Here is a 72,089-nt window from a genome sequence, read left to right as displayed (position 1 = left end):
AGACAGAGACCGAAACAGAGACCGAAACAGAGACAGAGACCGAGACAGAGACCGATATAGAGACCGAGACAGAGACCGATATAGAGACCGAGACAGAGATAGAGACAGAGAAGGAGACAGAGACCGAGACAGAGATAGAGACCGAGATAGAGACCGAGACAGAGAAGGAGACAGAGACCGAGACAGAGATAGAGACCGAGACAGAGACCGAGACAGAGATAGAGACCGAGACAGAGACCGAGATAGAGATAGAGACCGAGATAGAGACCGAGATAGAGACAGAGACCGAGACAGAGACCGATATAGAGACCGAGACAGAGACCGATATAGAGACCGAGACAGAGATAGAGACAGAGAAGGAGACAGAGACCGAGACAGAGATAGAGACCGAGATAGAGACCGAGACAGAGAAGGAGACAGAGACCGAGACAGAGATAGAGACTGAGACAGAGACCGAGACAGAGATAGAGACCGAGACAGAGACCGAGATAGAGATAGAGACCGAGATAGAGACCGAGATAGAGACCGAGATAGAGACCGAGATAGAGACCGAGACCGAGACAGAGACAGAGACAGAGACAGAGACCGAGACCGAGACCGAGACAGAGACAGAGACAGAGACCGAGACCGAGACAGAGACAGAGACCGAGACCGAGACCGAGACCGAGACCGAGACCGAGACCGAGACCGAGACAGAGACAGAGACAGAGACAGAGACCGAGACAGAGACAGAGACAGAGACAGAGATAGAGACCGAGACCGAGACAGAGACAGAGACCGAGACAGAGATAGAGACCGAGACAGAGACAGAGACAAAGACCGAGACAGAGACTGACACCGAGACAGAGACCGAGATAGAGATAGAGACCGAGATAGAGACCGAGATAGAGACCGAGATAGAGACCGAGACCGAGACCGAGACAGAGACAGAGACAGAGACAGAGACCGAGACCGAGACAGAGACAGAGACAGAGACCGAGACCGAGACAGAGACAGAGACCGAGACCGAGACAGAGACAGAGACAGAGACCGAGACCGAGACCGAGACCGAGACCGAGACAGAGACAGAGACAGAGACAGAGACCGAGACAGAGACCGAGACCGAGACAGAGACAGAGACAGAGACCGAGACAGAGATAGAGACCGAGACAGAGACAGAGACAGAGACCGAGACAGAGATAGAGACCGAGACAGAGACAGAGACAAAGACCGAGACAGAGACTGACACCGAGACAGAGATCGAGATAGAGATAGAGACCGAGATAGAGACCGAGATAGAGACCGAGATAGAGACCGAGACCGAGACCGAGACAGAGACAGAGACAGAGACAGAGACCGAGACCGAGACAGAGACAGAGACAGAGACAGAGACCGAGACAGAGACAGAGACAGAGACCGAGACAGAGACAGAGACAGAGACCGAGACCGAGACCGAGACCGAGACAGAGACAGAGACAGAGACAGAGACAGAGACCGAGACAGAGACCGAGACCGAGACAGAGACAGAGACAGAGACCGAGACAGAGATAGAGACCGAGACAGAGACAGAGATAGAGATAGAGACCGAGATAGAGACCGAGATAGAGACCGAGATAGAGACCGAGATAGAGACCGAGACCGAGACCGAGACAGAGACAGAGACCGAGACCGAGACAGAGACAGAGACCGAGACCGAGACAGAGACAGAGACAGAGACCGAGACAGAGACAGAGACAGAGACCGAGACCGAGACCGAGACCGAGACCGAGACAGAGACAGAGACCGAGACAGAGACAGAGACCGAGACCGAGACCGAGACAGAGACAGAGACAGAGACCGAGACCGAGACAGAGATAGAGACCGAGACAGAGACAAAGACCGAGACAGAGACTGACACCGAGACAGAGACCCAGACAAAGACTGAGACAGAGACCGACACCGAGACAGAGACCAAGACCGAGACCTAGACAAAGACCGAGACCGAGACCTAGACAGAGACCGAGACCGAGACCGAGACAGAGATAGAGACAGAAAAGGAGACAGAGACCGAGACAGAGATAGAGACCGAGATAGAGACCGAGACAGAGATAGAGACAGAGAAGGAGACAGAGACCGAGACAGAGATAGAGACCGAGATAGAGACCGAGATAGAGACCGAGACAGAGACCGAGACCGAGACAGAGACAGAGACAGAGACCGAGACCGAGACCGAGACAGAGACAGAGACCGAGACAGAGACAGAGACAGAGACCGAGACAGAGACAGAGACCGAGACAGAGATAGAGACCGAGACAGAGACAAAGACCGAGACAGAGACTGACACCGAGACAGAGACCCAGACAAAGACTGAGACAGAGACCGACACCGAGACAGAGACCAAGACCGAGACCTAGACAAAGACCGAGACCGAGACCTAGACAGAGACCGAGACCGAGACAGAGACCGATATAGAGACAGAGAAGGAGACAGAGACCGAGACCGAGACAGAGACCGATATAGAGACCGAGACAGAGACCGATATAGAGACTGAGACAGAGATAGAGACAGAGAAGGAGACAGAGACCGAGACAGAGATAGAGACCGAGATAGAGACCGAGACAGAGAAGGAGACAGAGACCGAGACAGAGATAGAGACCGAGACAGAGACCGAGATAGAGATAGAGACCGAGATAGAGACCGAGATAGAGACCGAGATAGAGACCGAGATAGAGACCGAGACAGAGACAGAGACAGAGACAGAGACAGAGACCGAGACAGAGACAGAGACCGAGACCGAGACAGAGACCGAGACCGAGACAGAGACCGAGACCGAGACCGAGACCGAGACCGAGACCGAGACAGAGACAGAGACAGAGACCGAGACCGAGACCGAGACAGAGACAGAGACAGAGACAGAGACAGAGACCGAGACCGAGACCGAGACCGAGACAGAGACAGAGACAGAGACAGAGACAGAGACAGAGACCGAGACAGAGACAGAGACAGAGACAGAGACAGAGACAGAGACAGAGACCGAGACCGAGACAGAGACAGAGACAGAGACAGAGACAGAGACAGAGACAGAGATAGAGACCGAGACAGAGACAAAGACCGAGACAGAGACTGACACCGAGACAGAGACCCAGACAAAGACTGAGACAGAGACCGACACCGAGACAGAGACCAAGACCGAGACCTAGACAAAGACCGAGACCGAGACCTAGACAGAGACCGAGACCGAGACCGAGACAGAGATAGAGACAGAAAAGGAGACAGAGACCGAGACAGAGATAGAGACCGAGATAGAGACCGAGACAGAGATAGAGACAGAGAAGGAGACAGAGACCGAGACAGAGATAGAGACCGAGATAGAGACCGAGATAGAGACCGAGACAGAGACCGAGACCGAGACAGAGACAGAGACAGAGACCGAGACCGAGACAGAGACAGAGACCGAGACAGAGACAGAGACCGAGACAGAGACCGAGACAGAGATAGAGACCGAGACAGAGACAAAGACCGAGACAGAGACTGACACCGAGACAGAGACCCAGACAAAGACTGAGACAGAGACCGACACCGAGACAGAGACCAAGACCGAGACCTAGACAAAGACCGAGACCGAGACCTAGACAGAGACCGAGACCGAGACAGAGACCGATATAGAGACAGAGAAGGAGACAGAGACCGAGACAGAGATAGAGACCGAGACAGAGATAGAGACCGAGATAGAGACCGAGATAGAGACCGAGATAGAGACCGAGACAGAGAAGGAGACAGAGACCGAGACCGAGACAGAGACCGAGACAGAGACAGAGACCGAGACAGAGACAGAGACAGAGACCGAGACAGAGACCGAGACAGAGACCGAGACCGAGACCGAGATAGAGACCGAGACAGAGACCGAGACCGAGACAGAGACTGACACCGAGACAGAGACCCAGACAAAGACCGAGACAAAGACCGAGACCGAGACCTAGACAGAGACCGAGACAGAGACAGAGACCGAGACAGAGACCGAGACAGAGACCGATATAGAGACCGAGACAGAGATAGAGACAGAGAAGGAGACAGAGACCGAGACAGAGATAGAGACCGAGATAGAGACCGAGACAGAGATAGAGACAGAGAAGGAGACAGAGACCGAGACAGAGATAGAGACCGAGATAGAGACCGAGATAGAGACCGAGACAGAGACCGATATAGAGACCGAGACAGAGATAGAGACAGAGAAGGAGACAGAGACCGAGACAGAGATAGAGACCGAGATAGAGACCGAGACAGAGATAGAGACAGAGAAGGAGACAGAGACCGAGACAGAGATAGAGACCGAGATAGAGACCGAGATAGAGACCGAGACAGAGACCGAGACCGAGACCGAGACAGAGACCGAGACAGAGACCGAAACAGAGACCGAGACAGAGACCGAGACAGAGACCGAGACAGAGACCGAGACAGAGACCGAGACAGAGACCGAGACAGAGATAGAGACCGAGACAGAGACAAAGACCGAGACAGAGACTGACACCGAGACAGAGACCCAGACAAAGACTGAGACAGAGACCGACACCGAGACAGAGACCAAGACCGAGACCTAGACAAAGACCGAGACCGAGACCTAGACAGAGACCGAGACCGAGACAGAGACCGATATAGAGACAGAGAAGGAGACAGAGACCGAGACAGAGATAGAGACCAAGACAGAGATAGAGACCGAGATAGAGACCGAGATAGAGACCGAGATAGAGACCGAGACAGAGAAGGAGACAGAGACAGAGACCGAGATAGAGACCGAGATAGAGACCGAGACAGAGACCGAGACAGAGACCGAGACAGAGACCGAGACAGAGACCGAGACAGAGACCGAGACAGAGACCGAGACCGAGACCGAGACAGAGACCGAGATAGAGACAGAGACCGAGAAAAATACCAAGACAGAGACCAAGACAGAGACAGAGACCAAGACAGAGATAGAGACTCGAGATAGAGACCAAGACAGAGACCGAGACCGAGACCGAGACAAAGACCGAGACAGAGACAGAGACAGAAATCGAGACCGAGACAGAGACAGAGACAGAGACAGAGACAGAGACCGAGACAAAGACCGAGACAGAGACCGACACCGAGACAGAGACCGAGACAAAGACTGAGACAGAGACCGACACCGAGACAGAGACCAAGACCGAGACCTAGACAAGGACCGAGACCTAGACAAATCAAATCAAATCAAATCAAATCAAATCAAATTTTATTTGTCACATACACATGGTTAGCAGATGTTAATGCGAGTGTAGCGAAATGCTTGTGCTTCTAGTTCCGACAATGCAGTAATAACAAGTAATCTAACTAACAATTCCAAAACTACTGTCTTGTACACAGTGTAAGGGGATAAAGAATATGTACATAAGGATATATGAATGAGTGATGGTACAGAGCAGCATAGGCAAGATACAGTAGATGGTATCGGGTACAGTATGTACAAATGAGATGAGTATGTAAACAAAGTGGCATAGTATAGTATAAAGTGGCTAGTGATACATGTATTACATAAGGATACCGTCGATGATATAGAGTACAGTATATACGTATGCATATGAGATGAATAATGTAGGGTAAGTAACATTTATATAAGGTAGCATTGTTTAAAGTGGCTAGTGATATATTTACATCATTTCCCATCAATTCCCATTATTAAAGTGGCTGGAGTTGAGTCAGTGTCAGTGTGTTGGCAGCAGCCACTCAGTGTTAGTGGTGGCTGTTTAACAGTCTGATGGCCTTGAGATAGAAGCTGTTTTTCAGTCTCTCGGTCCCAGCTTTGATGCACCTGTACTGACCTCGCCTTCTGGATGATAGCGGGGTGAACAGGCAGTGGCTCGGGTGGTTGATGTCCTTGATGATCTTTATGGCCTTCCTGTGACATCGGGTGGTGTAGGTGTCCTGGAGGGCAGGTAGTTTGCCCCCGGTGATGCGTTGTGCAGACCTCACTACCCTCTGGAGAGCCTTACGGTTGAGGGCGGTGCAGTTGCCATACCAGGCGGTGATACAGCCCGCCAGGATGCTCTCGATTGTGCATCTGTAGAAGTTTGTGAGTGCTTTTGGTGACAAGCCGAATTTCTTCAGCCTCCTGAGGTTGAAGAGGCGCTGCTGCGCCTTCTTCACGATGCTGTCTGTGTGAGTGGACCAATTCAGTTTGTCTGTGATGTGTATGCCGAGGAACTTAAAACTTGCTACCCTCTCCACTACTGTTCCATCGATGTGGATAGGGGGGTGTTCCCTCTGCTGTTTCCTGAAGTCCACAATCATCTCCTTAGTTTTGTTGACGTTGAGTGTGAGGTTGTTTTCCTGACACCACACTCCGAGGGCCCTCACCTCCTCCCTGTAGGCCGTCTCATCGTTGTTGGTAATCAAGCCTACCACTGTTGTGTCGTCCGCAAACTTGATGATTGAGTTGGAGGCGTGCGTGGCCACGCAGTCGTGGGTGAACAGGGAGTACAGGAGAGGGCTCAGAACGCAACAGAGACAGAGACCGAGACAGAGACCGAGACAGAGACCGAGACAGAGACCGAGATAGAGTCCGAGATAGAGACCGAGACAGAGAAGGAGACAGAGAAGGAGACAGAGACCGAGACAGAGACCGAGACCGAGACAGAGACCGAGACAGAGACCAAGACAGAGACAGAGACCAAGACCGAGACCTAGACAAGGACCGAGACCTAGACAGAGACCGAGACCGAGACAGAGACAGAGACAGAGACAGAGACAGAGACCGAGACCGAGACCGAGACCGAGACCGAGACCGAGACCGAGACCGAGACAGAGACAGAGACAGAGACAGAGACAGAGACAGAGACCGAGACAGAGACAGAGACCGAGACCGAGACCGAGACCGAGACCGAGACAGAGACAGAGACAGAGACAGAGACAGAGACAGAGACCGAGACAGAGACAGAGACAGAGACAGAGACAGAGACAGAGACCGAGACCGAGACCGAGACCGAGACCGAGACCGAGACCGAGACGGAGACGGAGACGGAGACGGAGACGGAGAAGGAGACCGAGACCGAGACCGAGACCGAGACCGAGACAGAGACAGAGACCGAGACCGAGAAAAATACCAAGACCGAGACCGAGACCGAGACGGAGACGGAGACGGAGAAGGAGATAGAGACCGAGATAGAGACCGAGATAGAGACCGAGATAGAGACCGAGATAGAGACAGAGACCGAGATAGAGACCGAGATAGAGACCGAGACAGAGACCGAGACAGAGACCGAGACAGAGACCGAGACAGAGGCCGAGACAGAGACCGAGATAGAGACCGAGACAGAGACCGAGATAGAGACCGAGATAGAGACTGAGATAGAGACCGAGACAGAGACCGAGATAGAGACCGAGATAGAGACAGAGACCGAGACTGAGAAAAATACCAAGACAGAGACCAAGACAGAGACAGAGACAAAGACCGATACAGAGACCTAGACAGAGACCGAGACAGAGACCGAGACAGAGACCGAGACCAAGACAGAGACCAAGACACAGACCCAGACAGAGACCAAGACACAGACCCAGACAGAGACCAAGACACAGACCAAGACACAGACCCAGACAGAGAAATATTCCTATATGTCTATCTCCTATCTACTCTACAGTCTCTGTTTATACAAGAACACTATTGCAGTTGTGTCTGTTTGAGAGTGAATCCACCTACAGTGGTCTGGTCTGGTCTGGTTTTTGTGGCTGTGCGTCTTGCACTTGAACCTTGAATTTCCAGAATGAAGTAACCAGTTGTATTGTTTGTGTGGGAGAGAGTTGTTGTGTGTGTGTGTGTGTGTGTGTGTGTGTGTGTGTGTGTGTGTGTGTGTGTGTGTGTGTGTGTGTGTGTGTGTGTGTGTGTGTGTGTGTGTGTGTGTGTGTGTGTGTGTGTGTGTGTGTGTGTGTGTGTGTGTGTGTGTGTGTGTGTGTGTGCGTGCGTGCGTGCGTGTGTGTGTGTGTGTGTGTATACGTGCTTGCTTATATGTGTCCGTTCCTGCACATTGTGTGGAGGGTGTGTTTGGCGTGCGTGCGTGTATGTGTGTGTGTGCCTGGGAGGAGTGGGTGTGTTAGGACATAGGAGTGGGCAAAGGGCAACTAATTTTAACCGCATTCCAATGAATTCCGCTTTTCTCGCCTTCCTTTACTGTTTAACAGATGGGTTTCCTTCTTCAAAATAAAATCGCACTTCTCCACTGTTTTCCTGTTCAGCTTTAGACCAGTATGTATTGTCAAGGAAGATGTTACAGCAAGGCAGGGCTACTTTGGCCTGGTAGTCAATACCCTATCCAACAGAACGGCTCCACCCAAACTAGAACCAATAGGAGGACGTAAACAAGCTAACCCATGATTGATGGATTTATTTATTATTTATTTTGGGTGGTTGAGAAGAGAGTGAGAGAGAGAGAGAGAGAGAGAGAGAGAGAGAGAGAGAGAGAGAGCGAGGGAGAGAGAGAGAGAGAGAGAGAGAGAGAGAAAGAGAGAGAGAGAGAGAGAGAGAGAGAGAGAGAGAGAGAGAGAAAGACAGGGAGAGAGAAAGACAGAGAGAGAGAAAGAGAGAGAGAGAGAGAGAGAGAGAAAGACAGGGAGAGAGAAAGGCAGAGAGAGAGAGAAAGAGCATGAGTCACGACGCTAATAAACAACCATTTCTAGACATTAGGTCATTACAACACAAACCTGCAATGACAAGTGCGCTGAAACCCCCCCCCCCCCTCCTACTCCCTCTGTCCCCCTCACCTAAGATTTACAGCACCGCGTATTGCAGGTACATGATAATCCATCGTCACAGCACCACTCCCATAGCCTAGGGGAGGAATGAGAGAACACAGGAACACTCAGCCAGCCTCCATGCACACACACCCACACACACACCCACACACAGTCTCAGCGAAGAGGGGAGGTTCTGAAAGCTGTTTACACCTGAGTGAGCCAAAGACCATGCCAGCAGTCAGCAGACACATGTTGATCAAGCCAAACCAAGGCCCTTAGTTAGTTCCTGTACTACAACAGCCCCTCTCCACCACTGTTTACGTCTGGAGTCAGGACTTCCAGGGTGGCCGGTCAGTTGAAAACAAGCTTTCCAGTAGACAGTAGACAGTGACCAAGGCCCCTTCTTTCTCCTGCTATTACAGCCATTCACCCCTCTTTGTTTACGTCTGTCTTCAGACATCCATGGTGGCCAGTCTGTTCAAAACAAGTTTTTGACTAGACGAGGTTGAAAACAGGGCCAAGCTGGGGATACTAAGCTTAGGAGTAGATTTATATTACAGTAGCTCTTACAGCCACTCTCCATCACTGTGTTTATGTCTGGGCTAAGGCCTCAAACCTTCCACGGTGGCCAGTCTGTTCAGAACAAGTTTTCGACTAGACGAGGTTGAAAACAGTCTGGGGTAGGCCTACATGTGCCAAGCTGAAGATGAGTTCGGAAGTTGACTTCTATTCCAGTCATTTTCTGAGGGGAACTAGCTAACCTGAATGGTGTTGTTTTAGACACTGGGTGAAAGAGGAGAGTCCAGATCAGGATGTAGAGTTATAGTCTGAGGATGTTGGCACATTGGCACTGACTGGAGAGATGCCACTTTGGGGGTATACAGTTCCATACATAGGCTTACAGTATCATCACTACACAGTATATCAACAACCTGTAACCAGACGTGTGAAAGCCTAGTGGTTCACACTAAGAGCAATACCATAGCATTAGAACTTAAGAATTATATTATAGGGGTATTACATACGTCTCTATGAATAGCAACTATTGTAATGAGAGGTCGTTGATGGGGAGAGGAAAGACTCTGTGGACACAAATGGAACTGAGCTGTCAATTCTGCTAACAGCTGAGAAGCTGTGCTGTGGGAGAGAGACACAGAAAAAGACTGGGCACTGCTGTAAGGGGTTGAGAGGTGAAAGGCTAACGGGGTCCTTACCCCGCTTCCTCCCCACTCCTTGTCACATCAGGGCTGAGTGACGGATGGGGGGTGACAGTAGCAACTGTCTCCTATCTCCTCTCCCCACCCCCATCCCCCTCCTCCCCCAAAAACAACCCTCGTAGGGATGTAGGGTGACCTCCCATTGGGGCATGAAGGCGGCAAGCAGCCCGCAGCCTCCCTGGCTGTCAAAAGCACATCCAGCATCAAGCAGCATGTCACCTGTCACCCTCCGGAGAAGACTATTAGGGATGCGTCCCAAAATGGCAGTCTATTCCCTACATAGTGCACTACTTTTGACAAGAACCCTATGGGTCCTGGTCAAAAGTAGTGCACTATATAGGGAACAGGGTGTCATTTGGGATGTGATCTTAGTCTAGTGAATTAATGTTGACAGCTTGACAGCTGGTGCGTTTCGTGGCACTTAAATCTCTGTACGTTACTGGAGGAAACATGGGAGTTAGAATGACTCTCTCGTGACAGGTCTTGATTATGGGTGCTGAGACTACAACTACTGTGTATGGAGATTGGAGAACAATTCCTTTCCTGTGACTAGACTGGACTTGACGATACATTTCTAGAAAAGTTATAGTCAAAGCCAACATATCTGCATCACTTACATTTAGAGCCAATTAGTTAGAGTTATCTACCCAATATCGAGTCACCATAATTCAGTAACAGTAACGTCATAGATAGGGTACATATTATAGATTCTCATAAACGCATTCCAACATTTTATTAGTAAAACAGTCCTACAAATTGCACTGTATTGCGCCCAGAGCGGAAGTACCAGGATGTGTCAATCAAATGTCTCTTTAAAGAATGGATGGAAGGGTGTGGCATTGTTCATTACAACACAGTCTGCACACACACACACACACACACACACACACACGCACACGCACGCACGCACGCACACGCACGCACGCACACACACACACACACACACACACACACACACACACACACACACACACACACACACACACACACACACACACATACCTTCCTTCACAGTGATATTGCTCAATAAACAGGTCCCCAGGTGTGGGTGGGTGTATGAACCTGCTGAACTGAAAGTGATGACAGTAATTAGCGTGGCTGTTGTACACTTTGGTTCATCTGGAACAATACAATCACTCACTCACTCACACAGTCACTCACTCACTCACACAGTAACTCACTCACTCACTCACACAGTCACTCACTCATTCACACAGTCACTCACTCACTCACACACTCACTCACTCACTCACACACTCACTCACTCACTCACTCACACACTCACTTACTCCCTCACTCACTCATTCACTTACTCAGACACTCACTCACACACACACACACACACACACACATTCACTCAATCAGACATTCAGACACTCAGACTCTCACTCACTCACGTATGCAAACACATACTCTGGTATGCACACACACTCACTCACACACTCACTCAGACACTCACTCCGACACTCACTCACACACACACTCACTCACTCACTCATTCACTTACTCAGACACTCACTCACACACACACTCACACACACACACATTCACTCAATCAGACATTCAGACACTCAGACTCTCACTCACTCACGTATGCAAACACATACTCTTGTATGCACACACACTCACTCACTCACTCACTCAGACACTCACTCACACACTCACTCACACACTCACTCACTCAGACACTCACACACACTCACACACACATTCACTCACGTAGACATTCAGACACTCAGACTCTCACTCACTGACGTATGCAAACACACACTCTGGTATGCACACAAACTCACTCACTTACTCACTCACTCACTCACATATGCACACACACACTCTGGTATGCACATACACTCACTCACTCACTCACTCACTCAGACACTCACTCACACACACACAAACACATTCACTCACTCACTCACTCACTCACTCACTCACTCACTCACTCACTCACATATGCACACACACACTCTGGTATGCACATACACTCACTCACTCAGACACTCACTCACTCACACACTAACTCACTCACTCAGACACTCACTCACACACACACAAACACATTCACTCACTCACTCACACACTCGCACACTCACTCACTAACTCACTCACTCAGACACTCACTCACACACACACATTCACTCACTCACTCACACACTCGCACACTCACTAACTCACTCACTCTGACACTCAGACACTCACTCATACACACACACATTCACTCACTGACTCACTCATTCACTCACTCACACTCAGACATTCACTCACTCACTCACTCACACACACACACACACACACACACACACACACACACACACACACACACACACACACACACACACACACACACACACACACACATTCACCCATACACTCTTTCACACACAAACACACACACACACACACACACACTCTGGTATGCACATACACTCACTCACGTACACACACACTCACTCAAGTACGCACACACTCACTCAAGTAAGCACACACACACACACACCCTGGTACGCACACACACTCACTTACGTATGCACACACACACACAGAAACACTCATTCAAACATTAACACCCAAAAACATAAATCCACACACACACTCACATACGCATACACATAAACATGCTTGCAAGCATGTGCACACACATGCACCGTATGCACTTTCATAAACATACACCCTTATGAACATATGCACCCCCTTGTCTTTTTCATAAACACACTCTACCCAGCTCTCATAATGACATAATGAACACACACATGTCTGTTTTACTGTCCTTGTGGGGACAAAACAATTGATTCCCAATCAAAATGCTATTTTCCCTAACCCCTAACCATAACCCTTAACCCTTAACCTAACCCCTAAACACTAACCCCAACACTGACCCTAATTCTAAATCTAACCCTAAGCCTAAAATAGCCTTTTGAAGGAGACTGACAAAATTCCCCACATGTCTGAATTCTCGTTGTGTTATTATCCTTCTGAGGACTTCTGGTCCCCACAAGGACAGTAAAACCAAACACATACTCAGTCAACTACAGGAGTGTAACACACAGTCAACTACAGGAGTGTAACACACAGTCAACGACAGGAGCATAACACACAGTCAAATACAGGAGCGTAACGCACAGTCAACTACAGGAGCGAAACACCCAGTCAACCACAGGAGTGTAACACACAGTCAACTACAGGAGTGTAACACACAGTCAACTACAAGAGAGTAACACACAGTTAACTACAGGAGTATAACACTCAGTCAACTACAGGAGGGTAACACACAGTTAACTACAGGGGAGTAACACACAGTCAACTACAGGAGAATAACACACAGTCAACTACAGGAGTGTAACACACAGTCAACTTCAGGAGTGTAACACACCGTCAACTACAGGAGAATAACACACAGTCAACCACAGGAGCGTAACACACAGTCAACTACAGGAGAATAACACACAATCAACTACAGCTGAGTAACACACAGTCAACCACAGGAGAGTAACATACAGTCAACTACAGGAGTGTAACACACAGTCAACTACAGGAGTGTAACCTACAGTCAACTACAGGAGAGTAACACACAGTCAACTACAGGAGAATAACACACAGTCAACTACAGGAGAGTAACACACAGTCAACTACAGGAGTGTAACACACAGTCAACTACAGGAGAGTAACACACAGTCAACTACAGGTGAGTGACACAGTCAACCACAGGAGAGTAACACACAGTCAACTACAGGAGTGTAACATACAGTCAACTACAGGAGTGTAACACACAGTCAACTACAGGAGTGTAACCTACAGTCAACTACAGGAAGGTAACACACAGTCAACTACAGGAGAGTAACACACAGTCAACTACAGGAGTGTAACACACAGTCAACTACAGGAGTGTAACACACAGTCAACTACAGGAGTGTAACACACAGTCAACTATAGGAGTGTAACACACAGTCAACCACAGGAGTGTAACACACAGTCAACTACAGGAGTATAACACACAGTCAACTACAGGAGAGTAACACACAGTTAACTACAGGAGTGTAACACAGTCAACTACAGGAGAATAACACACAGTCAACTACAGGAGAATAACACACAGTCAACTACAGGAGAGTAACACACAGTCAACTACAGGAGCATAACACACAGTCAACTACAAGAGAGTAACACACAGTCAACTACAGGAGCGTAACACACAGTCAACTACAGGAGAGTAACACACAGTCAACTACAGGAGCATAACACACAGTCAACTACAGGAGAGTAACACACAGTCAACTACAGGAGCATAACACACAGTCAACTACAGGAGAGTAACACACAGTCAACTACAGGAGAGTAACAACCAGTCAACTACAGGAGTGTAACACACAGTCAACTACAGGAGAGTAACACACAGTCAACTACAGGAGAATAACACACAGTCAACTACAGGAGAGTAACACAGTCAACTACAGGAGAGTAACACAGTCAACTACAGGAGAATAACACACAGTCAACTACAGGAGAGTAACACAGTCAACTACAGGAGAGTAACACAGTCAACTACAGGAGAATAACACAGAGTCAACTACGGGAGTGTAACACCCAGTCAATTACAGGAGTGTAACATACAGTCAACTACAGGAGTGTAACACACAGTCAACTACAGGAGTGTAACACACAGTCAACTATAGGAGTGTAACACACAGTCAACCACAGGAGAGTAACACACAGTCAACTACAGGAGCGAAACACCCAGTCAACCACAGGAGTGTAACACACAGTCAACTACAGGAGTGTAACACACAGTTAACTACAGGAGAGTAACATACAGTCAACTACAGGAGAGTAACACAGTCAACTACAGGAGCATAACACACAGTCAAATACAGGAGCGTAACGCACAGTCAACTACAGGAGCGAAACACCCAGTCAACCACATGAGTGTAACACACAGTCAACTACAGGAGTGTAACACACAGTCAACTACAAGAGAGTAACACACAGTTAACTACAGGAGTATAACACTCAGTCAACTACAGGAGGGTAACACACAGTTAACTACAGGGGAGTAACACACAGTCAACTACAGGAGAATAACACACAGTCAACTATAGGAGTGTAACACACAGTCAACTTCAGGAGTGTAACACACCGTCAACTACAGGAGAATAACACACAGTCAACGACAGGAGTGTAACACACAGTCAACTACAGGAGAATAACACACAGTCAACTACAGCTGAGTAACACACAGTCAACCACAGGAGAGTAACATACAGTCAACTACAGGAGTGTAACACACAGTCAACTACAGGAGTGTAACCTACAGTCAACTACAAGAGAGTAACACACAGTCAACTACAGGAGAATAACACACAGTCAACTACAGGAGAGTAACACACAGTCAACTACAGGAGTGTAACACACAGTCAACTACAGGAGAGTAACACACAGTCAACTACAGGAGTATAACACACAGTCAACTACAGGAGAGTAACACACAGTTAACTACAGGAGTGTAACACAGTCAACTACAGGAGAATAACACACAGTCAACTACAGGAGAATAACACACAGTCAACTACAGGAGAGTAACACACAGTCAACTACAGGAGCATAACACACAGTCAACTACAGGAGAGTAACACACAGTCAACTACAGGAGCGTAACACACAGTCAACTACAGGAGAGTAACACACAGTCAACTACAGGAGCATAACACACAGTCAACTACAGGAGAGTAACACACAGTCAACTACAGGAGCATAACACACAGTCAACTACAGGAGAGTAACACACAGTCAACTACAGGAGAGTAACAACCAGTCAACTACAGGAGTGTAACACACAGTCAACTACAGGAGAGTAACACACAGTCAACTACAGGAGAATAACACACAGTCAACTACAGGAGTGTAACACAGTCAACTACAGGAGAGTAACACAGTCAACTACAGGAGAATAACACACAGTCAACTACAGGAGAGTAACACAGTCAACTACAGGAGAGTAACACAGTCAACTACAGGAGAATAACACACAGTCAACTACAGGAGTGTAACACCCAGTCAATTACAGGAGTGTAACATACAGTCAACTATAGGAGTGTAACACACAGTCAACCACAGGAGAGTAACACACAGTCAACTACAGGAGCGAAACACCCAGTCAACCACAGGAGTGTAACACAGAGTCAACTACAGGAGTGTAACACACAGTTAACTACAGGAGAGTAACATACAGTCAACTACAGGAGAGTAACACACAGTCAACTACAGGAGAGTAACACACAGTCAACTACAGGAGAGTAACACAGTCAACTACAGGAGAGTAACACAGTCAACTACAGGAGTGTAACACACAGTCATGTAAGTAACAGAGCGTGTCATATAAATCAACAGCTGTGATAACCTCATTCCAACCGCCCTTATTGAGGTCCAGATGCAAGAGGGCTTCACTGTTCACTCCCCCTGTAACAAAACACATGAATGCGTACATGCACACACACTCTCTTACAGAGTCAAATACACACAGACCCACATGCACATACACACACACTTAAACAATGGCCTGCTGTGTGCAGCTGTTGTTGTCTGAGACAGAGAGGCCATGCAGGTGGTGTATACCTGTATGTCAAGCCCCACTAGCAACACACCTGGCAAGACATCACACCGCAGACCACCACATGGCAATACTCTCTCTCTCTCTCTCTCTCTCTGTCTCTCTCTCTCTCATACACAATAGCAGACAACCACAGCTCATAATTACCTATCCCATTCCTACTCTCAGAAAACTAAAACACAGACTCATGCATGCACGTACGCATCAAACAAATCCCATCCACAATAAATGAAGCCAAACATATCATGACCTCACAGTCACACACACAGTCAGATGGAAATCCATTGGATTAGGATCTAAGTAGAGCTAGAGATTTATGGGATCCTTGTGTTCCCACACAGTCAACAAACCTTAACACAGAACGAGCTGGTGTGTGTGTGTGTGTGTGTGTGTGTGTGTGTGTGTGTGTGTGTGTGTGTGTGTGTGTGTGTGTGTGTGTGTGTGTGTGTGTGTGTGTGCGTGTGTACTGCATACGTGCCTGCGTGTGACTAACTACAGCCCTGTAGTTTTGGTCTGTGGTACGCCTTGTAACAGACAGTACAGCTATAAGACATGTTCCACTAGTCTAGGCCGTTGTTCTAGCCAATGACTGTTCCAACCCTGGAGTGTTTGGACTGGTTCCTGCCAGGTTCCTTGCCCCAGGTCAGGCTGGCAGTCTAGTTCTGGGATGGTTAGATGGGAACATGCCTTATTTTCCATGCCTATTTTATTTTCCACGGGTTCACCCCATGTTGGTTCTTGTCTTGTCTTGCTGCTAGCTGTTGTTTTCGGGCTGGATTTGCTGCTGCTGTGTGTGTGTGTGTGTGTGTGTGTGCGCGTGTGTGTGTGTGTGTGTGTGTGTGTGTGTGTGTGTGTGTGTGTGTGTGTTTTCAAGCTCCTCAGGAGGAGCTAAGAGGTGATCTCATCTGAATCACCACTCTCCACAACATTGTATTTATCTGACCAAAATAACCACCTCGGGTTGGAAAAACCCCACTCAAGACTACAGCCGCCCACAAAAATAGGCCAAGAGTTTCCAAAGCAGGAAGCTAGCAACTGTCTGTCTGTCTGTCTGTCTATCTGACTGACTGTCTGTCTGACTAACTGACCGACTGTCTGGGTGTGTTGAGGTGGTAGTGAAGCTAGCTGGTTGAGTCTGAGTTATGAGACAACAGCTACAGGGCACAATACTTTATTTATTGATGAGGTTCCAAACTCTTGACAGAGGCTTCATCATATCTGTCATGCTTAGATTGATTAATAATGCGCTAATGGTGAGTACTGACAATCTTGTTCAGGAATTCTCCTGAATTGAAATCTGCTCGAGCCTCAGTTCAATATTGTCAACTAGATGTATCATCATCATCATCATCATCAATAAGCTTCTATCACCTAGAGCTAGGTCTTCCTTCACTACCACCACCCTCATCAACATTGAGATTCATGTTTTGGCTATGGACAGGAGGGAAACAGTGCTCTCTCACATTGCTGTCTGACTTTGCTTTGCCAACTCTAAGTCGACTTGAGGCGATAATTACGCCTATGCACCCTGAGGGAGTCGACACACACTCACACAAACACAAACATTAACCCTCCCCATCTCCTCTAGAACTCTACCGTGGAGGAGAAAAAAATAAACGAGCTAAAAAAAACACATTCCATTTCCCGTAAAACCGGGAAAGGGGGCCGTGAGTCACAGTGCAGCAGTCTTAAACGGTCCTGTTCTCATCAGGCGGCCGCTTTGAATGTCTCGGCGCGGTGCTTTTAACTTCAGCCGCTCTACTGGCTCCAGTCAAGTGTAGTCGTCGGCCCTCTCTCGCATTCTGTCCGCTTCCCATCCAGCGAATTGTGCAACTGCCACTACGTCTCCGACTATAGCGCTGCACTGTGGAGTTTGGATTTTTCTGTCGTTTTTGTCAACGATCCAACGAAATCCCATGTTTTGTTGGCCCGCTCTGAAGTGCGCTCCCAAGATAAGTGTCAACTTCACTAGGCAACATCATATATCATTTACAAAGCAGACGTAAGTTTGAGGCGCCCATCGTGTGAGGATATGCAAACAAAGTGTACCACTACATGTCATGGCAGATGATGGATTACCACTTGCAATAGGCAAGTTCAGCAATTGATAAGAACATATCAATAGAGCAATGTACCCTCACAAACATCATTGCCAGCATAATCTGATCCCAATAGGCTACTCACACAGACGACAGTAAACACATCAACCAGCCCACACTGAGCCCCAGCAGATTTGCTATTGTTTGTCATTTAGAGTTCCAGTCCTTGAGTCTTTCTTTTCTTATTCTGTTTCCCCACAGTTTAATGGTGCCAGGAAAAGCCTTACGGTAAACGGAACCTGAAAGGAACTGCCAAAGAAAGACACTCTTATGGGAATACGCTTCAGTAGGGTAACACACACACACACACAGTCTTTCTCTCTCTCTCTGAGTGCCCATGACTAGTATAACTGGAACCCCAAAACAGATCCAAACCCCCAAACAATCATGTATTATTTTTTTCCATCCAACTCGCACGCACTTCCCTGAATCACTGATTAGTCAAGTCCCGCTGATATACCCACTTCATACATTCACAACATAGGGAACCGGTTAAGGAACCCAGTCAGGGTTCTGGCGAGGTGTCAACGGAACCTGGGATCTATTAGACAACTCCAGCTGCATATGACTGATTCCGCAGAGGGCTTCAGGTAGATCACAGAAATTGTTATGATGATTTCTGTTCATCATAACAACCAGGGACCGGAGTGTGTGTGTGTGTGTGTGTGTGTGTGAGTGAGTGAGTGAGTGAGTGAGTGAGTGAGTGTGTGTGTGTGTGTGTGTGTGTGTGTGTGTGTGTGTGTGTGTGTGTGTGTTTGTGTGTGTGTGTGTGTTTGTGTGTGTGTGTGTGTGTGTGTGTTCCTGCCTGTCTGAAATACAATTTATGGCTTGCCAAAGGAAATATGTACCCCTCCTTCCATCCATCCGTACCTCCCCTGCTCAATGTTTCCCCATGATCATCCCCCTCTATCTCTTTTTCCACTCTCTCATTCCTTTTCAGAGGATTTTATAGGCAGATTTATGTTCTTCCCCCATGTCTCGCCCATTGGGTTTTAATGATCACATGTCAAGCTCCCTCATCTGGCCAATGTCCTCCAGCTGATACCTTTAGGTTCACTTGGGGCCAGATTCTCAGACACAGATTAAGTTTAATCCCGGACTGGAGTAAAAAACACACTCAATGGAGAATCTCTGTTTTTTAGTCCAGGAACAACTTTTATCTGTTTCGGTAGAACTTACAAACATACAGTAGATCCTTAGAGTTCATAGTTACATACAGTAGGTCCTTAGAGTTCATAGTTACATACAGTAGGTCCTCAGAGTTCATAGTTACATACAGTAGATCCTCAGAGTTCATAGTTACATACAGTAGATCCTTAGAGTTCATAGTCACATACAGTAGGTCCTTAGAGTTCATAGTTACATACAGTAGGTCCTTAGAGTTCATCGTTATATACAGTAGGTTATTAGACTTCATAGTTACATATAGTAGATTATTAGACTTCATAGTTACATACAGTAGATCCTCAGAGTTCATAGTTACATACAGTAGATCCTTAGAGTTCATAGTTACATACAGTAGATCCTCAGAGTTCATAGTTACATACAGTAGATCCTCAGAGTTCATAGTTACATACAGTAGATCCTCAGAGTTCATAGTTACATACAGTAGATCCTTAGAGTTCATAGTTATATGCAGTAGGTTATTAGACTTCATAGTTACATACAGTAGGTTATTAGACTTCATAGTTACATACAGTAGGTTGTGTCTCTATCCAGACAGAGATGCTGTTCTAAACTCAGACAGACCCAGACTGAGACACATTCCCCTCCTATGATGGAGATATCCCACAGGTCTGTACAACTCCCTGCCTGGACCTTAGTGCCTGCCTGCACACCCACCCACACACTCCCACACACAGCAGCTCCAGACCCCTAACCATGCACCCAAAGGGGACAATTGTGACTCAGTGTGACTCACGCATAGGTCTAGTAAGAGGTGCAAACAAACACACACGCACACTCATACACAGCTATGTCTTACTATACTTGTGAGGACTTTTTGGGGACCAGCAATTGATTCCCATTCAAAATCCTATTTTCCCTAAGCGCTAACCTTAACCTTAACCTTAACTTTAACCTTAACTCCTAACTCTAAACCTAACCCTAAACCTAAAATAGCCTTTTTACAAGTGAGGACTGGAAAAAATGTCCTCACTTCTCTGAATTTTGGTTTGGTATTCTTGTGAGGACTTCTGGTACTTACAAGTATAGTAAAACATGTGCGCTCAAACACACACACACACACACACACACACACACACACACACACACACATACAGTGCTTCCAAAATGCCAAACAGCCAGCCTCTTACAGAAAACGAGCTGTATTATTAGTTGCAGCCCTCCATCTCCCTCACTGAAGTTATCATGTTTTGATGATGGTGGCCACTGGGGAATTTGGCTTTGCATTAGATACCCTCCTACGCTTTCTGAGCAGAGGGGAGGAGGGGGAGAAGAGAGGGGTCAAAGAGACGAGGCAAGGGGGAACAACTGATTTTGGCTGGAAGTTCCACTCCAGGTGCCAGAGGAGACACCCCTCCCCCCCTTTTACTCACCCCTCCTTCCCCTTTCTTCATGTGGTGGAATGCTGGGTAACTATTAATCATTTAACTATTAAACAACACAGTGATGTCATTGCCCCCACATCTTATTCTGTAGCCATAGAAAAAAAAGCTCACGTGGACCATTAAAGTGGCGTTGCTACCAGTAACAACACAAACAAACGGTCTAACTGGATGTGTAGAGTGAGCTCTAGGGGCATTAAAACCTAGGAATCACAATGATGTTTTTATCAGGTTGTTTCCTATAGAAGACCCACAACCTAATACACAGCAATGCTTTCGCCATTCCTTCATAGAGAGAAAGAGTGGAGAGATAGAAAAAGAGAAGAGAGAGAGAAGGTGAGAAGAGAGAGAGAGATTTAAAGACAAGGGAGGCTAGAAAGAGAGAGAGAGAGAGATAAATAGAGATAGATAGAGGAAATATATTGAGAAGACGAACGAGAGAGAGAGAGATGGTGAGAGAGGGAGAGAGGACAGATTGATGTCGTAACACAGAGAGGGTGAAGTGAGAGAGAGATGGTGAGAGAGGGAGAGAGCTACAGTGCGATAGTGTTTCAGCTGGTCTGTGTGTGTACTGCGAACATCCACGCGTCAGAACGAAGCTATTCCCAGACTCACACACTCACAAAAGCATTTACATGTGAGTGTCTGTAGCCCTCCATTTCTACGCGCACAATGTAAATCCAGGAGAGGAACTGCGTGCATGTCGTGATCTTTCTTTTTTTTTGGTCTTCGCTCTTTTGATGTATTCGTTGCCATTTTTCCACACGCCGCTTTGATTGGCTTTTGGTTGTTTCCTTGACAACGGATCTATATTGGTCATATCCACGTTGGCGTAGGGGGGTACACAGTCTAGGGATGCATCACTACTACAAGTAGACCCATGAAGGCTCATGGCTGTAGAGATACACACCTTACACGGCATGGGTGTGGCAAATACCAGAACATCAGGACACTGGCATTGTATTTCTATCACTATAATGAGTTGAACTTAATCCATATCGTCATATCATGACTTTCTTTTTCTCATTCGACATGAAGAGGCTTAAGAGTGCCGGCCGCCACTCTACAACACCATAGCCAAGGTGAGCTGTGGTACCAGAAAGTGAGAGGGAGTGAGTGTGGCCTTTGAGGCCCCAAACACTGGTAACAAGAGACGTTGGCTAGGTTCCAATATCCATACTAGCCACTTATTTAGTGAGAATCCATGGCCATTACATTGCTTCATACTAAGTAGTACGCTAGTATAGACACTGGAACGAAGCCACAGCGTATAAGAGGCCCCTAGGGAGTGAGCGTGGCCCCTGAGGACCCCAGACACTGGGAACAGGAGACATCAGACTGGGTTTATCTACAGTGCAAGGTGATAATCACACAGAGAATTCTGAAGGCCCCGGTGTTGAGTGAATGTGTCAGTTTGATTTTCGGATTGCTTAACACCTTGTGTTGTCTTGACGTCATTTCGAGGATCTGGCAAGACACACACCCTCGTGACTAACCACCCACCTGCTGTGTCCGTAGACATTATGGTAACAGCCACACTATTCAAATAGTTCTATCAAATGGTTTACTACCCCTCTTGACTTTCTACTGTTTATTAGCACTCAGGCTTGGCCCTCTAATGCTTCGTTCATTTTAAGGGGTAATGATTAACATAGTTCATGATTAATGAGCTTAGAAGCATTGTCCTTACTGTTATTGTATGACGTGTGTGTCCATGTTAATATTACACGTACATGGCTGAACACACACACACACACACACACACACACACACACAAAGACATGTACGTACGGATACGCACACCGACATACACACACACACACACACACACACACCAACCCCCCGCCTCACTAACCTGCGCACTCCATTACAGGAAATAAAGCATTTCCTGCTGCATTTCACACAGGAAGTGAGGTTTGTGGCGAACTGTGTTTTTGGTGAATTATGAATGAGAAGCGTAGTGTCATTCAGCCCTGATGAAGGAACTGTTCGAGGGATTTTTATTGATCATAAACCGGAAATCAAATCCGTCTGGGTTGTGTGTCTATGAGGCTGAGTGTGACCGATGTCTTACCTCTTCAACTTGATGTTCAGTTGTTTATACACGTGTAATATCATTCTGCTCATCCAACCAACCCCAAATCCTTCCCTCTGTATCCCCATTCGGGACACACAACCCTGGAGTCAAAGCATCTTCCCCCCTCCCACTGGCTCCCAGTCTATAAAAACAGAACGTGTGCTGCTCCCTCTCTCGCCTGTGGAAAGGAGAAGGTGAGGGGAGGAGGCGGTGTGTGTGTGTAGAGGGGGGGGGGGGGGTCCGCTTAGAGCCACGCCATTAGACTGATTATAATTGGTGAATTACACAGGTGCTCGTTAGGCCTCGTTAGAGCTTGGCGCTCTGATGTGGCTTGTCGACACAGGCACTTACAGATCCAGAACGAAGAGGGATGGAGGAGGGGGAGTCTGTTGTGTTTTCTCTTTGTGGCAGGGGTGTGTGTGTGTGTGTGTGTGTGTGTGTGTGTGTGTGAAGACAACTATGGGTACGTTTACATGGACACAGTAATACAATTATTGAAATCAGGCTACTGGTGGGATTTGATAAATCCAGAAGAATCGGCAATAAAAATAAACATTTGATCAAAGTGACCATATTATTTTTGGGAAGCCAATTCAATTCTGAGTTCGGGCATCTGAAGTTTGTATGTGAAAACTATTTCTAACATGCATACTTTTTCGATTTTCTGAACCCACTTCACTGGCGCTACAGAGGGAGGCTCTCGGCTGGTGCTAGCACATGCGCAGACCAAACACACCGCTGGAACGCATAGTAAAGATCATCACCTTTCTTTAATGGAGACACAGTCAAAACAGTGTTAGGATCATCACCTTTCTTTAATGGAGACACAGTCAAAACAGTGTTAGGATCATCACCTTTCTTTAATGGAGACACAGTCAAAACAGTGTTAGGATCATCACCTTTCTTTAATGGAGACACAGTCAAAACAGTGTTAGGATCATCACCTTTCTTTAATGGAGACACAGTCAAAACAGTGTTAGGATCATCACCTTTCTTTAATGGAGATAGAGTCAAAACACTGTTAGGATCGTCACCTTTCTTTAATGGAGACACAGTCAAAACAGGGTTAGGATCATCACCTTTCTTTAATGGAGACACAGTCAAAACACTGTTAGGATCATCACCTTTCTTTAATGGAGACACAGTCAAAACAGTGTTAGGATCGTCACCTTTCTTTAATGGAGACACAGTCAAAACACTGTTAGGATCATCACCTTTCTTTAATGGAGATAGAGTCAAAACAGTGTTAGGATCGTCACCTTTCTTTAATGGAGATACAGTCAAAACAGGGTTAGGATCGTCACCTTTCTTTAATGGAGACACAGTCAAAACAGTGTTAGGATCATCTCCTTTCTTTAATGGAGATACAGTCAAAACAGGGTTAGGATCATCTCCTTTCTTTAATGGAGATACAGTCAAAACAGGGTTAGGATCGTCACCTTTCTTTAATGGAGACACAGTCAAAACAGTGTTAGGATCATCTCCTTTCTTTAATGGAGACACAGTCAAAACAGTGTTAGGATCATCACCTTTCTTTAATGGAGACACAGTCAAAACAGTGTTAGGATCATCACCTTTCTTTAATGGAGACACAGTCAAAACAGTGTTAGGATCATCACCTTTCTTTAATGGAGACACAGTCAAAACAGTGTTAGGATCATCACCTTTCTTTAATGGAGACACAGTCAAAACAGTGTTAGGATCATCACCTTTCTTTAATGGAGATAGAGTCAAAACACTGTTAGGATCGTCACCTTTCTTTAATGGAGACACAGTCAAAACAGTGTTAGGATCATCACCTTTCTTTAATGGAGATAGAGTCAAAACAGTGTTAGGATCGTCACCTTTCTTTAATGGAGATACAGTCAAAACAGGGTTAGGATCGTCACCTTTCTTTAATGGAGACACAGTCAAAACAGTGTTAGGATCATCTCCTTTCTTTAATGGAGACACAGTCAAAACAGTGTTAGGATCATCACCTTTCTTTAATGGAGACACAGTCAAAACAGTGTTAGGATCATCACCTTTCTTTAATGGAGACACAGTCAAAACAGTGTTAGGATCATCACCTTTCCACTTCATGGAGATAATGTCAAGAACAATAATTAAAACATTTCCACCATAACAGGTGAAGACTTAGGAAGCAAAGATATTTCACATACAACCACTCTCCTGATTGAATGATAAGACACCCTCATTTCTAGGCCTCAGCCATCAGGACTACCAAGTCAGCTGCACAGCTGGGGGAGATTTCTAAAAAATGATATAACTCAGTTTAACCGTTTTGCTGCCGGACAGAATGAAAGTTTAACCGTTTCACTGCCGAGCAGAATTGAGTCGTCTGTGGTCGCGGCTGAGCTCCCTGACTGAAAGCATGCAGCCTTTCTCTCTCTGTCTTACTGGCTGAGAAGTTTCAGTCGCACCAGTACTGGTGTTGTTGAGGTCCGTTGCTCGGCCTCTCCCAGTCTGATGGTGGTTGGTAACTAGGCTACGCCTGTCTCGGCTACCACTACCTGACAATTAGCATTGTCGCTACTGCTAGTTTGTGCTGATGACCCAGAAAACACCTAGAGTACAACAGACTGATTAAGTATAAATGTAATATCATGGCACGAACAATACTGTCAACAGTGAAAATATCCTTCAGAATTCTTTGGCTTTTTTTCTCTAAATTCATCACTGCTAGTCGAGTTCTGAGAATGGGTGTTTATGACTGTTCAGGTACATCATCATGTGTGTTACACAAAGTGTTGCTTAGAAAAAATAAGTGCAAGTAAGCTTTCTCTTTCAGTGAAAAGTAAGGGTGTAAAAGAAGAGAGAGAAAGAGTGAGAGTGACAAATCTGCTGCCGATTTCCTGAAAGAAGAAAGATGCTTCACACAGGCTTCACCATGCCTAGCAGTGACGGTGTGTTTTCTCCCCTCTGATTGTCAGGGGATTCAGGGGAAAGTAGACCGAGCTCAGGGGTCTGCACAGACAGGCACAGAGCATTTGATGTGTGACCGAAAAGTGTGTGTCATGTTTATTTGGGGGCGTGTGAATCCGTGAGTCACTGGGGTGCACAGAGGGCCTTTATGAGTGGAAGTGTCTGTGTGTATATGTACTACGGTCCCATACTTCCATGGAACAGTTTTTTGTGGGTATTTTTTAAGTATGTTATCCATCCCGCGTATAACAGTTGCAAGTGTGACTTTCTGAGATTGCAGATTTCAACCTTCCGGTTACTAGTCCAACTCTCTAACCACTAGGCTACCCTGCCACCCCAAGTAACCAAAAGGTTACAAGATCGAATCCCAGAGCTGACAAGGTAAACATCTGTTGTTCTGCCCCTGAACAGGCAGTTAACCCACTGTTCCTAGGCCGTCATTGAAAATAAGAATTTGTTCTTAACTGACTTGCCTAGTTAAATAAAGATACAAATAAATAAATCAACAGCAGTTGCTGATAGAAGAGAAAGTTGATCGCATATACCATATCATCATGTCAATCATCACACACACACACTTCTCTTCATTGCTTAATTTCCTGGAAGCATCAGGGGCAGTTGCTGATTCTAAATGATGATCAGCCCTGCATCTGAATGCAGCATGTCGCCCACACAGTTTCGGCTAAACTCACACCATCACACACACAGACAGTGTGTCCTCTCTCTCTCTTTTTAAAAGCCCATCCTCTTACTTTGTAAGATAAATGTTTATGCATTTCCTATGCAATTATGTAGGTTTTCACTGTCAAACAAATTACAAAGTGTCTTTATAAACACACACACTCTCTCACCAACACACACCATTTCTTTGAAATGGGACTACCTGGGGATGTGGAGTTGTTTGGGTTGTCAGACTCTAGAGCGCTACTGGAAATGACTGCTTTCACTTTTTGATTCTGATCACTGGAGTATTCTAAGTCTTATTACTTGAAGAGTATATATAGCCTCTGTGAATGCACACAATGGGGTACATGGTTAACATTTCACCATCTATCATTCAAATCACTTGCTGGGAAATACTGTCTGTGTCTGTGGGTGACTGACCTCCAAACCAAAGTACAAGCGCTCGCATGCCAGACGCAAGCTACCGTATATATGCTAAGTAATTGTACTGCAATGGTTAACAGCATTTTTTTTTAAAAACACTATTTCCAAATGGTCATTTTTTCACATTTAAAAGTAATCCTTAACGCTAGAATAATACATTTAAACAATAACAAATTGTTTCCCCTGGTGTTCTTTTGCTGAAAAGCTAAGGGAGAGGGCTGGAGAAATGTAACCAGTCGAAAATTCATAGACAAAGCTATGGATGCAAGGACTGACCCTCCATGATATCAACCTTATAGTTTTAACCATGTTTTGAGGCTATACCGTGTTTGTTTACATTTAGGTTGTTTACAAACATTTGGGTAAAACAAAGCTTATATTTTGGGTTGTGATGGGGTATGACAGCTGAACTGAGCTCAAGAGGCAATTCTAAGTGATATACTTCAAGAATCAATGGGTATTTATCATTCATTTAATTCCATTTATTCAAAGATGCAGGAATACGACAGTAGTAAAATAATATAAATACTTTTAATTAGGGCCATAACTGTTTGTGAGAGTGAGTTTTGCCAGATCATTTTTGTGTGCTGGTGTTGAGAGGTTTTCCTGTCTTCTTGCCACACAGGTCAACTCCACCATTCTGGGAAATGAAGATGTGGTGTACTATAGCTCCATCCATCCAGCCACACCCAGACCAGTACCCCCCACCTCACATTCACTTCTGCTATTTCTCTAAAGATGAAGCGTCTCTAGTACGAAGACCAAATACACAAGTATATGATTGGAAAACATTTACAGTGCCTTCAAAAAGTATTTATACCCCTCGACTTATTTCACATTTTGTGTTACAGCCTGATTTCAAAATGGATGAAATAGATGTTTTTTACACCCATCTACACACAATATCCCATAATGACGAAGTGAAAACATGTTTTATTTTATTTTTGCACAGAAATATCTAATTTACTTAAGTATTCACACCCCTTTGCTATGACACTCCAAATTGAGCTCAGGTGCATCCAATATCCAAACAAGTCTCTCACCATTGCCGCTAGCGAAAGACCACCTTCTGCCCCCAGCTGTGCCCCGGACACCATATGTGAATTGATTGCCCCCATCTATCTTCAGAGCTCGTGCTGTTAGGTGACCTAAACTGGGACATGTTTAACACTCCGGCAATCCTACAATCTAAGCTTGATGCCCTCAATTTCACACAAATTATCAATGAACCTACCAGGTACAACCCCAAATCTGTAAACACAGGCACCCTCATAGATATCATCCTAACCAATCTGCCCTCCAAATATAGCTCAAATATACCTCTTCAACCAGGATCTCAGCGATCACTGCCTCATTGCTTGCGTCCATAATGGGTCTGCGGTCAAACGACCACCCCTCATCACTGTCAAACGCTCCCTAAAACACTTCAGCAAGCAGGCCTTTCTAATCGACCTGGCCTGGGTATCCTGGAAGGATATTGACCTCATTCCGTCAGTAGAAGATGTCTGGTTATTCTTAAAAGTGCTTTCCTCACAATCTTAAATAAGCATGCCCCATTAAACAATTTTAGGACCAGGAATAGATATAGCCTGTGGTTCACTCCAGACCTGACTGCCCTTGACCAGCACAAAACCATCATGTGGTGTACTGCATTAGCAATCGAATAGCCCCCGCTATATGCAACTTTTCAGGGAAATTAGGAACCAATATACACAGGCAATTAGGAAAGCAAAGGCTAGCTTTTTCAAACAGAAATTTGCATCCTGCAGCACAAAAAGAGCACCTCCTCCCAGCTGCCCACTGCACTGAACCTAGGAAACACTGTCACCACCGATAAATCCACGACAATTGAGAATTTATTTCAATAAACATTTTTCTATGACTGGCCATGCTTTCCACCTGGCCACACCTACCCTAGTCAACAGTCCTGCACCCAGCACAGCAACTTGCCCAAGCTTCCCCCATTTCTCCTTCACCCAAATCCAGATAGCTGATGTTCTGAAAGAGCTGCAAAATCTGGACCCCTACAAATCAGCAGGGCTAGACAATCTGGACCCTCTCGTTCTAAAATTATCAGTCGAAATTGTTGCAACCCCTATTACTAGCCTGTTCAATCCCTCTTTCGTATCATCTGAGATCCCCAAAGATTGGAAAGCTGTCGCGGTCATCCCCTCTTCAAAGGGGGAGACACTCTAGACTCAAACTGCTACAGACCTATATCTATCCTACCCTGCCTTTCCAAGGTCTTCGAAAGCCAAGTTAACAAATAGATCACTGACCATTTAGAATCTCACCACACCTTCTCCGCTATGCAATCTGGTTTCCGAGCTGGTCATGGGTGCACCTCAGCCACGCTCAAGGTCCTAAACGATATCATAACCTTCATCGATAAGAGACAATACTGTGCAGCTGTATTCATAGACCTGGCTTTCCACTCTGTCAATCACCACATTCTTTTCGGCAGACTCAACAGCCTTGGTTTCTCAAATGACTGCCTCGCCTGGTTCACCAACTACTTCTCAGACAGAGTTCAGTGTGTCAAAACGGAGGGCCTGTTGTCCGGACCCCTGGCAGTCTCTATAGGGGTGCCACAGGGTTCAATTCTCGGGCCGACTCTTTTCTCTGTATACATCAATGATGTCGCTCTTGCTGCTGGTGATTCTCTAATCCACCTCTACGCAGACGATACCATTCTGTATACTTCTGGCCCTTCTTTGGACACTGTGTTACCTAACCTCCAGACGAGCTTCAACGCTATACAATTCTCCTTCTGTGGCCTCTAACTGCTCTTAAATGCAAGTAAAACTAAATGCATGCTCTTCAACCGATCGCTACCAGCACCTGCCTGCCCGTCCAGCATCACAACTCTGGACGGTTCTGACTTAGAATACAGTGCCTTGCGAAAGTATTCGGCCCCCTTGAACTTTGCGACCTTTTGCCATATTTCAGGCTTCAAACATAAAGATATAAAACTGTATTTTTTTGTGAAGAATCAACAACAAGTGGGACACAATCATGAAGTGGAACGACATTTATTGGATATTTCAAACTTTTTTTTTAAATCAAAAACTGAAAAATTGGGCGTGCAAAATTATTCAGCCCCTTTACTTTCAGTGTAGCAAACTCTCTCCAGAAGTTCAGTGAGGATCTCTGAATGATCCAATGTTGACCTAAATGACTAATGATGATAAATACAATCCACCTGTGTGTAATCAAGTCTCCGTATAAATGCCCCTGCACTGTGATAGTCTCAGAGGTCCGTTAAAAGCGCAGAGAGCATCATGAAGAACAAGGAACACACCAGGCAGGTCCGAGATACTGTTGTGAAGAAGTTTAAAGCCGGATTTGGATGCAAAAAGATTTCCCAAGCTTTAAACATCCCAAGGAGCACTGTGCAAGCGATAATATTGAAATGGAAGGAGTATCAGACCACTGCAAATCTACCAAGACCTGGCCGTCCCTCTAAACTTTCAGCTCATACAAGGAGAAGACTGATCAGAGATGCAGCCAAGAGGCCCATGATCACTCTGGATGAACTGCAGAGATCTACAGCTGATGTGGGAGACTCTGTCCATAGGACAACAATCAGTCGTATATTGCACAAATCTGGCCTTTATGGAAGAGTGGCAAGAAGAAAGCCATTTCTTAAAGATATCCATAAAAAGTGTTGTTTAAAGTTTGCCACAAGCCACCGGGGAGACACACCAAACATGTGGAAGAAGGTGCTCTGGTCAGATGAAACCAAAATTGAACTTTTTGGCAACAATGAAAAACGTTATGTTTGGCGTAAAAGCAACACAGCTCATCACCCTGAACACACCATCCCCACTGTCAAACATGGTGGTGGCAGCATCATGGTTTGGGCCTGCTTTTCTTCAGCAGGGACAGGGAAGATGGTTAAAATTGATGGGAAGATGGATGGAGCCAAATACAGGACCATTCTGGAAGAAAACCTGATGGAGTCTGCAAAAGACCTGAGACTGGGACGGAGATTTGTCTTTCAACAAGACAATGATCCAAAACATAAAGCAAAATCTACAATGGAATGGTTCAAAAATAAACATATCCAGGTGTTAGAATGGCCAAGTCAAAGTCCAGACCTGAATCCAATCGAGAATCTGTGGAAAGAACTGAAAACTGCTGTTCACAAATGCTCTCCATCCAACCTCACTGAGCTCGAGCTGTTTTGCAAGGAGGAATGGGAAAAAATGTCAGTCTCTCGATGTGCAAAACTGATAGAGACATACCCCAAGCGACTTACAGCTGTAATCGCAGCAAAAGGTGGCGCTACAAAGTATTAACTTAAGGGGGCTGAATAATTTTGCACGCCCAATTTTTCCGTTTTTGATATGTTAAAAAAGTTTGAAATATCCAATAAATGTCGTTCCACTTCATGATTGTGTCCCACTTGTTGTTGATTCTTCACAAAAAAATACAGTTTTATATCTTTATGTTTGAAGCCTGAAATGTGGCAAAAGGTCGCAAAGTTCAAGGGGGCCGAATACTTTCGCAAGGCACTGTATGTGGACAACTACAAATACCTAGGTGTCTGGTTAGACTGTAAACTCTCCTTCCAGACTCACATTAAATCCCTGAAGCCGGAGCCTCATATCTCTATCACTAACTTTAAGCACCAGCTGTCAGAGCAGCTCACAGATCACTGCACCTGTACATAGCCCATCTGTAAATAGCCCATCCAACTTCTTCATCCCCATACTGTTATTTTTTTTCTTCTCCTTTGCACCCCAGTATCTTTACTTGCACATTCATCTTCTGCACTTCTATCACTCCAGTGTTAATTGCTAAATTGTAATTATTTTGTCACTATGGCCTTATTTATTATTAAACCAGGCACAGGTCAAAACACCATCCCTACCGTGAAGCTTGGTGGTGGCAGCATCGTGCTATGATGATGCTTTCAGCAGTAGAGATTGGGAGACTGGTAAGGATAGAGAAACAATGAATGGAGCCAAATACAGGCAAATTATTGATGAGAACCTGCTTCAGAGTGCTAACGACAGACTGGGGCTAAGATTTGCATTCCAACAGGACAATGACAATGAGCATACAGCCAAAGCAACATTGGAATGGCTTCAGAACAATAATGTGAAAGTCCTTGAGTGGCCCAGCTAAAGCTCAGACTTGAATCCCATTGAAAATCTGTGGAAAGACATGAAGATGGCTGTTCACCGCCGAGACAATCTGCAAGGAAGAATAGGAGAAAATCCCCAAATACAGATGTGCAAAGCTGATACAGACATACGCAAGATGACTCAAAGCTATAAATGGCTGCCAAAGGTGCTTCTACAAAGTATTGACTCAGGGGTGGGAATACTTCTAAATGACAGATTTCTGTATTTCATTTTTTTTAAATTAGCGAAAGTGTCAAAAAACATAATTTCACTTTGTCATTATGCGGTATTGTGTGTAGATGGATGAGGGAAAAATATGTTTAATCCATTTTGAATTCAGGCAGTAACAACAAAATGTATAATAAGTCAAGGGGTATGAATACTTTCTGAATTCACACACTAGGGTATCACACTAGGGTACTACAAACAAACAAACAAACAAACTAAAAGCAGTTCCTAACTCCCTATACAACTTGAAACAAATTCATCCAGAATGATGTACCTGTAAATACAATTGTAAGCCTACATGCATAAATTGATACTAGGCTACCATTACTCTATGACTGGCAGTTGGCCAAGAACATAATGTGGACCAACATTAAATTAGTCACTCTAGAGTCTAGTCTACAACACTTTACAACAGCAGATGTTTAAAGTAGCATGACTGTGATGAGCATTGTTTTGGTGTGTTTGGAGTGGAGTGTGAGTTACTACTTACTCACATCTCTCCATCATTCACTCTCTCTGCTCTGCGTTAGGTATGACATCACCTTTTTTTTTTTTTTTTTTTTCTACCTTCATTTAACCAGGCAAGTCAGTTAAGAACAAATTCTTATTTTCAATGACGGCCTAGGAACAGCGGGTTAACTGCCTGTTCAGGGGCAGAACGACAGATTTGTACCTTGTCAGCTCGGGGATTTGAACTTGCAACCTTCCGGTTACTAGTCCAACGCTCTAACCACTAGGCTACCCTGCCGCCCCTGACTCAGCCATGACCCCTTCATAATGTCCCTGAGGTCCCGTGACCTCTATAACCCTCTGTAGATACCACCTTGACATTGTGCCCTAGCAGACCAATGATAAACCCTGTATAACTGCTTTAATGGAAGAGTTGAGAAATTCCTGGTGCTTTTCACCTTATAGCAGGGGTCTCAAACAAAAGGTACTCACAAACCAATTTAATGCAGGATAAGTTGTTTGAACTCTGGGTAATTCTAAATGTGTGAGAAAAAAAACATTCTAGTCTCCACCCTCCCTCGATATTCCTTACACAGCAATCGAAAACGCCTCCTCTCTTTATGAAAAACACAATGGCAACTCAATTAAATTAAATTAGCATTAATTAAATCAAATGATAAATCCTGTATTTATAAGAACCTACTACCGTTCGCCTTTTTACGGACTGGCAGAGCGACAGTTAAAGAGATGGAAGAGGAAGGACAGCTCAATATGTATCGCGTCAGCCCCTGGGCCTGAGGGGACAGTTTGGGCCGACCGTATTTTCCCTGCTGCGCTCTGCGCTGCTCATTTGGCCTCCTGTCTTGTGCTAAAGGTCTCTCACTGCTACAAGGCTCCTTAGCACTTCTCTGGGAGCTATGGAACGAGGATATGCAGATTCAATGGCAACGCTGCATTCCCTTCATTAAAACGATTACATACACAAAATCTCATTTTCCCACGGGCGGCCAGATAAAGACGACAGATGGAAAAGGGGGATTGACAAAAGGAAGAGAGGGAGGGGTCGAATGGGGTGGGGTAAATTATTTAAAAAATAAAAGTATCTAATTATAGTTAGTGACCCCACGCACAAGGCTGACTAGCCCCTTTACTAACCTCTAACAACCGTCCTCTGAATTCATTTGCTGGGTCAGGGAAGTGAGCGAGTTTTCCGCTGTTGTCCTCGCGGGAACAGAGCCATACCTGACTCACCGTACCTTCCAGGCCGTTTCTGGTTCACTGCGCATGGAGCAGAGAAGACCTTGCCAGAGAAAAAGACATGTAGTGGGGAGTAGATGAGATTTGTTCTGGTTCGTTTAACTGCAATGGCCAGTGTTAAGTGTTCGGCAAGGGCCTGACTCAGAGGGTGAACCGGGGGCAAAAGAGGAGGGAGGAAGAGAAAGAGGAAGTAGACATAGTCATTGTGAAGGGGGAAGTTCGGAACTAGGGGCATAGGAGGAAGGAGCGATGGAGGAACTGGGGGCATTAGAGAAGGGAGGGATGGAGGGAAGTTAAAAAAAAACAGTCATCATTGTGAAGGCCAAATAGACATCATGTTCCTTCAGGCAGCTTTATTGTTTTGTCCTTTACTAACTGAGGACTCAACTTTGGAGTAAGCGAACTAATGACATACAACGGACAGAGAACACAAACCCGTAGGTTTGGTTTACAGTACATGACGGCAGAATGGAGACGATACTGTTAGTGATGGCACGCATAGGATACACCTCCATGCAGAGAGAGCTCTTACTGAAAAAGAAAGGCCAAGCGGGATTTCAGATGAGTTTCTTTCACCAACAAGTTCTGTGACTCACAATCAAATTGATCTTAGCGTACATGCCTTTTTCTATTACCAAGCCATTTACCGTGAGAGAATGCTTAACACTTAACCATCAATCTCTCTGTCTTGTCATCAAGGTAGTGCTGAGTGATTATTGTGCTTTGAGGTCGGTTCCGATAAAAATAAAATAAAAACACCAAATGCATTATTAAATTACTCTAAAATTATTTTGGAGCTTTTTAATGGACATTCCAACGGCAAGAATGGTGAACATGCAATTGCTAAAACATGTTAAATATTCCATTGTCTCTGTCAGGTCCACATTGGGTAAGACATCAATAGTAAACAACTAAATTACTATTAAATAATACAATATTTCAGTTGTTTATTTACAATACTACGTTTTTATTTGAAGACTTTATTATTTTTCATTCCTTAAAAGTCATCACCTCCTCTCTGCTCAGGTAATAGCAGCCAAACAAAAGTTATCTCTGCCCCTCATTCTGCACTGTCTATAGTCATCCCATTTAGGGTGTGTTCGGTATTTCATTCTGGAGTACCAGAGTGCGCTCTGGGCGTTCATAAATTTAGAGCGTTGTCAGATTCTCCGTTCGTAAATTCGGAGCGTTTCGCTCTCGGAGCGCACACTGGATGCTCTGGCCGAGGAGTATGGTTGATCCGAGCGTTCTGACCTCACAACGGCAGTCAAGTACCCAAGCTACTTCCTGACACAAATGAGAGATCACCTCACTCTGACCATTTTACTCACCCTAGCAGAGCTGGTTATGCTGTTTTCATCATCATGTTATCCAGAGCTTTGGTGACTGTAACTATGCTGCTGGCAACAATTTAATTACGCTTCTTTTTACCCACATTTACTGACCCCGGCCATATTCAATGGGTGTTAAGCGTTTGTAAATTTGTCAGTTATTCTGCACCCTGGCACACTCAGACGAGAGTGCTCTGAAATGAGTCGATAGCCAGAGCGAATTAACGAATTTAGCTAGGCTAGACTGCCTAAGCATGCTGCATCCTTTCCTCATTCTCTTTCAAAGCCTTGCCTGACCTTACCACTCTCCTTCCGTTCTGATACAATATCCTTCCCTCACTCCATCTCTCTCCCTTTCTCCAGCCCTTCTGTCCAGCCCAGGGCAGAGTGCTAGAGTAACACCCATGGCAGAGCAGTGATGTTTGGGCCCAGTGATGTTTGGGCCCAATAGTGAGTGACCAGGTTTAAGTGCCCCTCTTTTCCTACAGCTCTGCCACAGGCCTCATGCACGCTCACACACACGCCTGCATCATGCTCACCACCGTGAGTGATTAACACCACAGGGCTCTATGATTTTACTGCCTTTTTCTCCCGCATTTTGCTTCCCATCTTTCACCTTCCTCAGAAAGCAAATGAAATCTGTCATCCTAAATTACCCTCACTCAACAAAAATGACTAAATTGCCCGTATGAGCTGTGGACTGTGTGTGTGTTTGGGCATGCATGTGATGTGTGTATGTCTGTGTGAGAGAGAGTATGGGCTCAAGTGAGTCTGTGTGCTTATGCATGTGATGGGTGTGAGAGAAAGAGAGAGAAAGATGGGAATTCTATTTGTGTTCAGGATAAATCTTGTCTTGAAATAAAGTGCTGAAAACACCTATTTTCTCATGAAATATTGAATACATTTTTGAGTAAAAGTAAGCAAAACAAATATCCATGTCTATCTTAATAAACTGGAAACAGTGCACTTCTATGACCACTCCACAACTCACTCAGTCATTATTAGGCCTATAAATAGTGAGTAATTACTTAATAATTACTTAATAACCACTCACTAAGTGGGACCCCAAAAAAATAGCACACCACGTCACAGATCATAGGCCCACAATGAACAAGATCCCTATTGATTTTTGACAATCTTCTTGACCTTTTAATGAATGAGGTCAGACTGGTCAGTGACCTCTCTCAAGTCAAGAGTAGACCACTGCTGTGGTGACTGGCTCTTTCTCAATTCATATTTTCTTCATTCCTCACATTCTCGTCTCCTTCTCGAACCACATTGGAGGAGGACCCAAGTTCACTCCCCTCTAACCTTCTCCCCCAATGCATATTGAGAAGGGGATGTGGAGAAAAGAGCAGGAAGTCACAAGAGCCGCTATGCATCATGCTGTTCCTCTGAAGTTTACTCACTGACAGGAGAGAAGAAGGGCAGATGTAAATAAGGTCAATGTTTCATGTGGAGGAGTATGTGTGTAGGGGTGACCTCTAATTGACATGTCCTGGGGGCTGGACCCATGGGCTGACCACCACTTAGGCTGAGCATTAGTTCCCATAAAGACAAAATATTAAGAGTCAGCATTGGCTTGAGAAAGACAATCAACGGAGATATTTCTGAAAACATTTCTCATGGGGAAAACCTTTTTTTTGTTTCTTTCTAATTGCAGATACAGAATATTAATCGTATTTTCTTCCTTTCAAATGATCACAAGGGATCAATTCATGTGGTGCAAATTTTATTGAACAAGTTGCCTAAAAATAGCACAAAAAGTCACAGAATTGGGTGCATAACAAAAGACATGGCAGATGCTCGGAAGTAAAGGTAAGCCTAACGGAAGTTGCTTTTCTGAATACAATTTTGATACAAGTTATCAAACAACTTCGCTTATAACCTGAATGTTTCTGTCTAGCCACAACATCGTTAGGGTGTTTCCCCTTCAAACTCATCTCATTATTTTACTATGAGTGTCTTTATAGTACAAACAATGCGCTTACTCATGAATTTACCTAGACAAAATATAACCATAACATTTGTCTGTAAATAATTAATACTTTCTACTCATCACTTTATGGCCATAATAAATTCATATCTTAGACGCGCTGAACCGATTATTTCAAGTCCAATCATAATACAAGTAAGTCCAAGTAAGTCATCGATTATTGGCTCTAAGTATTTTCTACTTAAGCTATCTTATCTATACATTGCAAGGTCTGTGGTAAAATTGTTGTCAGGAAATGTGTCAGTGCTTAATTGACATATGTCATATTTATTGGCATATGACAAATTGTCATACCAAAACTGAGTACACAGAAAGAAGGAAATGATATTAAAACATTCGTACTGAGCACATTTGCTTGTTGCTGGCTGCCAAAAATCTGATTGTAAAAAAATAATAAAATAATAAAAAACAGTATTTACGGCTTGAAGGAAATTACAATGGAAGTGTTTTTAAGAGTTATTGCCAGAAAACGTTATGTTCCCCTGATGGGCATACACCATAGTAGACTGCTACTCCACCTGAGGATATGGGTGGAAGGTTGGGACTAGTCGAACACGGAGATAGAACTTGGAGAACTAGGGGCGCGTGGGCGGATGCCTGCATCGTTCGATTCGACCGTTCTTCTATTCTGGATGAGAGAATGATTCAGACCTCATTACCATACTCAAGAGACAGAGACGTCTTTTTCCTCGAATCAAAATCAGGTGTTCAGATAGAGGGGTCTCCTGCTCTGTTGTTTTGTTTGCTACCATGGTTTCTCAAGGTAAAACTCTACCCGAGGCCAAATAATAGCTGTTTGTCAGCTAATATTATAATACATTTAAAAGTCTGGCGTGGCCTTTCCCATGCGTAAATTACCAAAGGTTGATTACAAAAAAAAGCCTAAACCACACAAAGTGTCATCGTGATGCTTACAGCAATTAATACGAAATAAAATAAAGCTGCTTGACCTCTGTCTCTGGGTAAAAGGTAAAAATAAAGACTCAAAAAGGTTGATTGTAAGAATAAAGAGCATCCCAAACCACTTTTTTTCAGGTTTCATCGTTATGGGGTCAGCAATTCTTCTGATTTTGATATTCTGGACATAACTACTTTTCCACTTAATAATAAATTCATAACCATTTGGCTGGCGTCATCATGCGTAAAATGAAAAGGAAAGATTCAAATACTTGAGAAATAATAGGCCTACTGGCCTATGTGGGCCAAAACCACTTTTTCACATGTGATCGTGATAGTGCTAGTCTTATTCTTGTTCTGAATAAACTATTCTGGACATATCGCACTAACTTGCCACTCTAGCCTCTTCTCTCCTCCACATCCCACCCTCCCTCTGCTCTACTCGGAGTATAGTACGAATACTCCGCCTCTTCCCGCCCGGAGGCCTGCTCCTGGAAGCGGTCCCAACCTGGGAGTGGCTTCCCGCTTTTCACACGGAGCAGGAACTGATGCGCCAGGATAACCAAATATGGACTTGCTATCAATTTCGTTGCCATGACTCAGCCTTGCGCCTTATCAATCGAACACGATTGAACACTGTGGATACAAGGCGATGGGAAGAGGAATTTTGCTACTGTTCAACAAGTTATACAATGACATTGAATAGGCTAAATAGTCGTGTTCTTAGCCTGAGGAAGACCTATAGTTTTCTTAGGTAAATGACCCAAGCTGATGTAATTGTAAGGCAATCTTCATTCAGCTAAATGTGTCATTGATATTTTCTGATATGGACCCTAATAGGCACAAAATACATGTAGCCTATCAATACATGTAGAGTACTGAAATGTATCAATATAATATTATATCCAACTGGCAATGCCCCCTTCATAACGGTGTTATAAAGATAGCCCTCAAGATTATATCCACATCAATATATGAAGTCAAAAGGAATCCGAAAGGGAAGGTTCGACGCAAATAACACTACCATTTAACCCAGATAGATGTATAAAATCATTTACGTCGCCTATCACTTTCCTCTCTCTCAACTCTTGTTTATCTCAGCAGCTCCTGGCAACAACGTCATCGAGCAGCTGACGTTTCGGGGCGTGGAACAAGGGCTGGCCAATCGGTGCGTTTCTTGCACTATAAAGTGTATAAATTGCCTGTACCGCATGAACACTGGTAGAACACGAGTTTAAACCAGCGAGAAAACAACTAACATTCCAGTTCGCAAAGAAATTTCAACGGGACGAAAGACTGTGTGGAATCCAATAATTAGTCACCGGACATCAGTTTGAATACTACTGTCAAGAAAAAAAACCCGACGACTATTGACTCGGTACAGTACAGTTCCACTATTTTGGAAGTTTTGCTCTGTTCTACATTGATAACTTTGGGCTTGATTATAATATACCTTCTGCGGAAACGTTTGGTTGCTGAAAAGACACTCGAGAGGGCTTGCCCTTTTTTGGACTTATAAATTCAGCTACTACACTGAAGAATTCCAGCAATATTTGAATAATGTCCACAATAATGGAACAGCCTTTCTATCATGACGACTCGTTTCTTTCTGCTTATGGTCATTCAGGCGCTGCCCTGCACGACTACAAGCTCCTGAAGCAGAACATGAACTTGAACTTCGCCGAGAACTATCGGAACCAAAGCCTCAAGGCTCAGCTGCGCAACGAGAGTGAATTCTATCCGACCGGGGGCGCATCAGAAGTCGGCTCGCTGAAGCTCGCCTCTCCTGAACTGGAGCGATTGATCATCCAGAACAGCAACGGTGTCATCACTACCACACCGACACCTGGGCAGTACTTCTACAGTAGGGGAATCACAGAGGAACAAGAGGGCTTCGCGGACGGGTTCGTTAAAGCTCTGGACGACCTCCACAAGATGAACCAGATGCCGCCACCGAACGTGTCCATCGGAACCGGTGGAGTCTCCACGTGCACTGTGGCCTCCACCGTGTTTGGTTCCTCCATGCAGCCGGAGCACCTAGAGTACACCACCCTGGACAGCTGTAGCCCTCACATTAACCTCCCACCTGCAACCAGCAGCTACCCCTCCACCACCATCAGCTACCTGCCTCACCACCAGTACCAGCACCACCAAGCCGCGGCGCACCCATCCCACCACTTCCAGCACTCACTAGCCGGAGCAGGCCTACACGCACAGCGATATTTGGGGCTGAAAGAGGAGCCCCAGACCGTTCCAGACATGCAGAGCAGCGACGACGAGTCAGTTTGCGGCATGTCCCCAATCGACATGGAGAACCAGGAGCGCATCAAGGCCGAGCGCAAGAGGCTAAGGAACCGCCTGGCAGCCACCAAGTGCCGGAAACGCAAACTGGAGCGCATCTCGCGCCTGGAGGACAAGGTGAAAATTCTGAAGACAGACAACGCCGGGCTCTCCAGCACAGCTTCCGTCCTGCGCGAGCAGGTAGCTCAACTCAAACAGAAAGTTATGACACACGTCAGTTCTGGCTGTCAACTCATGTTGACATCCAAGATCAAGTCGTTTTGAAAACTATAAAACGATGGACTATAAAATAAACACTGGACAATAATAGGGAATACATTTGTTTTCCTTTGTTAAAGCAATCAGAAATTACTGCACTGTTGGGACAGCAATTGAGTGAACTACCATGTGTTTTCATGTTGAAAATATTCAAAAAAGTTGGTTGTTTTTTTGCATTGTTTATTGGTTTCCAGGGTATGATGGACATGGGAAACCGCGTGCACAATAAGACTAATAACACTCGGGGCATTCTGAACAAGTTATATACAGTGTCCTTTAGTTATGGCTTTGCCTGTTTACATTTGTTTTTATTAATTTGAACTGTCATTTGTGAAATGCATTCCATTTATAAGTTATTGTTTTAAGTCAGGTTGATCCTCACTGTCTTTTTTACTTGTACAGTATATATATTTAAGTAAAATCATAACTTTCCCTCGTCTATTTTACATTGTATCCTTTCTACATAACTACATTGACATTTCTCAAACCAACGAACGCTGTATGCCTATGAATTAGATATAGCCTGGGCCTATATTATTACATTTCAGCTATAGTGTTCATGACCAGCTTTAGTGTTAACATATAAGGTGTGTTTTTACATGGATACATAATTACAATGAAATTTCCCACGCTAACCAGTACATTCAGGAAAGGTTTGTTTTTTTAAATCAACCAACACAGAAACGGGGCTTGACGTGCTCGCGTTGTGTTTGCCTTGCTGACGTACATACGTATTGCCAAATATGGTATTTTTTGGAATTACGTCACAGCAGGGGGAAGATTTCCGTGAACCCCCACCTACATTGCCCGTCAGTAGAGCGGCGCGTTTTCGAGACCTTACTACTAGACCATACTGTGCGTGTGAAGAGACGTTTGTCAATGGCAAACTTAGACGGGAGTTTCCCTAGTCAGCCACCGCAGTGTTTAAGTCCCCAAAACAACCCTATGCGAAACTAATGTCGAGATAAAATTACACGGGTCAATTTTCCAGCAAAGCAAACGATGTTCTTTGCTGTTGTGAGAAGGGAAACTAAACATTGGTAGGCTACGTGGGAGTAATCTTGTACAGGTCTCTGAACATTCAAAGTCGAATGTAAACTCAGCAAATAGCCTTGCCAATAAGTTACAGGAAAAATGTAGGACTAGTACAGACCAAATGAAGGTCATATCATTGATATCAGCAGAGCTCGAGCAAAGTTATCTAAATTCAACTCCATCCAAAGGAAGACAGCCATATTACGTTTTTAAACTAGAGCTAGGTCCTAGTACATGTCCTCTGAACAATTAGCCAATGATCTAGGGAAGGCAGGGTAGGATGCAGAGAGCGGTAGGTTCTCCGCATTTATTTGGAGACCAACTTTATATAAAAGGTGTCATCTGATGACCGACAGTGCTTTTATAACGTAGCCTGCTTTCAAGGAATCCAATCCAGGGTGCAGGATATTCTACTGACAAAGACTGCTGGGAATTCTCCACATTACGCAATCACCACCTACCATTGCTGAAGCAGATCTGTCAGCTTTAGGCGAGAATCTGGCAAAGTGGCGATAGAGTTCCGCCTAGTGGTCAAAAATAAATTTCACACGACAACAAACAACCTCCACTTAAGTTTTATTTCAGACAAAAACACTGCTAACATGTAAATCATTATTTTCTCCATTTGTTATTAGTGTCCCGTGACAGTAGACTGAGTAGTTAACAATTGTGAGGTACAAAATATTCAATGCTTCTTTTTTTTTTAACACTTGAGAAGAAAAAAAAAACACTTTCAGTGCATGGGACTAGAATAAACTGTTTCCACCAGTAGCCAATTTGTCATACAGATAGAAGAGTGGGAGTCTAACAAGTTCTTTAAAACGTATGTATAAGTGTGGGTTGGACACCAAGAGACTGTTGCTAAAGGGAGGACTTCCCATCTGAAGGTAAGTGCTAGGACATCTCGGGGAGAGACTGAGCGTGAGTCGGAAATGGCACCCTATTCACTATAAAGTGCACTACTTTTGACCGGGGTCCATATGCACTATATAGGGTGCCATTATTGACACAGCCTGGGGCTCTGTTGTGTTGTCACTGTTTGGAGAAGAACTCCTTGCTCTTCTGGATGTCGGGGACAATGGTGTCACTGCCTGGCTTCCAGCCAGCGGGACACACTATCACAGGAAGAGCGGGACAAGCCCAGGATGAGTCACACCAACATGGAATATGCCAACAATTGCTAACCAATGGTAAAAATTCCATGTTTTCCAAACACATTCCACATGTTTGAAAGTGAGCTCCCATATAAACAGACTAATGAAATGGTATTAGGTATTGTAAAGAGAAAATGATCGCTTGCTCTGTGAACTGAATGACTTCATGCCTTAAAAAAAAAAAAAAAAAAAAAAAAAAAAAAACTGGTGTTGGAAGTGTCCTGTGTGCATAGCAATGAGACTAGATCCAGATGCTGCAGGGATCTACGCAAACTTTTTATTTCCTTTTTTTTTTTTTATTTAGAGGGGCACGCGTGTCAAATGTAGGGGAACAAATTCTAGGTCGCACAGGTAAGCATATGCTAGCCCTATGCTGGTTCTTGAAATAAGAACTAGGAAACAAAAACCTGCTAATCGCTTACCTTCTCCATATTTGTCTGTGTGCTGGAAGGCCTGCACCAGACGAAGGGTCTCGTCCACAGAGCGGCCCACTGGCAGGTCGTTTATGGTGATCTGCCTCAGGATGCCCTTGTCGTCAATCACAAACAGACCCCTGAGAGAGAGAGGAAGCAGACAGTGAGAGGGTCAGAAGGCCACATGGGGCATCTGAGACTACATGCTTGAATCAATATCCAAAACAAGAGTAAAAATCACAAAGTCAGCCAACATGAAAGTGAATCAAATGCTAAATTAAGCACACACATTAATTTAACAATTACCTTGCAAGTGCACACTAAACTTCAAATGGCACTTTGTATACAGAGGTTTCACATACACACTACTGACGGCAGTGTCGTAAATAACTGACCTGTAAGCGATGCCCTGGTCCTCCTTCAGCACTCCGTAGTCTCTGGAGATAGACTGGGTGAGGTCAGCCACAAGGGGGATGTTCATTGGTCCCAAACCACCCTGCTTCCTGGTGGTGTTGATCCTATAGGGAGGGAGGGCACAATGTCATCGTCATAAATACAGCCCTTGTTTACGCTTCATTAAGGATGTAGTGAGCATCACATAGTAACAGAAAGTCAAATTAAGAATTCTGAATACTGACATTCACACAGTAATAGTCAAAGTAAATTAACAATTAATGCAAATGTAAACTACATAGAGGGAGGATTCTAAAACCATTGTTGGATTGAGTCCAGTGACCGTTAATTCTTCTAAGAGCTATGGCACTTATCACCACTAGACAGTACAGCAGGCAGAGACGAGATAGCCAGAGCATGGGAGTGTACTCAAACGCCTGTTACATTTAAAAAGTATTTTATTTTTTTACAATTGGCAGATGTGGACAACAGGAAAGCATTTTACACTGACAGAAATGCAGATCCATTTGTTATCAGCCTCTTTACCGTTCTGATCGAGGTGCTGTCACGTGCAGGAATATTCAACCATACTGTATGTCTCCATACCTTTAAAGTTCAACAGAAATGACTAAAACTCAATGCTCAAAAGTCTAAACCAGTTCTTACCAGGCCAGGTGGCTAAAGTGAGAGTCTGTGGAGGCGCCGATGACCTCACAGCCGATCTTGCGGAACGCCTCGGCCTGGTCGCTGAAGGCCACGATCTCAGTGGGGCACACGAAAGTGAAGTCCAGTGGGTAGAAGAAGAACACCACGTACTTCCCTGGAAGGGACACACAGGAGAGGAGCCAGAAGAGTGTGTTTGGGTACATGTAGGACTAGTCTCTTTGGACAGCAATAACAGTAGCTTATTTGGCACCGGGTGCCAGTAGTGTACATGCTACTCTATAGCCTATTCTTTTGAATATACGTACTTGTATCCTGGAAGGTGACATAAGACAGTTATATTCTGACTGGCTAGAATATTAACTATTCTGTACCCTGCACACACACACAGCTGACTGGCCTTGTTAAAACTGGCATCATGCGTAGTTCAGCATGGTTGTTAAAGACAATGAAGACCCTTAGCTTCGTAGTTAGTCTGATTAATGAGGCTGTAAAAACAAACTGGTATATACAGCCTGTGACATTTGTGTCAATGGTCATTTCAAGCCAGAATGTTGAATGAAATTACATTTAAACATGATCTACCTGTTGTCTGTGCGGTTTGTCCTTCAGCTACTCAAATTTAGACAAAATACCCAGAATAGTATTAACCCGACTTTCAGTACACTGGTCTGTATAACTGTTTGTACTTTTGATTTCAATACTGAAGCCAGCTGATTGCGAGGAAACCCGCTGTGGTCGACTACTGTCGGTTACATTTGGACCTAAAGGCGCCGAGAGAGAAAAAATAAAAAAAAATAAAAAAGTCTTCATCCTACCCGCCAAAAGTACCAACAGCAAGTACAACCAGTAAAGTAACCTCAAATATAATCATATACAACATTCTGGCTTGTAGAGACTACTGCCTCTTTTTACATCAACTTCTTTCAGACTGATATCCATGGAAACATGCTGATGTTTCAGCAACTTTGCTGTTAGATGGTAACCTATACACTGACATGCTAATACAATTGTCATTTAGAGAAAACCATAAAGTCTTTACCCATGTAGTCAGACAGCTGGATCTCTTTGAACTGTCCGTCCACCACAGCGGTGGCTTTGAACTGTGGGGCCGGCTGGCCTATCTTAGCGTTTCCAGATGACATGGTGACAATGACAGCTCACTGGGAAAGACAAACGACCCAGCAAAGTCAATCAACAGTGAATCAATACAGTTTGGAACGTCTCAATATGGCAAAGCAAAAAGGGTGGAGTCTAGTAGGCTATGGTCCAGGAGCCTCTCACTCCTTAACAAACATATGAAGAAAAGTAAATCAGTCAAGTAATAAAACAAATGAAAAGTTTTAGAAAAATGCTCAACGCTCCAGTTATTTATTTACACTGATATCAATTCTACTGCAGTGCTGTACAATGCTTCAGGGTCAACTTGCCAATACCAAGCCTAGTCACATGCAAGTCAGTTGTTCTCAAGGCTGTGCGTGAGAACAAAGGTTTTACAGTGTAGCCTTAAACCTTCCCCAAAGAAGACATTTTGTACTCGGTTGACATTCAACGGTCCTTGTCAAATAATTGTTTGAGCCATTAAAATAGTAACTTTTCACTCAAGTGTCGGATATTGATTACTACATAGTTGGGTTTGGAACTAACGTTAACAAGGCATTTCACTGTAATTTTGCACGTGACAATGACTATATAATGCCTATAAGATTGTTAAATATACATGTTTAACAATGAAACAACTCAATAGTAATGTATGCATTCATTTACTAGCCATCTATGCAGCTAGTTACATTAGAACGAGCTAGCTAATTGGCTAACAAGGTACAAATCCCCCACACCCACCAAACTGTTCAAATGAGGCTTGAACCCACAATGCCTAGCTAACGTCAGTTGTTAGCCTGTTTCTTTTGTCTGCAACTCTTTGCAACCACAGCAAAAGTAGCGACATGTTAGCAGCTGAAAAATACACTAAGCATAATATGCACGGAGTGATAGTCGAAGTATCTAACATATACTTACGTTTCTTGTGAAAAGCGTTTGTGTTGCGGTTTACTGCAATGGCGTGAAAGCCGCTAATCCGGAAGAAAGAACTTTCCCTATACGTTTTAAAATATTTTGTTTTCAAAATAAAAGTCGCCAGAGAAATCGTTAAAATAAATGTCAATCGAATTAGATAGCTTGTTGTGTGATTAATTTAAATTCAAAACGCTTTCTGATATTACAATATGTATACACAAAAGTGTTTCTGTGGAATGACACCACATTATATTATACTTTGTTCAATCGATGGATTTAAAGGACTTTTAATTTGTATGAGTAAATATTTTGACCCGGAAACGATTGCTGTAAACTCTTCGCAGGCGCTGATGGTGGAACATGGGTTAAATTGTCAAGTTAAATTATTCAATAGGATAATATAGGTAGGTATATTTTCGGTGAGTTCTGGTCTGTTTAACTAGTTAAGTTCTTAGCTACCTATCATGCCTTATTGTGAAGTATCTTATTCTCTGACAAATCCAGTTTTCAACAAACCTAGCTATCTAGCCAGCGAGCTAACGTTAGCTAGCAAAGTGCAGTCATTTAGCTAACCAACTACAATACCAATTTACGTATTATTTTTTGCTAAATTGAGTCTGATAGCCAAGCTGTGGAGTTGTATTTTCAAATCGTTATGGCAGATAGGTAGCTAGCTAGCTAGCTTACAATCTGAGCAAATGAACTCCTATCTCTGTTTACATGTATTGAAAGGGAATTCAGCTCAGCTGCTGTTGCTGGTCTGAGTGTCATTCAATAAGTTTGACAGCCCTCGAGTTGGAACTGACTGGTAACTTACATTATGACCAAATCAGAGTGGTCTGAATTGACTGGATGCGGCATGCTGTTTCAGTTACTTTCTAACCAATGAGCTGCTAAGACATACACCATATGTTTTCTATCCATTTCCCCCCTCTCAATTATCTTATGTACAGAAGAAGACAACATCCTAGGCTAGTTCCATCTTCAACTCTGGAATCAAAGTCATCCAGTCACCCGCACTCATGGAGAACACAAAAGAAGAGGGTAAGAACAAAGAGGAAAAGAGAAGGTGTGCATGAATTATAGTCTGAGCCAGTTGGAACAATTTTTGATTAGAAGCATAGTTTTGCCTCAGATTCAGAATGTCTCTGGATTTACACTCACACTCTTACTATTTCCTCTGCACCACTTCCTCTCTTCCCTTCCTCCTCTCTCTTCTCTTCCTCCTCTCTTCTTCCCTTCCTCCCACCTCTCTCTCTTGTCCCTCAGCCCCGGCCCCGGTTATGTGTGAGGTGTGCGGGACCTACTTCGAGACGCGGCGGGGTCTCTCCAGTCACGCCAGACTCCACCTCCGTCAGCTCGGCGTGGCTGTCTCGGACAACAGCGGAGCTCCCATCGACTTACTCTACCAGCTGATTCAGGACAGGGACGGTTCCATGCACCCACCCAAACCCGTCTACTCTTCACCCAAAAAACCCAAGGGGTCAGGGACACTCATCTCCCAGAAGGAGTCCCCTCTCGGGGGTAGGGTCAAAGTAGTGACAACCCCACAGAATAATATATCCAAGGTAGCTCGTAAAGGGACAGTTTTGTCCAAGCCTCGGCAGTCTTCCATGTCGTCGTTCCTAACAGCAGACAAGACACCATCGGCCTCAGGGGGAGCGAGCCTGGCCTCGGCCAAGCCTGCCTGGGCACCGCAGGAGACGGATGCCCCTCTCACCCTGGGTAAGTCTCGGTCTGGGTATTTTCGATTGGAGTGGATATTTTAAGTGTTCCGTTATTAGATGTTTGTCATGAGGAAGTCACATATTAGGCCTATTATATTTGTCCTACCAATGTCATTACCAATTGAACGTCGTACCATTACATGTATACAGATAGATATTTCTGTTCTTATGTAATGACATTATTAACTTCAAGTATAACATGGCACTTTCTAACACCAGTCTCTGGCTCCTCCCCTGCCTCTACAGCGATGGACACCAATGACGAGGTGCATGTGTGCCAATTGTGCGGTGCCTGGTATGAGTCCCGCAAAGGCCTGGCCAGTCACTGCCGGGCCCACTTGCGCCAGTTCGGCATCACCGAGAACACCGAGACGAAAGGAGGACCAATAGAATTCCTCTACCAGATCATGGAAGCGGAAGACCTCCAACCTATAGCAAGTGAAGGTCTCAACGTCTATAACCCTTCTATGTCTTCTAACTCTAACAAACGGCCCTCCGGCTCTGGTTCGTCCACATCGCCTGCTAGACATAAAGGATCCCCCTCCTCCTCCCTTCATCAGCCTCCCTCCAACAAACGGCCCAAGCCCTCCGCGTCAGAAGGAACTGCTCCACAGGATCATAGGCTCAGCACGGGTGAGTTTCAAGTTATTTCTAAAGGGGCAATCTGTGATTGGTACATCCATTTAGTTTAAGTCATATTTTAAGTCAAATTTAGTCATTTTAGTTTAAGTCATTTTAAAAGGATGTCACAATTCAAAGAACAGAACAAGAAAGGTAAATGATAAAACCTCAAGTGGTTCATCAAAAACATATTATTTGAAATACAGGTGAGTTCACCTGTGTCTTGTGCGGTGAGGAGTTTGAGAACCGCAAAGGCCTAGCAAGCCACTCTCGCTCTCACCTGCGCCAACTCGGTGTCACCGACCTCCTGGGCAAGGCGTCGGCCATCGACACGGTCCAGCAGCTGGTCAGCAGCGGCGTGCTTGCGGCCGCTGCATCGGTACGACCCAGTAACACCACCACCAAGACCCCTTCTAGATCCCCAGCTAACGCCCACCTCAGCCCCTTGGCCTCCAGCCACAATCCCAGGTCCAAGGCCAAGAAGGGCTCCACCCTGGTCTATCCCAAGCCGGAGCCCTTGGAGATGGAGCTGGATGTGGGGTTCTCCAGTCCGCTTGGGGGGTACAGCAGCAGTAATGGATCTCAGGGTTCTCAGAAGTGGGCCAAAAATGGCCAGTCCTTCAACTCCGGTAAGATGAGGGTCCTATCTTTTTGACCAAGTTGTATACATTCTGTGGTTTCTAATTTGTTTGATGTAAAAGTCCCTCTTCTATTTGTGTTTTTCTGTTTTACCATTGAATAACTGCACTCAGACAATTGACCATCCGTTCAGTCAAAGCAGCATAGCTAAATGCAGAGACATGTCAAGGGACAAATCCCTCCCTCCTTCCCTTTCCCTTCCCCAGGTTCAGACCAGGAGCTCATGATCACCTGTGAATTCTGTGGCCAGTTCTTTGACAGCCGCAAGGCCCTGTCCTGCCACGCCCGCTCCCACCTGCGTCAGCTGGGAGTCATGTGGTCTGTCAACGAGTCGCCCATCGACCTGCTGAGAGACATCCTGCTGAAGGAGGGCAGTGCCACTGCCACCCAGGTGAGTGCGTGTATGTGTGCAGTCCAGTTGGCAATGGAGGGCAGGTCAATATCTCGTCATGTGCTACCTACCGGCTGCGGTTGTGCCCTCGAGCAAGGCACTAAGGGGCAAATCATAACTTCTGCTTAAAGGGTAACTCTCAACCCCAATTTCAGCCCAACCCCTTCAAATGTAAAAAAAAATGCATTGAGATGAGAAGTTGTGGGTGGGGGGAATTTGCTCATAAATATTCATTTTGAGGGTAGATAAACATAGTTGTACCTGATCTCAACACTTTCTCACTAAAGCATACTTACCAGAAGTCCACTGGCACGCTCTGATAATAAAAATGATGTGCATCGTAAGCAAATATGACTGGACAGTTAATACCCGCAAAACACCTCATCTCAATGTAAACAGTGAAGAGGCGACTCCGGGAGGCTGGCCTTCTAGGCAGAGTTGCAAAGAAAAAGCCATATTTCAGACTGGCCAATAAAAATAAATGATTAAGATGGACAAAAGAACACTGACACTGGACAGAGAGATGGCTTTTTCTTTGCAACTCTGCCTAGAAGGCCAGCATCCCGGAGTCGTCTCTTCATTGTTGACGTTGAGACTGGTACTATTTAATGAAGCTGCCAGTTGAGGACTTGTGAGGCGTCTGTTTCTCAAACTAGACACTCTAATGTACTTGTCCTCTTGCTCAGTTGTCTACCGGGGCCTCCCACTCCTCTTTCTATTCTGGTTAGAGCCAGTTTGCGCTGTTCTGTGAAGGGAGTAGTACACAGCATTGTACGAGATCTTCAGTTTCTTCGCAGTGTCTCGCATGGAATTGCCTTCATTTCTCAGAACAAGAATACACTGACGAGTTTCAGAAGAAATTCCTTTGTTTCTGGCCATTTTGAGCCTGTAATCGAACCCACAAATGCTGATGCTCCAGATACTCAACTAGTCTAAAGATGGACAGTTTTATTTCTTCTTTAATCAGGACAACAGTTTTCAGCTGTGCTAACATAATTGCAAAAGGATTTTCTAATGATCAATTAGCCTTTTAAAATGATAAACTTGGATTAGCTAGCACAACGTGCCATTGGAACACAGGAGTGATGGTTGCTGATAATGGGCCTCTGTACACCTATGTAGATATTCCATAAAAAATCAGCTGTTTCCAGCTACAATAGTAATTTACAATATTAACAATGTCTACACTGTATTTCTGATTAATTTGAAGTTATTTTAATGGGCAAAAAAATTGCGACCAAGCTTTAACTTCCTGACTGATGTCTTGAGATGTTGCTTGAATATATCCACATAATTTTTCTCCGTCATGATGCCATCTATTTTGTGAGGTGCGCTAGTCCCTCCTGCAGCAAAGCACCCCCACAACATGATGCTGCCACCCCCGTGCTTCATGGTTGGGATGGTGTTCTTCGGCTTGCAAGCCTCCCCCTTTTTCCTCCAAACATAACGATGGTCATTATGGCCAAACAGTTCTATTTTTGTTTCATCAGACCAGAGTACATTTCTCTAAAAAGTACGATCTTTGTCCCCATGTGCAGTTGCAAACCGTAGTCTGGCTTTTTTATGGTGGTTTTTGAGCAGTGGCTTCTTCCTTGCTGAGTGGCCTTTCAGGTTATGTCGATATAGGACTCGTTTTTCTGTGGATATATAGATATTTTTGTACCTGTTTCCTCCAGCATTTTCACAAGGTCCTTTTCTGGAGTTCTGAGATTGATTTGCACTTTTCGCACCAAAGTACGTTCATCTCTAGGAGACTGAACGCGTCTCCTTCCTGAGCGGCATGACAGCTGCGTGGTCCCATGATGTTTAGATTTGCGTACTATTGTTAGTACAGATGAACGTGGTACCTTCATGCGTTTGGAAATTGCTCGCAAGGAGGAACCAGGCTTGTGGTGGTCTACAATTTTTTTTTCTGAGGTTTTGGCTGATTTCTTTGGATTTTCCCATAATGTCAAGCAAAGAGGCACTGAGTTTGAAGGTAGGCCTTGAAATACATCCACACATACACCTCCAATAGACTCAATTGATGTCAATTAGCCTAGCCTATCAGAAGCTTCTAAAGCCATGACATCATTTACTGGAATTTTCCAAGCTGTTTAAAGGCACAGTCAACTTTGTGTATGTAAACCTCTGAACCACTGGAATTATGATACAGTGAATTAAATATAAGTGTCTGTAAACAATTGTTGGAAAAATTACTTGTCATGCACAAAGTAGATATCCTAAGCGACTTGCCAAAACTATAGTTTGTTAACAAGACGTTTGTGGAGTGGTTGAAAAACAACTTAAACTGTGTGTGTGTGTGTGTGTGTGTGTGTGTGTGTGTATATATATATATATATATATATATATATATATATACACACACACACACACACACACACACACACACACACACACAGTGGGGCAAAAAAGTATTTAGTCAACCACCAATTGTGCAAGTTCTCCCACTTAAAAAGATGAGAGAGGCCTGTAATTTTCATCATAGCCACACTTCAACTATGACAGACAAAATAAGAACAAAAATCCAGAAAATCACATTGTAGGATTTTTAATGAATTTATTTGCAAATTATGGTGGAAAGTAAGTATTTGGTCAATAACAACAGTTTATCTCAATACTTTGTTATATACCCTTTGTTGGCAATGACAGAGGTCAAACGTTTTCTGTAAGTCTTCACAAGGTTTTCACACACTGCTGGTATTTTGGCCCATTCCTCCATGCAGATCTCCTCTAGAGCAGTGTTGTTTTGGGGCTGTTGCTGGGCAACACGGACTTTCAACTCCCTCCAAAGATTTTCTATGGGGTTGAGATCTGGAGACTGGCTAGGCCACTCCAGGACCTTGAAATGCTTCTTACAAAGCCACTCCTTCATTGCCCGGGCGGTGTGTTTGGGATCATGGTCATGCTGAAAGACCCAGCCACGTTTCATCTTCAATGTCCTTGCTGATGGAAGGAGGTTTTCACTCAAAATCTCACGATACATGGCTTCATTCATTCTTTCCTTTACACGGATCAGTCGTCCTGGTCCCTTTGCAGAACAACAGCCCCAAAGCATGATGTTCTATTTTGGTTTCATCTGACCATCTGACATTCTCCCAATCTTCTTCTGGATCATCCAAATGCTCTCTAGCAAACTTCAGACGGGCCTGGACATGTACTGGCTTAAGCAGGGGGACACGTCTGGCACTGCAGGATTTGAGTCCCTGGCGGCGTAGTGTGTTACTGATGGAAGGCTTTGTTACTTTGGTCCCAGCTCTCTGCAGGTCATTCACTAGGTCCCCCCGTGTGGTTCTGGGATTTTTGCTCACCGTTCTTGTGAGCATTTTGACCCCACGGGATGAGATCTTGCGTGGAGCCCCAGATCGAGGGAGGTTATCAGTGGTCTTGTATGTCTTCCATTTCCTAATAATTGCTCCCACAGTTGATTTCTTCAAACCAAGCTGCTTACCTATTGCAGATTCAGTCTTCCCAGCCTGGTGCAGGTATACAATTTTGTTTCTGGTGTCCTTTGACAGCTATTTGGTCTTGGCCATAGTGAAGTTTGGAGTGTGACTGTTTGAGGTTGTGGACAGGTGTCTTTTATACTAATAACAAGTTCAAACAGGTGCCATTAATACAGGTAACAAGTGGAGGACAGAGGAGCCTCTTAAAGAAGAAGTTACAGGTCTGTGAGAGCCAGAAATCTTGCTTGTTTGTAGGTGACCAAATACTTATTTTCCACCATAATTTGCAAATAAATTCATTAAAAATCCTACAATGTGATTTTCTGGATTTTTTTTCTCATTTTGTCTGTCATAGTTGAAGTGTACCTATGATGAAAATTACAGGCCTCTCTCATATTTTTAAGTGGGAGAACTTGCACAATTGGTGGCTGACTAAATACTTTTTTGCCCCACTGTATATATATATATATATATACACACACACCTCTCTCATCTGCCCTATGTTGGAGAACTCACAATCATCGAGCCATGAGTCAACTGTTTTAGTTTTTGACCTGACCACCATGGTCATCTTCTTTTTACAATGGATGTAGCTACGAATTTAAACGTAAGAATGGATCCTCATAGCTACGTGTATTTGTCTTCGTAAAAGCACAGATGTGTATGAAACAGTAAGCAAAATCATTGAATTTGGTCATATGCAGAAATGTGCCTTACTGTCCTTTTAATTTTTGTTTAACGTCAGTAACGACACAAAAAAATTACAACGTAGCTGTATACAAGGGGTACCGGTACTGAGTCAATGTGCGGGGGTGAAGGTTAGTTGAGCTAATAGAGGTAATATGTTCATGAAGGTAGGGGAAAAGTGACTATGCATAGATAATGAACAGAGTAACAGCAGCTTGTGTGTGTGTGTGTGGCGTCAGTATGCATGGGTGTGTCCGTGTGTGTGGTGTCAGTATGCATGGGTGTGTATTTCCGTGTGTGTGGTGTCAGTATGCATGGGTGTGTATTTCCGTGTGTGTGGTGTCAGTATGCATGGGTGTGTATTTCCGTGTGTGTGGTGTCAGTATGCATGGGTGTGTATTTCCGTGTGTGTGGTGTCAGTATGCATGGGTGTGTATTTCCGTGTGTGTGGTGTCAGTATGCATGGGTGTGTATTTCCGTGTGTGTGGTGTCAGTATGCATGGGTGTGTATTTCCGTGTGTGTGGTGTCAGTATGCATGGGTGTGTATTTCCGTGTGTGTGGTGTCAGTATGCATGGGTGTGTATTTCCGTGTGTGTGGCGTCAGTATGCGTGGGTGTGTATTTCCGTGTGTGTGGCGTCAGTATGCATGGGTGTGTATGTCCGTGTGTGTGGCGTCAATATACATGGGTGTGTATGTCCGTGTGTGTGGCATCAATATGCATGTGTGTGGCGTCAGTATGCATGGGTGTGTATTTCCGTGTGTGTGGTGTCAGTATGCATGGGTGTGTATTTCCGTGTGTGTGGTGTCAGTATGCATGGGTGTGTATTTCCGTGTGTGTGGTGTCAGTATGCATGGGTGTGTATTTCCGTGTGTGTGGTGTCAGTATGCATGGGTGTGTATTTCCGTGTGTGTGGTGTCAGTATGCATGGGTGTGTATTTCCGTGTGTGTGGTGTCAGTATGCATGGGTGTGTATTTCCGTGTGTGTGGTGTCAGTATGCATGGGTGTGTATTTCCGTGTGTGTGGTGTCAGTATGCATGGGTGTGTATTTCCGTGTGTGTGGTGTCAGTATGCATGGGTGTGTATTTCCGTGTGTGTGGCGTCAGTATGCATGGGTGTGTATTTCCGTGTGTGTGGCGTCAGTATGCATGGGTGTGTATGTCCGTGTGTGTGGCGTCAATATACATGGGTGTGTATGTCCGTGTGTGTGGCATCAATATGCATGTGTGTGGCGTCAGTATGCATGGGTGTGTATTTCCGTGTGTGTGGTGTCAGTATGCATGGGTGTGTATTTCCGTGTGTGTGGTGTCAGTATGCATGGGTGTGTATTTCCGTGTGTGTGGCGTCAGTATGCATGGGTGTGTATGTCCGTGTGTGTGGCGTCAATATACATGGGTGTGTATTTCCGTGTGTGTGGCATCAATATGCATGGGTGTGTATGTCCGTGTGTGTGGCATCAATATGCATATGTGTGGCGTCAGTATGCATGGGTGTGTATTTCCGTGTGTGTGGTGTCAGTATGCATGGGTGTGTATTTCCGTGTGTGTGGTGTCAGTATGCATGGGTGTGTATTTCCGTGTGTGTGGTGTCAGTATGCATGGGTGTGTATTTCCGTGTGTGTGGTGTCAGTATGCATGGGTGTGTATTTCCGTGTGTGTGGCGTCAATATACATGGGTGTGTATGTCCGTGTGTGTGGCATCAATATGCATGTGTGTGGCGTCAGTATGCATGGGTGTGTATTTCCGTGTGTGTGGTGTCAGTATGCATGGGTGTGTATTTCCGTGTGTGTGGTGTCAGTATGCATGGGTGTGTATTTCCGTGTGTGTGGCGTCAGTATGCATGGGTGTGTATGTCCGTGTGTGTGGCGTCAATATACATGGGTGTGTATTTCCGTGTGTGTGGCATCAATATGCATGGGTGTGTATGTCCGTGTGTGTGGCATCAATATGCATGTGTGTGGCGTCAGTATGCATGGGTGTGTATTTCCGTGTGTGTGGTGTCAGTATGCATGGGTGTGTATTTCCGTGTGTGTGGTGTCAGTATGCATGGGTGTGTATTTCCGTGTGTGTGGTGTCAGTATGCATGGGTGTGTATTTCCGTGTGTGTGGTGTCAGTATGCATGGGTGTGTATTTCCGTGTGTGTGGCGTCAATATACATGGGTGTGTATTTCCGTGTGTGTGGCATCAATATGCATGGGTGTGTATGTCTGTGTGTGTGGTGTCAATATGCGTGTGTGTCAGTGTAGTGATTGTGTGGTTAGAGTCCAGTGAGTGTACTTCAAGCCTGTGCAAGAGAGTCAGTGCAAAAATGTATTATTAATAACATAAGGGGGTCAATGTAAATAGTCCAGTTAGCCATTTGTTTAACTGTTCAGCGGTCTTATGGCTTCGGGGTAGAAGCTGTTAAGGAGCCTTTTGGTCCCAAACTTGGTGCTCCGGTACCACTTGCAGAGAGAACAGTGTATGACTTGGGTGGCTGAAGTCTTTGACAGTTTTTTTTAGGGCCTTCCTCTAATTGGGGGCTGTGATGGCAAAAAACCTGTCGAACTGGATCAATAAAGATGTATTGTGTTGTAGGTCAAGAGGGAGCCATCGTCCTCTCACTCCAGCGCCGACCCGGCCTGGGCCAATCACAGGAGGTTCTCGGAGCCTTTGTGGGCTCCCCAGGGCTCTAAGAGGACTTTCACTCCTCCACTGGACTACTCCCTCAACGACAAGCCTTCCCCTGATAAGAATGGATCCTCCCAGTCTGGTAAACTAACAGTGCTCACGCCTGACCAGCAGATCTCAGCCAGGTTATTTGTGGCAGGCAACTGTTTTCCATTGCAGCTGTGATAGCAATTGTATTTAGCAGGAGCTCTTTCCAAAGGTGACTGATTCCATTATTAGTTAAAAAATTAAATCATCTAGGTAACCTGCCTAGTAATTAGTGCTGAAATAGAAACGTTTATCACGTGAAACGTCAAACTGTCAAACGTCTGTTTTTAACCCCCGGCCCTCTTCTCTCCTTCCAGCCGGGGAGGCGTGCTGTGAGCTGTGTGGCTTTGACTTTGAGAACCGCACAGCGCTGGCGAGCCACGCCCGGGCCCACCTCCGCCAGCTGGGGGTTAAGGAGTGGAGGGCAGAGGGTGTGAAGGCCTCCCCCATCGAGTTGCTCAGCGCCTGGATCCAGAGGCAGCCCCGCAAGGCCGCGGAGATCCACCGCCAGTACCGCGACGGTGACCTCAACATCAGGTTTAAGGTGAGTGTTACATCTTCTATTACAAACTGGGTGGTTCGAGCCCTGAATGCTGATTGGCTAATAGTCATGGTATATCAGACCATATACCACAGGTATGACAAAACATTTATTTTTACTGCTCTAATTACATTTGTAACCAGGTTATAATAGCAATAAGGCACCTCTGAGGTTTGTGGTATATAGCCAATATATCACGGCTAAGGGCTGTGTCCAGGCACGCCACGTTGCATCGTGCGTAAGGACAGCCCTTAGCCGTGATATATTGGCCTTACACCACACCCCCTCTGGTCTTATTGGTTAAGTATAGCGCCCATTAGGTTTGGATCTAATTGCTCTGTGGCAGTGGGGCTGATCACCGAATCTTGGATTAAAAGCAAGTGACAATCACATCCCCTCAAGTGCATGACGTTAGGCACTTTCCAGCTGCTTAGTTCTGTGACAGGAGTGCTTCAACTCTCAGTCTCGGAGAGCGGCTGGGTTTCGTCCTTGCTTTTCTAAACAGTAGCTGAGGCTTGGGGAGACGAGATGAGTGGACAGATATTGATGTAAATTGAGAGGAAAGTGGCAGGTTGACACCAATAGAATAACAGTGGTCTGTAGTTGCTAACATCAGTCTGTGTGTGTGCTGTATGCTATTTCTACGACCAATCCAGGTGAATGTCGATGATTCTGTCCAACTTAGAGGGAAAACTATTTCACCAACACTTGATTTCTTTTCCCCTTCCAGAGGAACGCCCCGTCCCACTTTCCCTCCACAGACTCAAGCTCCTTCCCCTCGGGAGCCCAGAGGGCTGTGGGGCTGGGGCGCAGGGCGGGCCGAGAGGTGGCCAGGGTCGCTGGGGGTTCGTCCAGGGCAGCTCAAGGTCAAAGGTCACAGGGGGAGACGGGACACTCGTCATATCACCATCATACCGTCACTCATACGCAGTCCCAGGGGGCTAGAGGAGACTTCAACCACATACGCTCTCCTAGAGGTGAGAGATGGAAACCGACTCAAACGTGCATGTGCACACACACACACACACACAAACACGCCCTACAGAACTTTCTACCTGTTTTCCCTCTGATAAAACCAACGTTGAGCTATGGTAGACTCTGATTTGAAACCCCTTTCCAACCCGTCTGCCAGGTTTTGAGCGGCGGGTCCCTAAACACACCGCCCATACGGAGGGAGCAGAGGGAGACGGCGGCTCTCAACAACCCCCCCGGTCAGGAAACATCCCTTCCCTGGTTCCCAGGCCTCCCTCCACTCCTCTGGTCAAACAAGTGGGCAAAGAGTACACCCTCAAGTGCAGGTGAGCTGATTGCCAAAATGCTGATAGTTTAATGTACGCTGAACTCAGATTGCCTGAGGTCACACACTTGTATGATTTATTATTGGCATCGTACGAGGGTCTCTGCACAACAGGTTCCACAATGCTTCACAGAAAGTGGTTTAAGCGCTGGTCTGTTTGTATATTAACATTAACCAACCTTCTCTCTCTTGCTTTCTGTTCTATTCCATCCCTCAGGTTCTGTGAGGCAGTGTTCCATGGATCTCAGTCAGTGCAGGAGGACTGGATCAGACACCTGCAGAAACACATCCTGGAGCTCCGCTTCAACAAGGCCTGTCCTCCCCCTGACCCAGAACGGCCCCTGGTCCCGGGCATGGACCCCTCAGCCACCACCACCACCCCGGTCCTCCTGGTACCACTGCTGGTTTAAATGGACCACTACTATGGCTACACTCACTGCATTTCCCTTATTACCACTTAGTTGGATCGGCTTATCTGTTGTTCATCTGTTTGTTTTCCTCAAAGGACTGTTGAACTCAGTCTACACTGTGGTAAAAACACCTAATAAGGTGTGTGTGTGTGTGTGTGTGTGTGTGGGGGGGGGGTGATGCGTTAGTTTATTTATTCAGCATTAAAGGAATGACTTGGTTTGAATGATAACTGCACAAAGTGGATATACTGTAGCACTCGTCTTGTCCACCAGCTGTGTCTCTCTCTAGCTGTTAGCCTGGGGATAAGGTTAGTGTAGCACAGACATAGCTGTACCAGCCTCATATCAACCCTAGAGGGCCTACTTGGGCCAGTTGAAGAAGTCGACTTTCAGTAACTACTCTTGCTGGGTTAACTTAGACATGGGGTCAAACAAACTAACATTCATTCATCATGACACATTCCTACCACTTAGTAGTCTAGCAATGGTTACATTCCATGTCTTTATTGGGATGTTTATTATTGCACATTGTTTTCATAGAAACCTACATTCATAGTAGTCTGACATAGGATGGAATGGGTTTCCATAGACTGTAGTCAGTGATGTCACTGAAGAAGTAAGGCAAAGCCTGTTCGAGCATTAAATACATTCCCCTTGTTTCAACTGTTCCAAAGCAGTGTGGCATTATAGGTTGCATTGCAAAATAGCAGGGAAGGAAGCATTTGAATTATGGTCTGAAATTTCTCTATTGTACAGAAATTTGTATTAGCTTTTTTAATGACTGATGTTTTTAAATGTAGAACTGTTTTCTGAAGTAAATAAATATAAGACAAGGTTTTATATTTGTCTTGAATTCTTCTGTAATTAGTGGTTTGAAGGCTGCAGAGCCAGACAGAATACCAGGACGTGTACTCAGAGCATGCGCTGACCAGCTGGCAAGTATCTTCACTGACGTTTTCAACCTACAGTGCCTTCAGAAAGTATTCACATCCCTTGACTTTTTCCACACTTTCTTGTGTTACAGCCTGAATTTAAAATGGCTTACACACAATACCCCATTATATCAAAGTGGAATTATGTTTTTTGACATATTTACAAATTCATTAAAAATTGAAAGCTGAAATGTCTTCAGTCAAGTATTAAAACCCTTTGTTATGGCAAGACTGAATAAGTTCAGGAGTCAAAAGTGGCTTAACTCACATAAGTTGCATGGACTGTGTAATAATAGTGTTTAACATGATTTTTGTATGATTTTTTGTATACCTCCATCTCTGTACACTACACATACAATTATCTGTAAGGTCCTTCATTCGAGCAGAGAATTACCAAACCGATTGAACGACAAAGACCAGGGAGGTTTTCCAATGCCACGCAAAGGTCACCTATTGGTAGATGGGTAAAAATAAAAAAGCAGACATTGAAAATCTCTGAGCATGGTGAAGTTATTCATTACACTTTGGATGGTGCATCAATATACCCAGCCATTACAAAGATACAGGCGTCTTTCCTAACTCCGTTGCCAGCGAGGAAGGAAACCGCTCAGGGATTTCACCATGAGACCATTGGTGACTGAAATAGTTACAGAATTTAATGGCTGTGATAGGAGAAAACTGAGGATGGATCAACAACATTGTAGTTACTCCACAATACTAACCTAAATGACAGAGTGAAAAGAAGGAAGCTTGTACAGAATAAAAAATATTCCAAAATATGCCATCCTGTTTGCAATAAGGCACTAAAGTAAAACTGCAAAAATTGTTACAAAGAAATTAACTTTCTGTCCTGAATACAAAGTGTTATATTTTGGGAAAATCCAACACATCACATCACTGAGTACCACTCTTCATATTTTCAAGCATGGTGGTGGCTGCACAATGTTATGGGTATACTTGTCATCAGGCAAGGACTAGGTAATTTTTTAGGATAAAAATAAATGGAATATAGCTAAGCACAAGCAAAATCCTAATGATACATCAGATGACCTGGCCTCCAATCACCGAACCTCAACCCAATTGAGATGATTTGGGATGAGTTGGACCAAAGAGTGAAGGAAAAGCAGCCAACAAGTATTCAGCATATGTGGGAACTTCTTCAAGACGGTTGGAAAAGCATTCCAGGTGAAGCTGGTTGAGAGAATGCCAATAGTGTGCAAAGCTGTCATCAAGGCAAAGGTTGGCTACTTTTAGAATCTCAAATATAAAATATATTTTGTTTCGTTGAAAACATTTTTTGTTACTACATGATTCCATATGTGTTATTTCATAGTTTGATCTCTTCACTATTATTCTGCAATGTAGAAAGTAGGACAAATAAAGAAAAACCCTTGAATGAGTAGGTGTGTCCAAACTTTTGACTGGTACTGTATATATATATATATATATATACACTACCGCTCAAAAGTTTAGGGTCACTTAGAAAAGTCCTTGCATCCTGGAGTTGCCTCTTCCCTGTTGACGTTGAGACTGTTTTGCGGGTACTATTTAATGAAGCTGCCAGTTGAGGACTTGTGAGGGGTCTGTTTCTCAAACTAGACACTCTAATGTACTTGTCCTCTTCCTCAGCTATGCACCGGGGCCTCCCACTCCTCTTTCTATTCTGGTTAGCGGTAGTGCGCTGTTCTTTGAAGAAAGTAGTACACAGCGTTGTACGAGATCTTCAGTTTCTTGGCAATTTCTCGTATGGAATTGCCTTCATTTCTCAGAACAAGAATAGACTGACGAGTTTCAGAAGAGTCTTTGTTTCTGGCCATTTTGAGTCTAATCAAACCCACAAATGCTGATGCTCCAGATACTCAACTAGTCTAAAGAAGGCCAGTTTTATTGCTTCTTTAACCAGAACAACAGTTTTCAGCTGTGCTAACATAATTGCAAAAGGGTTTTCTAATGATCAATTTAAAATGATAAACTTGGATTAGCTAACACAATGTGCCATTGGAACACAGGAGTGATTGTTGTTGATAATGGGCCTCTGTACGCCTATGTAGATATTCCATAAAAAAATCTGCCGTTTCCAGCTACAATAGTCATTTACAACATTAACAATGTCTACACTGTATTTCTGATCTATTTTATTTTAATGGACAAAAAAATGTGCTTTTCTTTCAAAAACAAGGACATTGCTATGTGACCCCAAGCTTTTGAACGGTAGTGTATATATACTGTATATCTACTTTTTTTTTTAAATCTTTAACTCTGCATTGTTTGAAAAGGACAAGTAAGTAAGCGTTTCATTGTATGTCTACACCTGTTGTTTACAAAGCATGTGACTGATACAATTTGATTTGACTGATTTGAGGTCATCAGTCATGTCTTTTCCAAGGTTCCTTGTCTAATGAAATTAGGCTGAGACTACAAGGTAAAGAAATCCAACAGATGAATGAAGGTGACTGTCTGTAGCACCACAAGACACAGACCCAAGACGTACACAATGAGCTACAAGAGGCTGGCTAGCAGGGTAAATCGAGAAATTACTGTCCACTCCTGTATGTACTTTTTCTATCCAAACTTCTACATACATAATTATATCCTATAAAATACCAGGCCCATCCGTCCTTCATTGCTGACAATGCCACGTGTCAATTGGTAGTCTTACAGTGTGTCCAATTCTTCCATATAGTGTAGTTGTAAAAAATAAACAAGCCGTTATAGTTGACTTGGCCAAGAACAACGACCAATTCCTTAATGTCAAACCAAACCAAAATAGAACTTAAAACTTGAGTGTCATGTCGTCGGGTTTGAATCCATCACAAACACTTTCTTTCACAAAACCCTCTCAGAATCCAAACAATTCAAACTATTTCTATACAAGTAGAATAGAACCCTATCATTTTCACTCTATTCCACGTTTTCTCTCATCCAAACCTCATTGTTGTGTCTTTGGGCTTCAGTAACACATTAGACTGAGGACATCTGACAGCAACTTCATACCAATTCAGTCTGAAGCAGAGGAGGCTGGTGGGAGGAGCTATAGGAAGACGGGCTCATTGTAATGGCTGGAATGGAATGGAGTCAAACATGTCATTTCCATATGTTTGATACCGTTCCATTGATTCCATTCCAGCCATTACAATGAGCCCGTCTTCCTATAGCTCCCTCCACCAGCCTCCACTGGTCTGAAGGAATGTTGAAACGGTTCAGTGCTGATGAACAGTTCAGTACATGTTTCCCCATAACTGTGAGACTGAGACTGTGGCTATCTGGCCTGGGTTAAAATAGTATTTAAAATATTTAAAATACGTTAATCGTTTCATTGAGCCTGCCTAGCGTCTGAGATTGACAGGGTTTGAATTTTTGGGACTATTCCATTGGTGCCATTGCTGCCAGTAAAGCTCATTATTCAAACTCAAATAAGCCCAGCTAAAGTACTACATCAGAATTGGGTTGCCTGTGTAGATGAAGACCAATACTATTTGAACCCAGGTCTGGTGGTGGTGGCCATGGCTCCCTTCACACAACACAAAGCTAGGACAGCTTCCCAGTATTGACAGTAGCAGGCCTGGGACATTAATTTTATTGCCTGTATAAATGATGTCTGGCCAGTGGCTACAGTTCTCCCTGATGCTGCAGCCTTCCACTCCCTACTGTTTCATCAGTCTGTTGTACTGTTAATCACTAACCTCCTGGACTGGACCCTGGGGAATGGTAGTCGTTAAATCAATGTTAGGTCTGCAGTCAACAATCTACTTTAGATAAACCACACTTAAAAGATTGATGCTAGTTGTATTTCAGTCACATAGAGTAAAAAAACAATCTACCTTAGATAAACTACACTAGATGGTGAAGAATGAAGATCGATGAGTTTTATTTCAGGTGTGTTTCAGCCAAATAAAGTGACAATCTATGTACCACAGATGAACTACTACTCTAGAAGTTTTAGAATACAAGATCAATGATACTTCTATAGCAGTCAAATAGGGTACGAAAATAACAAATATTCAGACTTTTTTACTTTGCTAGTGGAATGGGCTGGCTGGTAAAATAGGTTGTGTTGGTACAATATGAGTATCTCTAAGATGTTTGACACGTTTTTAGTTTTGAAATATTATCCTTATTCAAAATGGATCAATTCACAATTAACTGCTAAACAATTGTAAATGAGCATCTTTACCCACAACTGGACTATCCTAAAATAGGCTACATGACGTATCTCAAGTATGTTATATACGTAAATGCTGAATGGCCTCTTCGTGGTATAGTGAGTGTTGAGAAGAAACCACATCATTGAGTCAGAGGGCGTATAGGAGTAGAGAGAGAGAGGGCGTATAAGAGTAGAGAGAGCGAGGGAGAGAGAGGACATTATCCCCATCAGGCTTATAGAGCACGACACGGTGTCTGTGTGTCTGCCTATTCCAAACAGTGGGCCTCACTCTGGAATCGATCTATCACGCTTCTGTCTCAGCCTCCTCTCTGCTTCCATCCTCTCTTCTCCACCAGACATTACGGACGTATTGACGGTCCCTGAGGAACCATTCAACCACCCTTGCTGATCTGCTTTCAGCTCCAAGTGCCTACTTTTAAAGCCTGCTAATAACACATTCATGTATCCCATTCTGTTAATTCCATATTGACCCTATGCGTTTATTACACTCCCTGAGCCGGGAGAGTGCCCTGTCTGTCTGTCTGTCTGTCTGAGGCAGCCGGTAGATTACTCATGTTCGTCCTTTTCAAAGGGACCTGCTCATTTTAAGTGAGAATGCAGCCTCAATCCCTTCCTGAAAAGAGATGATTGGAACACAGCCTAATCTCCTCAGAAGAGATCATCGTTGAGACAGTTCGTAGATGTACTGTCTATATCCAGGGCCGGCTGAGCTGGATGTTTCATAGAAGTCCTGCTTGTTTTAAGTGAGAACCCAGCCCTCACCTAACCTCCTCAAAATATAGTTTCTAGATGTATTCAAGGACTGGAGCAGTTGGATTATGACTTGAATGTCCTAATATGAGTTGGATGTTCTACTTCTAATGTAATCCTGAGTTTATAGCTGTGTTTTATGTGTTTTACCCTGATGATGGTCCATCTTGGATACTGTAGTCTGTACCAATTAGTGAAAAGGCTCCGCATGCTAAGTCTGATATGATCAAACAGACTATAGGCCTGTTTAAAAGATAAATGACTGTGGTAGCTCTACTCCATTCATCGGACACCTGTCTTTGATCCGGCAGAAGTGATGGCACAGTCCTTGATATAAATATCTAGAGGAGACATTATGTGATATGTGTCACTATTTTTAGCTACCATATCAAGCGTGAGTTTGTGTTGATGCCCAGTGAGCTGTCCTGGATCGTGTTCAGAAGGGCACACCGTAGCAAAGCACTTTGCAACAGAAACAAAAATCTGTCGTTCTTATTGGACAAGTTCAAGTAACACCTTCCGTTTCGCTCCATTTTCAAAAGGTGTGTCAAAGTCATACCGTGGAAGACCTAAGGTCTGCGGGTTTTTGGTCTTTCCTTTCAATTAAGTCCTAGACAAACAGGTGAGGGGAGTTCTTTACCAATTAGTGACCTTAATTCATCAATCAAGTACAAGGGGGAAGTGAAAACCTGTGGACACTCTGCATTCCCAGGTCTAAATCAGTCCCTGATTAGAGGAGAACGATGAACAAATGCAGTGGAACTGGCTTCGAGGTCCAGAGTTCAGTTTGAGGGATTTAGAGTTATCTTTCCTTTCTCCTTCGTGAAAAGAAGGAATCCATGGAAAGAGTGTAGTGGGTGAACCAAGTTGACAGCACATGCTGAGTGACAGACAACATGTAATTTGTGTGGCAGTGCTGCTGTGGGATACATTTAGAAGGATCCATTATTTCCCTTTCCCCTCCTTATTCTGGCCAGGACAGCACTTTAACTGATCTTAGATATGTCTTCAATAGATGATTCATATAAATACTCTGTGACTTGGCAGAGAACATGGTTTTCTCACACGACTTGTGGCTTCGCAATCAGTGTTCCCAAAGGACCGATTTTCTCTGTGGAACTGTGGACTGATTGTGTGTGTGTGTGTGTGTGTGTGTGTGTGTGTGTGTGTGTGTGTGTGTGTGTGTGTGTGTGTGTGTGTTGTGTTTTTCCATGTCGTCTTGTAGAGACCGAATCTCTCTTGTTACACGGGTGAAGATGTAAAACGGGGAATCTCATCATCTTAGACTCTTGAGGTTGAAATCACATTGTTAGTTTGTTTTAAGCTCGTTGGCTTTTCAGGCAGTATTATACATAACAGACCATGTCATGTGTTTACATGAAAGTGAATGCAGTACATTTGCATTACAGAATACAATACTGTATCAGTCCGTGTGTACCTAGCAAGGCAGCAACATGTCCATGTCTAACAAGGCTATGTGCACTAGTCAAATCAAATGAAAGTTTAATGGTCGAGTACACAGATTAGCAGGTGTTATAGCAGGTGCAGTGACATGCTTATGTTACCAACTCCAGCAGTGTAGTAGACTGTCTAGCAAATACAATACACATACACAAAATCTAAACAAGAAATCAGGAAATGTCAGAACGAGTCCAATTAACAACCCAGAGTATTCCTAGCCACCGTGCTTCTACACCTGCATTGCTTGCTGTTTGGGGTTTTAGGCTGGGTTTCTGTACAGCACTTTGAGATATCAGCTGATGTATGAAGGGCTATATAAATACATTTGATTTGATTTGAGTAGATATATTAGAGTGAGCAGTAAGCAGTTCAGTCATCTCCACCATGTTTGTAAGACGGGGCAAGGTCCTTGTCTGAAGGCTTCAGCATTTCACCAGCACAGTTGTGACCATGGAAATGGAAGCTCTAACCCTGGCAATTTGACTAGTAAACTCACAGGTACACTCACAATGGCTGCCTGGAATTGTGACGCAATAATTTCCATGGCATTTTGGATTTCCATAGTAATGTAGAATGTATATTTGTTCATGTCAGTTGAGTTGACTCAACAAATCACAGCACAGATTGAAGGGTACACATCCTGCTTTTACTTCATGGAATGGGTACACTCAAAATGGCTGCCAGTCCACCCATTATGCCATCACTGACTTGAATGGAGACACCCTTTCTATTCATTCTATTTCTATGGTTGTGACTGGGTCGTCTCTGTATGTTCCTAGACTGTATGTAGCCTGATCCCAGATCTATTTGTACTGTCTGGTCAACTCCTATGGTCATTGGTGTGACAGTACAAACAGATCTGGGATCAGGCTATATGTCGTAATGAGGTCATAATAGGGTCACCATGCAGAACACCTTCTGCCTCTCAGGTTACCTGAACTGATGGCTCTCTGCTGTGTCTGGAATCTACTGACACTGGACCCCATAGGGGGGCGAGGGCCATACCCTAACCAGGAGGCCGTGCTGTGCTACTGGGGTCATCAGTATCAGGTTCATCCACCATAATTAATGATGACCATGACACATTAATGTACATTAAGACATATCAGACCTTGTCGTTCATATGGTGAGAACACAGATGGCTTCATACTGACCACATGGTTCATGTGGTCAGTAGCAGTGTACTAGTCAGGTCATGTGATCTATGGGTCCTCTCCTATGACCTGTGACATCATCAAGGACAGAGAGTGAAACAGAGAACTAAACTTACCTTTGAGTCTGACTATAAACTGTGCATTCCTGTAAAGAAAACGTACAGTGTTTCTCAACCTGTTTTATACCTGGAACTGGTACGATATGGCCCTTACATTGAAACTACCACTGACATTAAAACTACTACTTAAGAGAAGTAGCTAAATCAGGTTCAAATAAATAACCATCTGAGGGACCGGTTAGCAGCACCCCAGAGGACCAGTTCCACCCAGAACCGGGAGTTGACTGACCTACACTGACCTACAGCATAGCATCGTATAAAGATGACTCATCATATCTCCCTGTAAACAGAGACTTATGTTTACCATCTATATAACGTTTCCACTGTGACTGTCAATGATTGATGTGGTGGATCATCTGTTTGTGCCGGTATTTTTAGGGACAAATTTAGCTCCAGACAGGCCATAAGATGTGAATTCCGGAATACAACTCTGAAAAAAAATTGTGTTGTACATTTTGTTTTTCTGGATGCTTACTTCTCGTACCCTGGGCTGTGCTGTGCTGGAGCTCGCTGTCTAATTTTCTGGTTGGTTAGTCAGCCGTGTGTGTGCGTGTGTTTGTACGGGCGTGCCTGCAGATGGCAGGTCAGACATTGTTAAGCGCGTCCTGCCACAGAGTCATCGCGTGCTAGGACTGAATGAAGGAACACACACGATGACATGATGAAGGACAGAGCAGGGGTGGAGAGAAGGGGAGGATGTGTGATATTATTAACAAACGTTAATCAGAATCCGCTGTTGCAGTGTGAAAGTAAATACTAGTGTTACTGAACCTCGTATGATACACTCTTAGAAAAAAAGGGTTCCAAAAGGGTTCTTCGTCTGTTCCCATAGGAGAACCCTTTTTGGTTCCAGGTAAAACCCTTTTTGGGCCCATGTATAATTGTCTGTGAAAAGGGTTCTACATGGAACACAAAGGGGTTTTACCTGGAACCAAAAAGGGTCCTCCAAAGGGTTCTCCTATAGGGACAGCTGAATAATCCTTTTTGGTTCTAGAACACACCTTTTTTTCTAAGAGTGTACCTGTCAATGTCACCTCCAATACTGCATGGTTGTCATTCACGGGACAGAACGTGAGAGGGCGAGGTCATTATTCTTAACCAACTGAATCAATGCTTTGTGTCACTATCATGTCACTTCACAGGAGGGGCCCCTATCACCTCTAACCCTGTCCGTATTTTCTCTTTGCCCCCAAGTTTCAGATGTTGACATTTTGGGGAATAATCGTGTCATTGGACATTTAACATACCAGTAATATTCCCACAGTTATGTAGGTATTTGTGACACACCCATGTAATGATATTTGAAGTGATGCCAGTCCTAGCCTGGAAACGAGACATGAAAGGGGACTCCTCAGGGACACTAGGGGTTCTGTTTTAGGTATTGGGGCTCGGCAGTGAAGGGAGTTGACCATAAAGGGACAGAAAAAAATGCATTTTTAACTTTAAAAGTCTGGAGACTTGTTCAGTCTTCAAAGGCCTGTCTGTTGGTTTTAGGGGGTTTATCAGTTCAGGTTTTTTTTATGTTTACTTACACATAATTACAAGATTCCATGTAATTACTGGCATAAGTCAAATGAACCCTGGCCTAATTACTCCTTGGAACCATGACATAAAGTTGTCATATGGTAGTTAGTTAAAATATACTACAGTCTATATGTCTATCAGCGATTTGGGAAAACTCGTCAAACAGGAAATGGGAAAAATCTCCAGTGACATAGTTTCCTCTCACTAAGGAGACTACTGAGTGATTTGAACGGACCAGGATTTCCCTCCAACTTATTACTGTAAATGATCTGTTATATTTAGGTTCCTGATGCATTTGGGGAAAATCTCACATTAAATCTTACTCAAAGTACAATCTTAGTAGCATCAAACCAAATGTATTCAACACATCCAATTATGATGTGAAAACGTTGCTCCTCATGTCAAAGTTTTTTGTTCCATCAACAATGAATGTGGAAATAGTGAAATTCCTGTAAACAGTGATTCACAATGACGCTTTCGGGACAAATAAGAACAAGTTAGGTTGTACATTTAGAGATTTCCCCACATTATCATTTCGTCTACCTAGAGGATTAAAGTACTTTCCCCTCCATTTCTCTCTCAATGTTCTGCCAGGAAAATAAGTCAAATCTGTGACATTCCGGATTAGATGGAATGCGCTTCTTCCAGCCTCCATACACAACGGTTCCATCCAAATGGCTACCTATTTCCTATATAGTGCATTACTGTTGACCAGAGCCCTGATCAAATTTAGTGCACTAAATAGGGAATAGGTTGGCATTTGGGATGCAAACAACATCATATGTCATGTATGATAAATTACCTGCCTAGAAGATGTACTATTTCATCCTGGCGTATTTCATGGTGGTTGTGATTCCAGCAAAGTGAAACAGGGGGGGGTTACATACACTCTGAAATATTCTGTTTGTAGGCCCCTCAGTAGTGTGCACAGGATGTGCCCCAAATTACACCCTATCCACTATGTCAGGGTCCCAAATGGCACCCTACCCACTATGTAGTGCACTACTTATTTTTTTTAACCTTTATTTAACTAGGCAAGTCAGTTAAGAACAAATTCTTATTTTCAATGATAGGAACAGTGGGTTAACTGCCTGTTCAGGGGCAGAACGACAGATTTGTACATTGTCAGCTCAGGGATTTGAACTTGCAACCTTCCGGTTATTAGTCCAACGCTCTAACCACTAGGCTACCCTACCGCCCCAGATCCGAGTGGGCCTTGGTCAAAAGATGTGCACTATAGGGAACGAGGTGCCGTTCGAGATAAGAGACCACACAGTATATTTTTACTTATCCCTAACAGGATCTCTACACACAAAAATATCTCTCCACTATCACATATCACATCAAAGATTCCCAAACATTGCCTCTGCACCCTAATATGGCTCTGATAACAAAATATACAAATATTTATAATCTAGATAGTACATCATTTTTGGACGAACCACACTAGCTGCATATAATAGTGACTGGATGCAGGGTCATAGGTCAAGCAAGAGCATCAGAATGTAGCGCTGTCTTTTGTACATGTAAGTCAGAAGAACAAGGCTATTATTTTAAGTGATTAGGTCAATCCAATTCAGTGGCTTTGTGGTTACAGTGTACGCCCTGAGATTGGAAGATTGGGGATTCATGCCAAAGACTTTAAAAATGGGACCCAATGCCTCGACTTGGAACTCAGCATTCATCTCGTATTACGTCAATTATGTTTAGATGCATGGAGGTGAATGTTAAATGAAGACAGAGATTGGCTATTAAACAAATGGTATTGATTGGCTAATTTAATGTGCCTAAAATTAAAGATATTTACAAGGGGAGTAGATAATGTGGGGCGTCATACAGGAAGTGTGTGTGTGTGTGTGTGTGTGCGTGCTTACGCTATGTTTATTTTATCATGCTGTCGTCACCAAACAACTATAATTACTTAAATCAATACAATTAATCAACATGGTCAGCTTCTGTTATGGCTCTGCTCTCTTCAACCTTCTGTAGCAGGGTTGTTCCACCAATTCGGTGCCTTTTAAGTAGTGTAACTCTGTTCCATTCTGTCATAAAGAGCACATGTTCAACTTAATAAAAACCGAGTTTTCTCATATATATTTTTTTACTATATAGTAAGTGCCTATTAAGTGTCAAATAAAGTAACGGGGTTGACCGTAACAGGGTTGACCGTAACGGGGTTGACCGTAACAGGGTTGACCGTAACGGGGTTGACAGTAACAGGGTTGACCGTAACAGGGTTGACAGTAACGGGGTTGACCGTAACAGGGTTGACCGTAACGGGGTTGACAGTAACGGGGTTGACCGTAACAGGGTTGACCGTAACGGGGTTGACGATAAATCAGCCATAAATCCCGTTGTGACAGGGGGTATGGAAGCTTGTTGTGTGCAGCAGGGAGTGGCAATTGAATGCAAGCTTCACAAAAATGCAAGCTTTTTATTGTAAAAAAGATTCTAGCCTGTCTACAGTATCTATGGGTAACAGGTTAATGCGCGACCCGCTCAGTTTTCCAACACAAAACATCAGAAATGTGTCAAAAAGGGTAGAACCAGCTCACCTGCTTTCAATATATGATTTGACTATTAGATGTTGTTTCTTTAGAATAAAAAAAAAAGTTTCACCATATTCAACAGAGAGTTCATTTCACGTGACAGGGTTGATCTTAAAATGAGGCACAGATGTAAATGAATCACTAATCACATTAAACACATTCT

The 72,089-nt window shown here is 44.3% G+C and overlaps 3 protein-coding genes across 5 annotated transcripts; 2 read left to right on the top strand and 1 right to left on the bottom strand.

Annotated features, from left to right (window-relative positions):
* The first annotated feature begins 39,794 nt into the window (after positions 1–39,794).
* LOC139370250 (transcription factor JunB-like) lies at positions 39,795–41,572 on the top strand. 2 transcript variants are annotated; one of them, XM_071109610.1, is made up of 2 exons: positions 39,795–39,959; positions 40,209–41,572. In XM_071109610.1, the coding sequence occupies exon 2, from the start codon at positions 40,247–40,249 to the stop codon at positions 41,144–41,146; it is 900 nt and encodes a 299-aa protein (XP_070965711.1). In that variant the 5' UTR covers positions 39,795–39,959; positions 40,209–40,246; the 3' UTR covers positions 41,147–41,572. The 2 variants fall into 2 exon arrangements, with proteins under 2 accessions (XP_070965711.1, XP_070965710.1); XM_071109609.1 differs by having other exon boundaries at positions 39,801–41,572.
* Positions 41,573–42,735: 1,163 nt separating this feature from the next.
* Positions 42,736–46,898, bottom strand: LOC139370249 (peroxiredoxin-1-like). The gene is made up of 6 exons (XM_071109607.1): positions 46,818–46,898; positions 45,841–45,961; positions 44,802–44,955; positions 44,138–44,260; positions 43,752–43,882; positions 42,736–43,290 (listed from the first exon to the last, which is right to left on the bottom strand). The coding sequence occupies exons 2-6, from the start codon at positions 45,941–45,943 to the stop codon at positions 43,208–43,210; spliced, it is 594 nt and encodes a 197-aa protein (XP_070965708.1). The 5' UTR covers positions 45,944–45,961; positions 46,818–46,898; the 3' UTR covers positions 42,736–43,207.
* A 242-nt stretch (positions 46,899–47,140) lies between these two features.
* Positions 47,141–60,110, top strand: LOC139370248 (protein Wiz-like). Of its 2 annotated transcripts, XM_071109606.1 has the most exons (11): positions 47,141–47,218; positions 47,768–47,858; positions 48,084–48,539; positions 48,788–49,174; positions 49,369–49,791; positions 50,008–50,192; positions 56,905–57,079; positions 57,342–57,568; positions 58,296–58,542; positions 58,698–58,863; positions 59,080–60,110. In XM_071109606.1, the coding sequence occupies exons 2-11, from the start codon at positions 47,837–47,839 to the stop codon at positions 59,270–59,272; spliced, it is 2,481 nt and encodes an 826-aa protein (XP_070965707.1). In that variant the 5' UTR covers positions 47,141–47,218; positions 47,768–47,836; the 3' UTR covers positions 59,273–60,110. The 2 variants fall into 2 exon arrangements, with proteins under 2 accessions (XP_070965707.1, XP_070965706.1); XM_071109605.1 differs by lacking the exon at positions 47,141–47,218 and having other exon boundaries at positions 47,623–47,883.
* Positions 60,111–72,089: the final 11,979 nt, after the last annotated feature.

Source organism: Oncorhynchus clarkii, chromosome 17 (genome assembly GCF_045791955.1).
Source record: "Oncorhynchus clarkii lewisi isolate Uvic-CL-2024 chromosome 17, UVic_Ocla_1.0, whole genome shotgun sequence".
NCBI classification, from domain to species: domain Eukaryota; kingdom Metazoa; phylum Chordata; class Actinopteri; order Salmoniformes; family Salmonidae; genus Oncorhynchus; species Oncorhynchus clarkii.
Note: the sequence above shows the minus strand (reverse complement) of the source record. Positions and strands in the feature narration are given on the sequence as shown.

Bases quoted from the DNA above. Each gene is read 5' to 3' on its own strand.
- LOC139370250 (XM_071109609.1), top strand. From the start codon at position 40,142: ATGTCCACAATAATGGAACAGCCTTTCTATCATGACGACTCGTTTCTT.
- LOC139370248 (XM_071109605.1), top strand. From the start codon at position 47,724: ATGTTTTCTATCCATTTCCCCCCTCTCAATTATCTTATGTACAGAAGA. The intron at 47,884-48,083 runs GTGTGCATGAAT...CTTGTCCCTCAG, and splicing joins AACAAAGAGGAAAAGAGAAG to CCCCGGCCCCGGTTATGTGT. The intron at 58,864-59,079 runs GTGAGCTGATTG...TCCATCCCTCAG, and splicing joins GAGTACACCCTCAAGTGCAG to GTTCTGTGAGGCAGTGTTCC.
- LOC139370249 (XM_071109607.1), bottom strand. From the start codon at position 45,943: ATGTCATCTGGAAACGCTAAGATAGGCCAGCCGGCCCCACAGTTCAAA. The intron at 43,883-44,137 runs GTCAGTTATTTA...TCTCTCTCTCAG, and splicing joins GACCAGGGCATCGCTTACAG to GGGTCTGTTTGTGATTGACG. The intron at 43,291-43,751 runs GTAAGCGATTAG...TTCCTGTGATAG, and splicing joins CACAGACAAATATGGAGAAG to TGTGTCCCGCTGGCTGGAAG.